Raw genomic sequence first — 69,684 nt, 5'->3', positions numbered from 1 at the left:
ATGCTCTGGGCTATAATGTTGAAATAAGAATCAATCTTATTCTGGATTCTGCTGGAAAAGAACACGCCAAAGTGAAGAAGGGATATTTCAGCTTTTCAAGTTGTTCCAGGAGGTTGCATCGTAGGTCACAATCCACCACGGAGTGTGAAAGCGACCCATCAGAGAAATTGGATTCCATTTCTACTAAACCCTTAACAGTGGATAAGTATGTCGAAACGGGTTCCTCTGAAAGTGGTTCTCATAATTCACATGCCTGTTGTATTGGAAAAGAGCTGGTGAGAACTATAAGAAATACTGATGGAAATGCACTAAGTATTGCTTTGATGACACCAAAACATCAACTGGGAGCTGATAAGTATCGAAACTGTGGGTGCCAAGATCTATTTGCCCCAGAACAAGGGAAACAACCTGGCTGCTTTCCTAGAACACTGAAGTTTCAAAAGGCAAATGCCTCAAATACTTCTGAGACAATTTTCTGGAGGACCTGTTTGGAAAATAACCCGGCATCAGCAGTTCCTCATCCTGTAACTCAGACGCATTTCTGTCCAAGCGATCCAGTTGTTTCTTGCTGCAGATCAGTCAATCTCAATAACAGCTGCAGAAATCATGTTCGGTGAGTTCTCTAAACTGCTTGCAATATGTTTCTCAATTACCTTTTTTTTTTTTTGGTCTATTGCAAGTATCAACAGCTACCATGAAAGCCATGCAAATACATCGATCATTTCCTAAGCTTCAAAAAGCCTTTGTTGAACTAATGAGACAATGTAATGATTTTTGCAGGCTTGGCAGTTAAAAGATCAACATCAAAGTAAACACCAAAAGAATGGATCGTGCCTTGCTGCTGATGAATATGTATCGGTAGCATAGCAGGGATGGTACAAGCATTACCAGTAGAACATTGAATTTGCTTCATAGAATATCAAATTTGCTGACTTCGCAATTAGATAGCAAAACTATCTAACTTCATGACTTTGCCTCTTGTTAGTGCTAACCTAGCTTGCTTGGTGTTGATAAGTCTTGATAGTTGAAGGAAGAGATCCATATCAGTTGCTCCAGTCTCCGGTCCAAGGTCAATCAGCTAGATTTTAGTTTACAGCTAATATTATTGTTGCCAACTCCATATCTGGTGCTGTAACCGTGGCTTTAAGGGCCTTTATGTATGAAAAATTCATAACTAAATTTTTTTTGGGAATGTTTTAATTTTATGCACAGATTAATTCTATCTTTAATCTGCTAGCTAGTTATATTTTAAGTTTTCATCTTGACCCAATCCACTATAATTCAATGCCAATCATTTTCTTGGCACTAAATTTAATTGATATGTGCTGAAATTAGATGGAAGTTTGAGACATAAGAGCCATGAATATAGGTGATAGAACAATAATGTAGGCATTCAAGCAACAATTGCATACCCGCCAAAAAAAAAAAAGGGTAAAATAACAAGAAGATTTTCACTGTTTTCTTGAAAATGGCTCGTCTCATTTCAAGGTGATTGATGAGGCCTCAATCCTCAATGTTGTTGCGCTGCTTTGGACTAAGCTCTTTTTGCCATAGATTTTCTTTCAATTTGTTTGAATCGGTTTTCACAAACAAAACTTTCTTAAATAAATTATAAATAACTAATTGTTATTTAAAAGTTTCTTTTAGAAATCAAATGCATGGCTAATTAAAAGTTTTTATGTCAAACATTTCAGGGAAAAAGTACTAGCTAAAACTAATTTGCTTAAAATCATTCAAAAGTGATAGGTTGCATTTTTGTTATAGCCTTTATGAATTGTTTCCCTCTTTTATTTTAGTAAATATTGCATTAATTGATGAATTCTATTTATATTTGATAATTGGTGTTGATGGTAAGGATTCAGAGTCAAAAGGAGTTAAGAACGTGAATTTTAACTAATTTCTGTGTAATTCAGCTTGGGCACATCAAAATTAAAACTCTGCGCGTCCGAAAAGCTCAGGAGTTGAAGCGTAATCTCCAGCCGTGAATTGAGGTTCCAAGAGTCTCCGATGTTTCACCAGATGGATAGGATGATTTGTCTTGTTGGGACAAGATATGATTTGAAGGAACAATTTGAATTCAATTAGTGGTAGTAGTAGTTTAGTAGTAGTAGGAAACAAAAACAATAGGGTATTTTTATCGTTTCCTTGTCTCTTCGTTTGAGAGGAGACTGGTCAGTAGTTAGGACTTAGGAGGTATTTTTTCTCTCCCTGACAAGAAACAAATAAACGTTTTCTTTTCTTCTTCATCGCAATTGGAGAATGGCCGCAGGGATTAATTCAAATATTTTGATGCATGGCTTTTTCCATTACGATGAACTTAGCTTTTAATTCTAGTCAAGAAACAACGAAAGACTTGGTTCATCTAAAGTTGTGAAATCGAATTAATTATATTTATTTCTTTTATTTACTGATATTCGTATGTCCTCTGCTTTAATTTCTTATGGCTATTATGTTGTTTGAATATCGAGAGCGCCCGACATTTAATGCAATCTAAAAACCTAAATTCAATTAGAGTAATTAAATCTGTAATTGTTTAATTGCTTTAAACTAGTGGTAACTAGCATGATTGGATTTGTGTTAAGGGGATATATGGGATAATTTAAAATAACCCTCTTAGCATGTTATTTGGTTAGAACATGGCTTCTTTAATTCTTAAAGCAAATGAGAAATTGAATTCTAAGGTCATACCTAGGGTTATTTCTTGATTAGGACAATAGTTAACGGTCGTACCTTAACCACCAATACAATAAGGAGGTTATAACTGACTGTCATCGATTGTTTGGAAGTTATAACTTATTTATCAGTGAATAATGAAATTATCATTGCATCGATAATCAATTGAGTGAATCATTTTCGAAGTTATTTCTTGACTAGAGTTTATTTATTATTATTATTTCATTTTTAATAAATTATCAATTATCAGTTAGGCCTTTTATTTGACTCTAAATGAAACAAATTTTCTCAAGTCCCTGTGAATTCGATCTTGTTCATTGCTATGTACAAAAATTTGTATTTTATTTGAGTAGATGTTTATTATTGCACAGACTCGACACCTGTCATAAAGTGAGATTGTGTTCATTTCTAGCTACTCAATGATACAATCACAACTAAGATATTGCAGTTGTACAAACCTAGGATGATGCATCCTCGATCTTTCGAAGGATATCAAAATTTGTTAAACAGCATATTTAAGGTAATAAAAAGGCCTTGAATCTGTAATAAATCTTCTAAACTCTATTGTAATTTGTTTTCTTTCTGAAAATGTATTATTAAGTTCTTTTTCACACATGTTTAATTGAAAGAATGAGTAGCTACATAACAATGCCAAGACAATGGCCAACTTCTAGAATATAGACTTTTGTATATAAAATTCGCTAATATGAGTAATTTTAAAATTTTGTGGAATTTAATATCTGCAGAAATTCCTTAAATTAAGTAAAAAAATGTTGAGATCACTTGATCCAAAAGCCAAAATCACGAAAAATAATCACTTCGCTGCGAAGAACTTGAACCACATTAATAAACCAAAAAACCACAGTGGTAATAAAATCTTTCAATTGAGTTATTGAAATTTTCTTTATCAAGAACGATAAAAATAAAAATATAATCTCTAACTCTTGGACAATTACACTTTTAAGATTGATGCTGGTACAAGCTTCATTATTTTGATATATTAATCTTTACATTTGTTATTTTTAGCGTCTGTTTCGATAGTTTTAACTCATAAATTGCATGTGTAGTTCTCGCTGATAATCGTAGAGAACTCCAAATTCTAAGGATAAGGGGGTTCGATTTTAACTCATCTATGTTTCTTTGCATTTTGTTTTTCTCATTCTTTAAAAGTAAAATGATATAAATAAAATAAAATAAAATAGATTGATAATGCAAAGCTTCGAGACGTACCATATATCTTGTAGCCACCCCATGGCTGAATGAAAGGAAGGTGATCTGAAAAGAAGCTATTGTATGAGCAACGCATCATGTGATGAGCAAAATTTACAAAAGATTGATGATGGTTTCCAAATGAATCAATAATCAATGATTTGTATGGGAACTCAAGATAGACATACACCAGTTATTTCAGTATTTTCTTTCTATTATAATTAATCGAACTGGAGAACTATAGCTGTGTTTATTATTTTGTTAAACAATTTTCAATATTGGTAAGAAATTAATTATTTTTACTTGGCATCGATATTCTCGTAGAAATTATTCTGTCTTGGTCAAAACGTTGGTTTCTGTTGCCGACAGCAAATCTGAGTCTCCCTAGAATTTGCCGAGGCGTCGATCGTACTTGAGATGATGATATTCATCTTGATATGGGAAAAGAAGACAAGTTAAGCAGTCAAAAAGACTATAACACTTCCTAATTTCTTGAAAAAGTCCGCGTTATGACGATGTGCATACACACAACAACAAAACCATACATAATGTATTGATCCTTCTGCACGAAATTGTATACGATTTAGAGGTTGATAGTAAAATGAAGTTATGGAGAAATAGGACGGGGTTGGTAAGACGTTTCATTTCATCTGTAACCGACAAGTCATGGTTCGAATCATCAAGGGAAGTAAGTGGAGAATCACTGTTGATCCTCTTATTCTTTTTTTTAAAAAAAAAAAGACTCCATCCTATTTTCTAATATTTTATCTCGTGAATAACCAGTATTCTTTTTCGGATCGGCGAGAATAACCCACCGTAATTTTTTTTTTAAAAGGAAAGGAGGCAGAGAATATATAATTCATACACAAAAGAGTTATTTACGTAGAAAAAGTCAAAAACTTTTGAACTCCATTGAATAGATCAATTTTGCAATAAATCCACAATCACAAAATCATTGCAGTAGAAACTTTGATTTCAATTCAACGGTGTGATGCATACATTAACCACATTTTAACAAAAAAGAGGGTAGATAATGGTTACCTTTATATAAGGTTTCGAATTCTTCTTTGTCTTCACAAGTCGGTTGCTTGCAATCGGCTATTTGTATTGCATGTGTAGATAGAAAAAGTTACCCGTCTAATTAGCAAAACTTATAATAGTAGTTTCCTATTAAGTCAAGGAAACAGCCCATGTAATTTCACATTGCAAACAAGGAAATACGAAGATGTACTACTGTTACCATCTTTGGCAGCCAACAAACCCCCCCACTTTCTTTAAATTAACCCTTTAATCGCTTCAAACTTGAGCTAAGAATTGATAACTTTTGAGAATGACAAACATAAAATATGCTTGATGGCTGCATAAGCTACGTATTATTTTCCACTCTATATATTAGGAAAGCAAACTCCACCTCAAACTTTAGGTCAAATATTGATAGGTAGACACAGAACAGAAGCAGATACCAGATTGTTAAAAATAGAAGATATACGTACACCACCACACATTGTCTTTATTCCAATTTAGAGAAGTAAATGCTCCACAATGTCAGATGTAACATGGCACTCTGTCACATCAGAGTGAGTCCAACAAAAAATCACAAGCATGATTCCTTGTGCAAATAACTTTCTCCCCTTGTGCAAAATTCTCAGTAAGGTTTCCTTGTGCAAATAACTTTCTCCCCTTTCTTGACCCGGAAAACCTTGACAGTGAGATCAAAAGAATTCACCACGCCATGCAAAGGCCGAGTAGACTTGGCTAGTTCAAGATACCTGTTAGAAAGGTGTACCTGCATGCATACACATGCAGATCTAGTTTTCAAAAAATGAAGCCTTCATATTTGATGAACAAGCGCCAATACTTGCTTTGATTAACTATTCCCAACATGGAACCTGGATTTCTGCTAACAGAGCCTAGCGGATTCATTTCCTGTAAGAAGAGATGTTTGTGGAAAAAGGACTCTTGTTGTCCACTTCGGTACCGTCAGGTATCAGAGAAAAGTTTTCTAGAACTGACTAGCAATTTGGTCTTTGCAAATATGGGCTTCAAAATGCAAATTTTCTGCACTCTTTGTGCATGAACAACATTAGGCTCTCTCCAGATCCCACCCAGCATTTTTGGTCAAACTTAATTGAGGTGTAGACAGATCATGAAGCATCTATCATTTGGCCAACAAGGCTCTTAGCGTGAGACGCTTTTCCAGTTCAACTTGCTTCTAATTTGGATCTGCTGCTGCAATTGATTTATCGCAGAGTGCTTAATCAGTAGACTTGGCAATGCAAGTCTTGCAAAGTGACAAACTGGATTTTAACCATGTTCCCTGTGAAAAAGCTTCAGTACTAAGAGATTCTTCAGCTCTAAATGACAAGCATCTTTGAGTTCTATCAGGGACACAGAAAGAACAAACAGTTTGGAGCTGAATGTAGGCTGACTTGAGAAGGATATGTCTATGAAAAACCTCTATATTAGTCTCCCACTGCTTCAGAAATACTCGTGGCCTCTTTTATAGGTTCAAAATGGACCTTCTGGCAATTCTTATCCTGCATTTGCTACTTTGTTCTTCCATCAGCAGAAAGATGCACATAAAAATAAACAACTTTTGCTTGAGAAAAGGGTTGTGCAGGAAAACCTGGCGTCAAAGAAAAGAGTGAAGATAACATCCTAGTTATAAAAGCTACAAGTAAATGAATATGAAAAGTTATTGTACAGCTGTAAATGCCTCAAAAGGACAGGAAAATGATAGTAGGTAACACAGCAAATATTGCTCAAACACTAAGATGATCCATGATGATCAAGGTCACAATACATGTTATTCTTTTACTTTTACCTCTTTGCTTTCTCTGTGTACATTTTAGGAAAAAGAGTGTAGAGGGAGGCCTGTATTGCATTGACAAGGTCAAAATGCAGGATCCCAAAATAATCAAGCTCAGTAATACCAAAGCGTGTGATAATAGATAACGTCGCCTCCTTTATTTAACCAAACATGTGATAACATATACAATCTGATTACCAGAGACCACTGTCTCATAGGATTTAGTAAACTTACTACTGAGCATTATAAGGTAACCTTGCCTTGGCATAATAAAGGCACTTGTAGAGGAGACACACTAAAGCACACCTATAAATGATGCATGCTAGTGGACTGTTTCTGGACATCCAAATCAAATTTGTCCTGGAGACTGAAATAGAAATGATACTACCAAATCCAAAGTTTGCAACACTTAAAATTTCATTTTGTCAGCTAAAAGTTTCACATCAGGTCTTTATTAATGACCTTTTCAAATTTACCACTTTGCACTTAAGCATTCCCTTTAATATTATCTTTTCCAATTCCAATAATTTCCATATATGTTACAGTAGAAGTTCTCCAACCAACTAATGGCTCTAAATTATTTACAAATCCATACTTCTATAATTTACCACACTGTGATATAACAAGTCAGATATAAAATGTACTTGCTCAGAGCAAGTCAAAAGTTTGGTCTACCACAATATAACATACTTAAATTGTCTCAAACAATAACATTAAGTGTCACAACTACATCCAATATCTAAGTACGAAGTACAACTGAGAACTGGGTAAATGCACTTGAGGTAGAATATCTTCTGTACTTGATATACAAGTTTCTTCTGTAAAAATAGAAAACAGGATCATGTACTGGTTGTCCAATGACATGAAGAAAAGAAGAAAATAAGTACAAGAATTAATGACAATCAAGAACAAGAATAGCAGTTTCTGTACAACATAAATCAATGTGATTTTTCACCTAGTTGCTCAGAAAAATTCCTGATACATGGAGATCAGACATCATCTAGCAGTCTAGAATTTTCAAGCCTTTTTTATGGATATGGTCCAAATCAGGTCGCTGTCAGAACACACAGTTACAATCTCTCCTTTAGCAGTATTTGACGTGCTGATTAAGCCACCAAATTTCATCTCCGTGTTGCCTTAAAGGAAAATGTTCATCAAACATAAGCTTTTATACTCACTGTAAATTATAGCTACAATGAATACGTTACAGACTAGAAACCGGCAATTAGAACAACACAACATAGATAGCCATAGCCAATAAATCAAAAGGAATAACACAACCTTCCCCTATTCAGGAGATTTAAGCCCAAATTAATTGCTTCTGTACAGTGACAATATGTGGTTGTGACAATTGACAAGTACCAGCAGAAGCATCAAAAGATTAAAACAACCATGCTCAGATGTTAAGAAATAAAATCAATAGTATGCAAATGATCTCGAAATACTCACGCAGATCCCACTGCAGGCCAGTTGTCGTCGTACTTTGAGATGGCATACCAAAGGGAGCAAGTCCACAATGTGGGCCCTCAATAGAGGGATTAATGTGGATCTCATGATGATGAGTCCCAGGAAGAAGTTGGATGAGGCAATCATCATTCAGAAGAATTATACGCATGCTTGAGAAGTGATATAGTACGTTGATGTTTCCAATCTCATGGTCAAACCTCCCACCGAGTGCCCCAACAACAAGAATGCACAACTGAAATCAATCCAGTATCAATCTAAGACACAGAAGTTAAAGTATCCCTTGAAACAGAGATGTTTTCAATGCCCTGAATCCTGTTAAATATTGGGAACGAAAAGAACAAACAGCCAACATGCTTCATATTGCAGATTCATTTTAACATTCATGCTGTTAGGTATGAAACTCAGTCTTCAATTGTTTTAACCCAAAAATTAGAGTTCTTGGTGCATGGGGAACCACGCTGCTTCCCCTCCCGGGAAAAAAAAAGACATACCATGTAATAAAGAAAAAAATTGCAGAGAAGATTAGTGCAAATTTCATGCAAATGATGATATAGACAACCAAAACATCAGTAGAGGAGTTCGAGTTAACAAAACTTTCGTACACAAATCAGAAAATTCCAACAGAAAACTAGACTCACATTTGACTTTTGTGGATCTGATAAGCCATGGATGTAGATCACACATTTATGCAAATCCGTGGTGTCCTGATCATAAGAGGCATCTATTATGGCAGTACCCTGCATTTGATTAGCAATCCAAACATTGAAAATATGATTCTTGAAACACTCAGGCATGTAAAATGCATGTAAGATAAACTACTAAAACCCACATATGAACAAACACATTGAACAATCTTTCACTAAATGCAAACTGACATTTCCGGTTCATTTCTACGCTTACCTGAACATCGCTGCAGTTTCTTTTACCAGAATTAACTTTCCTTTTGATAATTCTGCTAATAAAGAAAGAGTGAGAACCAAATCATGCCTGATTATTCTCAAATCATGCCTGATTAGGCCAGTTCCATTTACCTCTTCTGGCTACGAAGCAATTTGCAAAACCATAGACCATATGGTTTTTAAAATTGGATTTTGTGAGCAAATGAAATATGGAAAATACCTCAAGGTATATCGCACGATCAGGTTAATTCTAATCCAATGGCAAGTATGCAATTAAGATAAAGGCTGTAAGAATTTGGCCACTGCTAGTGCTGTGCCAGTTAGAAGCATCTACAGTAGGTTGAGGGAGCGGAAGTTAGATGGAATTTGGCAAAGAAGAAAAGAAGTATACGTGTGGGTCTGTGGTACTATGAATAATTTTACAATTTGCAATAAAAAGGCAATGCTTGACTAAATAACCCACATTAACTAGTCAATTTTGAATTTTATATCTATTGCACATTTTTACTTATAAAAACATGATTTTGCAGAGAATTAGCAGCTTACCAGGTTTGAATAAAAATCTACAACCTCATTCCTGACAGAATCCATGTCTCCCTTTATTACATCTGGCTTGTACCTTAAAAAAAAAAATCCAAGCATTTGAATTCAATACAGCAACCTTAATTCAGCCATCAAACTTAAAATTACTCATCCAAAAAATCCATATAGAAATTTTCAGCCTGATCAAGCATTGAACACTATATATATATATATATATATATATATATATATATATATATATATATATACGCGCACACACACACAAAGTCAAAAACGCAAGAAATTTGAAAAAAAGGGAGAAATGAAGGTTTTTAAACATTAACATCCCATAAGAACTGCAAATTTTAAAAGTTGGGAGCTGCATACTTCTGACGGACAGCAACGGCGTCATCTTGCGGAAAGAGCTTAGGCAATTCATCGAACAGTCGATTGGCGCCACCGTCCGCACATACACGAAGTTGAGCTGCACAAAGCAAAGAATCGTTGTAAGCATGGAGGAGTAGAAGAAACCAAAACGGCGTCGTAATCAGGTTACAGTAATACTAGTAGTACTTAATTACCGTGGCTCCACAAGAGGGGAGTAATTCGAGGGAGACGCTGGTTAAGGATGATGAGAGCGTACTTTCTTGGTGGTGAAGTTAAGCCGTTGATATTGTCGGCGGCGGCGGGATTTGGGAGGAGAAAGTTGGAAGAATGAATCATCACGTCCATGGCTACACTAACTTGCTCCGCCGCCGTCCCGGCAGCTGAAGCCGATTGACTACGCTTTGTGAGCGAGGAATATGCAGTTTGGTTACGGCGGGAGAGAGAAGGGAAAAAAAGGGAGGGAACAGAAAAGACGATCGACTCCGTTATCTTTCCGCTACAAGACAACTACCAGCATATGCCGATCACCGCATGCCCAATCCCGCATTCCGGGCGACTCTGACTTTTTCTCTATATAGTGGGAAAAGCACCCCATAGGTGTGCAAATTAAGAAAAAGTCAAAAAAAATTTAAATTTAGTTGTTTATATTAAAATCAATAGAAGTAAAAATTAAAAAAAAAATTATGACAATGACTTTTTTTTGACAAACAAATAGAAGTTATTGGGTGTGGGAGTTATTAGAAGTTGACAAATTAGAAGTTATTGGAAGTTATTAATAGTTATCTTTAGTAAATCTTTACTTTTTATAGAGGTAAAATTTTTAAAAAAAATGACACAAAATTTTAATACCAAACTGCCCCTCACACTTATGCATAGAAAGATGTGTGTGTGTGGACCGTTAATATAAATGATTTTTTTAATGAGTTGTAACAAAAGTAAGCGAATTGAAATTGAGTTTAGATTTTAGAGACTAGACCTATATATTTTTGAAAATTGAAATTTGATAAAAAAAAAAAAGTTGAACTAAAATTTTTGTTCATTTTGATGAAAAAAAAATAAAGAATGTAATGTCGTTAACTCATAACAGTCATTCAACTTCGATCACCACCATGGATTAGGAAATGCATCATATATCACTTGTAGAGGATACTCGTCTTTATCAATTAAATCAACTTGTGTTAGCATAAATGTCATTGAGTGCTAGGTGGTACACTCAAGATATCATATAGTACATCCATAGAATTATATATCTATTACGCCTTCAGGCCTTTACATTAGGCACTTATCCAATTTGATTTTATTTCTTTGAAAAAATCAGGGTCAATTATATTTATCTTTCCTAAGATTTAACCAAATAACTAATCAAATTCTAAGGTGTAACCAAATAACAAACTAAATCTTGAGATTTAATCAAAGTATAGTTAGACTTCTCAAATTTTGAGTACGTAAAGAATACACCCCTTCAATTAACTCATGCCTTCCCTTCAACTTTCGCTAGAATCAAGAATATCGGCTTCGTATGAATTAGGTGCTTTTAAAAGTGTTTTTCAAATATTACACTATAATATCGTGAAAATTTTTTTTTTTGTAATTGTTTGTTCGATTATTTTTAAATTTTAAAAATATTATTATTCATTACCATCTACCACCACCTACCACCACTGCCACCTCCTTTATCTTCCCTCTCTCTTATACTTTCTCTCTTTTTTCTCCTTCATTCCCTTCCTTTCCTTTTTTTCCTCCTCTTCTCTCACCTCCTCCCGTTCCATCCCTTCCCTTTCCCTACTAGATCCCCTTCTCCTCCTTCATCCTTCTAGTCGCAATGGTCTCAACCAAAGACAGGTCAAATTTGGTTGCGACTAAAAGAGCTCTGGTTGCAATAAAAAAGGGTAAGAGAAGGGCAGGAGCTTTAGTAGCAAGAAAGATGCAAGGGAAGAGAGGAGGAAGAGTGAGGAGGAGGAAGTAGGAATAAGGGAGAGAAAGAGGAAGATAGATGAGAGAGAATGAGGAGAGAGAGGGTGATGGGGGTGGTGGATGTTATTGTATGGTGATGATAGGAATTTTTTTATTTTTTTATTTTTTTGTTCATGTGTATTTGAGACAAATAGTTTGTGGAAAAAACAAACTTTCCAAACCCACCATCATTTTGTATGGTTTCTAAAATATTCATTAATGAGTTTGTTCGGATAGGAGTTTATTTGGATGATTTATTTGAAATAATTATTGTAGCATTTTTTGTGATGTGATGTATGTGAGATAAAAAGGTGATTGAAAAAATAAAAAAGTGATTGAAATTTGTGAAATAAATTATTTTATTTCAAATCTTTTCAATCCAAACACACCCATTGTTTTTTTTTTTTTCTATCTTCTTCTTTATTCCCCAAATCCAACTATAGTTTCAAATAGTATCATTGGGCGGTGGCAAAATTTTGGCAAGTGCTCTAGCCTTTGTTATTCACGCCAAACTAACCTTAAAAAATCGTACAACTTGAAGAAATCAAGAAAAATATAAAAACCTTTTATTGTAACTCATGATAGACATTTTAAAAGTTTTAGGAAAAATTGATATTTGTCTAAAATATTCAAAACATCTATTTCTCCCACTACCCATCACAAGCCATCTTCTCCATCCTCTCTACTATGCTTTCTCAATCATTGACCACTACCCTTACAATTTTTTTTCCTCTTTTATCCTTCTTCTTCCACCACCTATTTCCTTTCCCTCTATTCTCTTCCCCTTCCACCCATCACTAGATTCATCTTCATCTTTTCTCACTTCCTCGCTACCTATCTCTCACTTATCCATTATCGCCGCTCTCTCTCTCTCTCTCTCTCTTCCCCCAACCCTCAACTCCTCTTCTCTCTTCTCATACCCTTCACTACCTCCTTCCCTTCTTTTCCTTCTTTTTCTCTATTCCTATAATCAATCTATCAAAATCAAGAGGTGTAGTGGTAGGGATAGACGGAAAGGAAGAGAGAGAATGAAGAGAAGAAGGAGGGATGACTATGAGGGATGATGACGAGGTAGGGAGATCAGATAAGCAAGGAGAAAAGAGAGAGAGAGGAAAAGGAAAGAGGAGGAAAAAGAGGTGGTGGATGGTTTTGGGAGAGAGGGAGGGTTTTTTTTGAGGAGGGGGAAAGATGCAATAATTGGTTTTTGGCTAAGCGGTGGAGTGGTAATGGTGGAAGGACTTGGTATTTTTTTTTTCCTTTTTAATACATGTTATCTTAGATGGTTTAAAAGAAAAACTTGTCTTTCCAAAACATGACACAAACTCACTTGCTAAGAACATTCTATATTTTTGAAAAAATATATATATATTGGAAATGGAGTTTGGCTTGAAACTCGCTAGAGTCCATCTCAGCCGCTCATCGCCATTTGAGATTGATACCAAATGATCTATAGACTCTAATTGATCAATAATGCATGATTACAGGATTAGCAGTTGAGATCGAATCAAAACTCATCGGAGTCAATCTTAGGGAAAATACCGGTTTTCATCCTCAAACTTTGGGCATAAGACACATTTCGTCCCTCATCTTTCGGGCATGACATATTTGGTGTCTGAATTAACAATTTGGAACCAAATGTCATCCTCAGACGGTAATTTAGCCAACCTTTAACGGAACCGCTCACGTGAAAATCACGCGACCGTTAAGTAAATGTAGCTATCTTAAGCAAAATCAGGTGGAAAATGACGTTGTCTTCACTTTCCCTTTTTCTTTCACTTCAACAACTTCCTCTGCAAATTTCCAAGACTAAGCTCCTACTGCAAATTTTTCCGAGAGTAAACCCCCTTTTCCAATTATAAATAGATAATTATAATTATATAATACATATAAATATTACTTATACTAATATTTTTTAATATAATAATAATATATATTAGATATTAAATTTAATCATTATATAACATTATATTCATAATAATAAATATAATTATAATTATATAATTTATTAATATTATATACACATATATATTATAAGGGATAATTTCAGAAACCTCCCCTAAATTAGCTTATGGAAAAAATGGGAAAATGGATAATTTATGGAGAAAAGCCATAAAGAGCTGGTGTTTCATTGGAGAACTGGTTTATTTTTATTTTATCCGATAAATAAATTTGTTTATGAAAAAATGGGTACTATATTCTTATAATAGAGGAAAGCCATAAAGAACTTGTATTTTATTGGAAAACGAGTTTATTTTTATTTTATTCGATAAATAATTTTATTTATGAAAAAATGGGTACTATGTTCTTATAATGGAGGAAAGACTTAAAGAGCTAGTCTTTTATGGGAAAGTGACACTTTACAGAAAGTGATCGCGATTTGGTTTATGAAATTATCCAAAAAAAAATTTAGAATGTATTTGTTTATTTAATTAAATAATTATTATATATATTTATATAATGCATTATATAATTATACTAATATATTATATAAGTATAAAGTATATTATATATTAATTATAATTTTTAGTATATATTAGTATATTTATAATAATAAATATAATTATAATTATATGAATATATTATTACTATTTACACATATATATTAAAATATATGCACATATAATATACATTTATAAATATATTATTAGGGTATATACCCTAATAACTATAATATATTTAGGGTAATAACTATAACAACTATACCCTAATAACTATAATATATTTATAAATATATATTATATGTGCATATATTTATAATATATATGTGTATATAGTAATAATATATTATATAATTATAATTATTTTTATTATTATTAATATACTAATATATACTAAAAATTATAATTAATATATAATATACTTTATAATCATATAATATATTAGTATAATTAATATTTATATATATTATATAGTTATAATTATATATTTTATAATAATATTAGTATAATTATATAATGTATTATATAAATATATATTATAATTATTTAATTAAACGGTCATTTTCTGTAAAGTATCACTTTCTCATAAAAGACCACCTCTTTATGGCTTTCCTCCATTATAAAAACAGAGTACCCATTTTCCCATAAACAAATTTATTTATCGGATAAAATAAAAATAATCCCGTTTTTCAATAAAACACCAGCTCTTTATGGTTTTCCTCCATTATAAGAATAGAGTACCCATTTTTTCATAAACAAATTTATTTATTTGATAAAATAAAAATATATCCGTTCTCCAATAAAACACCAGTTCTTTATGTCTTTCCTCTATAAATTATCCATTTTCCCATTTTTCCATAAGCTAATTCAGGGGAGGTTTCTGAAATTATCCCTTTTAATATATATGTGTATATAATATTAATAAATTATATAATTATATTTATATTTATTATTATGAATATAATGTTATATAATGATTAAATTTAATATCTAATATACATTATAATTATATAAAATATTAGTATAAGTAATATTTATATGTATTATATAATTATAATTATATATTTATAATTGGAAGAGGGGGTTTACTTTCGGAGAAATTTGCAGTAGGAGCTTAGTCTTGGAAATTTGCAGAGGAAGTTTTTGAAGTGAAAGAGAAAGGGGAAGTGAAGATGACATCATTTTCCACCTGATTTTGCTTCGGATAGCCACATTTACTTAACGGTCGCGTGATTTTCACGTGACCGGTTCTGTTAAAAGTTGCCTAAATTGCTGTCTGAGGATGACATTTGGTCAAAAATTGTTAATTCAAGCACCAAATGTGTCATGCTCAAAAGATGAGGGACGAAATGTGTCTTGTGCCCAAAGTTTGGGGATGAAAACCGATATTTTCCCGTCGGGAATGGGTTCTTAGCCATCACAATTCTATACTCAATGGATATAAAAAGTCAAATGATGGGTTCTTAGCCATAATAATTCTATACTCAATGGATATATAAAGTCAAATGATCGGGAATGGGTTCTTAGCCATCACAAATTTGGTTGTAGAGTAAGCTTAATGGTAGGGACTAAATGGATTTGAAATTTAGCACAAAATTTGTAATATTTTCACATTTTTCTTAGGGGTTAACTTGTATACACTAGCGTCGTTGAATGCCTGCATATGTATTAAAATGAAGCTCTAATTTAAATTAAAATTGAACGGCATGAATTTAATGATGCTAGTGTATCCATGGTTAATGCATATAAAATTAATACATTATTTTAGAGCACAATTTTGTACAGTAATAGATACATTATTTCTCACAATCATTGATTGATAAATGATATAGATCTCAGAGATAAAAATCTATACACAAAACAACCAACTCTCATCTATTGTTTATTGAATCAATATAAATATGCTTACCAAAAAAAAATCAAAATTAATCTATATCATTCATATTTGATATGATATTCTTTATAGATTATCCAACTAATCCTACCATTCAAATCTCGTGTTCAATATGAAACACAGGCCCATGACCAAAATTGAGGGATTGAATGACATTTTTTTTTGTGTTTTTACATATTATTGTCTTTAGTATCTATAAATGTTAGTTTAATATCTATAAAATTGAGGATGAGCTAAATACATACCTCTAATTCATTAATGACTCGTACCACGAGCATTGATATATTTTATATATATATTTTGTCGACACAGGGGTGTTCGGGTCAATTCTTACGAGACCCGACTAATTCTCTGCGGCCTGCCCCAATCCGGCCCGAACACGTTAAGTGCGCGGAGGAATCCAGGGGAGCGGAGACTCGAACTTATGACTTCAAGGTTCACTGGTGAGAGGCGCTGCCGTTAGATCATTCACGCGGGACTACCACGTCCACGAGCATTGCTAACATGTACAATTACTATTAAAAGTGTGAATTTAATATATAATTATCGTATTGTCGTATATTGTGCGAGTCGTAAAAGGCTCTAATCCATGATTGTGTCTTACTATTTAAAATGGGATAACTTTAAAAACCTCTCTAGAGATTTCTAATAGTTGCACTAGCCTTCCGTCTATCATGGAATCCAATGCTTATATCAGGCCTATTACAATTGCTATCAAGTGGACATCCGAAATTATCCCCTTTTTTTTTTTTTTTTTAAATAGAGACTGTCCTCCCTTGATCAATATCCAAACAAATAATTAAGACAATCCACCTAATCTTACACAGTATCCTTAAGAAATGCTGTCGTTTTCAATGTCCGAATATCTTATAATGTCCGGCGATAGTAGTATCTCCCGTTCTCTCTCTCTCTCTCTCTCTCTCCTCTTCTTGTCAGTGCTAAACCCAGAACCCTCGCCCGAGCCCGATCCAAACCATGGCCCTCTCAGTCGAGAAAACCTCATCCGGGCGCGAGTACAAGGTCAAAGACCTGTCACAGGCCGACTTCGGGCGGCTCGAAATTGAGCTGGCTGAGGTAGAAATGCCGGGACTCATGGCATGTCGGGCCGAGTTCGGGCCTTCGCAACCCCTCAAGGGAGCCAGAATCACTGGTTCTCTCCACATGACTATCCAGACCGCCGTCCTCATTGAAACTCTCACCGCCCTTGGCGCCTCCGTCCGGTGGTGCTCGTGCAACATCTTCTCCACTCAAGACCACGCCGCTGCCGCCATTGCCCGCGACTCCGCTGCCGTTTTCGCCTGGAAGGGTGAAACCCTTCAGGTAATAGCCGGACGCAGAATTTCTATTCTCTTGTTTGTTTATGTAATAGATTTTTTTTGTTTACCTTTTTAATAATTTATATGCTTGAATTTTAATTTTAGTGGGCGAAGTTTATTTTTGAGGTAGAAATTTCTAACATTTAGCAGATTCTTAAGGATTATAATCAAAGGTTTTGAAACTTGGGCTGAATTTGTTTAAACGCATTGGTTGTCTCGTTGGAATATGAGGTTGACGAAATTTTTTGTTTGATTTTGTTGATGATTGACAGGAGTATTGGTGGTGTACTGAGAGGGCATTGGACTGGGGTTCAGAAGGAGGGCCTGATTTGATAGTGGATGATGGTGGTGATGCAACTTTGCTGATTCATGAGGGGGTTAAGGCAGAGGAGGAGTATGAGAAGACTGGGAAGTTGCCGGACCCGAGCTCAACTGAAAATGCCGAGTTTCAGATAGTTTTGGGGATAATTAGAGATGGACTTAAGGTGGATCCCAAGAAGTACCACAAGATGAAGGGGAGATTGGTTGGTGTTTCGGAGGAGACTACCACCGGTGTCAAAAGGCTTTATCAAATGCAAGCTAATGGAACCCTGTTGTTCTCCGCTATTAATGTCAATGATTCTGTTACTAAGAGTAAGGTAGTATTATTGATTTGGGTTCAAGTTCTTGTTTTCGGCCACTTAATTTCTGCATTTGCTGCATGCAGATGAATTTAAATGAAAGTTTGAATTACTGAGTAGGATCAGAAAATTGTCACTAGTGTTATTCTTGTATTCAGTTTTTTTTTTTTTTTTTTTTTTACCAAATTGGCATTGCCTACTGAATTGATGATAGTATGATTCGTATAGCTTGGTTATTGGCTTGAACATTGGCATCAAAATGTAATTCATGCCCCATTTTGGTTAGTTACAAAAAGTTCTGTTTGTTTCTTTCTATTTTAATGGATTCTCAAAAGTATTCATTTTTGGAAATTCCTTCTTGAAGTTGAGTGTTTTACAGTTTACATTTTTTATTGCTAGCAAATAATTTTTTAGTTGTAGATAACTTTTGATTGTAATGGCAATTTAGTTGGATGAAATGAAAGCATTAACAATTTGCTGAGCAAGTCTTGTAAGTTTGTTATCTTTCAGTTGTGACTGTGTTTTTCCGGTTGTGTCAGTTTTTATTGTTCATTTGATTAGCTTAAACATATTCTTAATATGGTATAGAAGATATACATTTTGGTCTAGTCGATCAAGTATTCAGTGACTAATTTTTGCATTGGATATTTTGTTAGAGATCATGATTTTGATACACCAAAGTGAGATTCTTGTATGTTTATTGTAGAGAAGTTCTCTTTAGCCAGTTCTTTCTGGTTCTTATATCTATTAAATGCATTGCAGTTTGACAATCTGTATGGGTGCCGTCATTCCCTCCCTGATGGTCTCATGAGGGCTACCGATGTGATGATTGCTGGTAAAGTTGCTGTTGTCTGTGGATACGGAGATGTTGGTAAGGGTTGTGCTGCTGCTCTCAAGTCAGCAGGTGCTCGTGTGATTGTGACAGAAATTGACCCAATTTGCGCTCTTCAGGCCTTGATGGAAGGAATTCCAGTTCTAACTTTGGAAGATGTTGTCTCCAAAGCTGACATTTTTGTGACAACCACAGGAAACAAAGACATTATTATAGTGGACCACATGAAGAAGATGAAGAACAATGCAATTGTTTGTAACATAGGTCACTTTGATAATGAAATTGATATGCTTGGTCTTGAAAACTACCCCGGCGTGAAACGGGTCACCATCAAGCCCCAAACTGACCGCTGGATTTTCCCCGAAAATGAAACTGGCATCATTATACTTGCTGAAGGACGGCTGACGAACTTGGGCTGTGCAACTGGACATCCAAGCTTTGTCATGTCTTGCTCCTTCACCAACCAGGTGATTGCACAGCTTGAGCTTTGGAAGGAGAAGGCAACTGGCAAGTATGAGAAGAAGGTGTACGTGTTGCCAAAGCATTTGGATGAGAAGGTTGCTGCCCTTCATTTGGGAAAGCTTGGAGCTAAGTTGACAAAGCTCACTTCTGGCCAAGCTGCCTATATTAATGTTCCAGTAGAGGGTCCATACAAGCCACCTCATTATCGGTACTGAGAGATGAACAACCTGGATGAAGGGCTTCTACTGGTACTTCTTTGGGTGTTGGTTTAGATGCTTTCGGTTGGCCGTTTCCTCGTTGATTCTGAGTTATGATAGTTATAATTGAAATATAGATCGTTTTAGATTGTGGTTCGACTCTGCCATCTGGCAAATGAAGTCGTTTTTGTAATGATGAGTAACCAAAAATGGTGAACTGATAAGTGATGCATATGAATCAGTTTATTGTTCAGTTTTAAAGCCATTGCTTGTTGCATCAGCTAATGCTGTTTCGTAATCTCTAGACAAAGCTGGCATAAACATCCTACCTTGCTGCTTTGATTTTGCAACATATGCAATGAAGATAAAAGCATTGTCAGAACTGAACTGCAAATAGATTATCCCATGATGTTCTGCAATTGCACATGGGCATCTAGCTTGAGGCCAGAAATTTCGAGATTGGTGTCATCTTGAAGAGATGAGCTAAAAGAACAACCCCTAACTAGAGTACAGATCTCTGGTTTCATAAGAAGTTTGTCCTTTCAAAAGAGTAGAGAACCACAAGTCCTTGGGCTGGCATGTCTTTCTTTGATGGAAATTATTGTGGGAATCATGGATGAAACCCTCAACCTGTAAGCTATAACTCCCGAAAGAGCCCCCGAATTCACCAAGTGGCCACAAGCACAATTTGCTGGTGGTTGGTTACTTTTGGGAAGGACAGGCTTCAAAGCAGGAAGAGGTCTCCAGACAGAGTAACTCATCTGTAGCAGTTCATGGTTGTTGGGGTTCTGACTTTGGATTCCAAAATATAAAATTCAGTTTGATGTCTCAGCACTTATTCCACTTCTGAATTCTCAGTGATTTGAAATTGATTGTCGAAAATCAATAACAGAACAACGATTTTTGCTGGTACTCCAAATATTGGATGGTGAAATGTTTGCTTTTATTTTTATTGTTACTTTTACTTCTGTAATTTATTGTAATTTCGAAGTGTATCCTTCTTGATATAGGATGTAAAATTTTCAGCTCATAGTTACAAGAAAAATCGATCAGGAAACATCTTGTTTGGATTGCTTTTTTTTTTTTTTCTAAAAAAATATTATATTTTTCGTGAACTATTTTAATTATTTTTTTCACTTCATATACATCAAATTATTATCGTACACATTTATTTTTAAAAAAATCAAATTATTAATATTTCAGTGTACGTGACTAAAAAGTATAATTGAGCAATATATTGTTATGGACTATGCTAACAATTTGCCCAATTTGGCTATTTCCAATAATATAAGAATTAGAGAATTTTCTGCTCTTCCTTATTTTGACCCTTTGCAGTTTACGGGTCAACGGTTATAAACCCATCCAAAACCCTGTCTGTCTTCCCCGATTCAATTCATAAAAGTCCAAAACCAGTTATCGTGTTTCAGCGCAAGTAATAATCCATCCATGGATACCGATATCCAGAACCCGAATATCCGGATCCTCTGCCGGAAACTTGTTCTCCCAAAACTCCATGATCAATCGGCAGAAATCCCCCAAATTCAGTGGCTAATCGGCTCCCCATTCTTCCCTTCCCCCACGATCATCGCCACTATTCGATGCATCAATTCTGCAGATTTCTCCAGAGAATCAGGTATTCTCTTGTCCCTTTGCTGCATGATGTACAAAACGATGATCAAAATTGTGACTTTTTTTTGGGTGTGGGGTTGAGCAGATGATATAAGGATACTGCTTCCAAAGGGTTTTGAGGTGATAGGGGCATTGATAGTGAAAAATGATCCAAATTTTGAGAATTCGGTTGGCGAGGCTGTTGATGCTGCTGTTAGATTGAGGAAGCTGTTGTATGGTGATGCTGGAGGAGGCTTTTCTGAAAAAGATCAAGCGTTGGTTGGAGGAGTGGTGGATTTGAATAATGCTGGCGATGTCCAGTTCTTTACATTCAAGACTGGAAATGTGAAAAAGATTGAGAAGATTAGTTCAGTTTTATATGAAGAACAGCCTGAGAAGTATGTGTGGGAGAGAGGTTGTTTACTGCAATGCGAGCTTCCGATTAAGTTTCCAGTATACTATCCAGCCAAAAATCTGAAAGGTAAATCATTTCCTTCTTTTTTGGTTTGACTGAAAAAATATGTGGTTAGTGTGTGGTAGTTCAGAGTATGACATTGTGAATCAGATGTGCGCAAATTTTGTTTTATGGTTTCATAGTTAACTATTGATAGGGGCTTATTGGTGATCAGTCGGTGTAAGGATTATGGAGGCATGTTTCTTTTTAATGTTGTTGCATTGCTTTTGAGATCAGCATTTTAAGAATTATGATCAGTGGGTCATTTAATTCAATTTATACGACAACCAATGTTTAGGTTAAGATATTTGTTACAAGTTGCTCTGAAGAAATAAATCCCTCTGCATTGGTTTATGGATTGGTAACCAACTTGTTGACAAGCTTTGCCAAATAAAATGGACGCATATTTTTCAATCTTGTTGGTGAATGGAGAAATAACATCAGTCATACCAAGCATTCATGGGATCTATGTGTGAGCTTATATTGAAAATTGCTCAAGAGATGTGTCCTCCTGTTAGGATAGTGTAAATAGTTGGCTGTTAAATTACTGGAAAATACAGAATTTTAAGGAATTTGAAAGGTTTGAGGCACTTCTTAACTTCTTCTGGCAGTTGTGTCTGTATAAGACAAAAAATTGTTTTGTGAATTCATAATTGATGCTTGCAGCTGGTTGAACAGACTTGATGGTGTTTTTTTCTTGAAGGCAGAATAAAAAAGAACAAAAAGTAGAAATGCTAGGTGTAATAGTGGGCTCGAAGAAATGAGAGATAAAGAGTTTGATTGTCCCAAATCAACAGGAATTGATTTATTCAAAATCAGCATGATTTTTTTTTTTAAATAACTGTCGGACATGCTCAATTGCTCATAAAGCTTTGGGCACTAAAGAATCTCAACATTTATGATGATTGTAAGGTTCAGTTTGCTCTTGTAGAGTTTACACACTATAGGAATCAAAGTCCTGCATTAGGTCCAGTTCTAGCCAACTTTTGTGTGACAGAGCATTATTTATGCTTAAGACTGAAAGAGATGCTCAGTCCTTGTCACACTAATCCTCAATCGGTCTTTGTGGTTTTCCTCCCAATTTCTATCAATTTGCTTGCTGGTAATCCACAATCAACATGACATCTAGGATGGAGTTCCTTTATTCATATTATGCTTTATTCGGCCATCAGGAACATCTGTCCCTGGACAAGGCGGTGGATGGGCCAGGAAATTGCCTGATTACATTTCCTGGACTTACTGCTATAACTAGTAGTCTATAGTTGCGTTCAGTAACCAAGTGCAAGAATATGTTACTCTGTTACATATTGATTTTCAGTTTGTTTGAATGAGTAAACAGATTATGCCACATAGCTTCTTTCTTCGTGTTTCTATCATTTTTTTTCTTTTTGTTTTAATTTGAGATGTGTGTTTAATTGATAAGATCTTTGAGGTTGTTAACTACTATATGCATTTGACAGAAGTGGAGAAGATGTACATTCGTGCTACTGAAGTTGTCGCGAGTAATTTGGTGGATCTGAAAACCACATACATTATGGAAGCTAATGGACCTTCAGCAGGCGAACAACCTGTCGTCCTTTCTGGCACAGATTTGGAGCTGCACAAGGAAATGTCAAGTACAACTTCTCAAGAATCTAAAGTAAAGACGTTTGCTTGTTCTGACCTTTGCTTGAAGGCTGGGAAAGCGATATCTTATACTTCTATTGAGGAGGTAAATTTAACAAGGGTTTCTACACAAAGTCCTTCTCATGTGGTTCTGTATATTTCTAACAGACTTAGGAAACATTTTTTTGAAATTTTCTGTGTCTTATCAATCTTTTTGAGTGCCCTTTTAATGGTTACACTTCTTAGTATGCAGATATAATCCATGTGAGTATCCTGAGTAACAGATCAAAAAGGTCTCTAAAACCTGCTGCACCTATTGCTGAATATTATCCTGGTATTGACTTTTCACTGAGCTATGTCTAGTGAATCATTTTAACATTTAAAGATTCATAAAGGTTCCCTATTCATTCTGCTTTGTCCTTGTTTTGGAGTGTATCTGTATTGATAATTTATTCTGATTTACAAACCAGCTTGTTCACTAACTTGTTCTCTTTTCAGCAGTGGAAGACACTAAAGTTTTGGTTGTGGATCATAAACTAGAAGTGCTCTGTTATGCAGCAAAGGATCTTTCATTGGCCGCTGCAGTTTCCAAGTTGATCATTCCTGCACTTGTTGATCAGATACTTTCAATGAGAAACAAGATCTTGTCCCATCTTTTAACAGAACATCCGCAGGTTTTTGTGACCAGCTTCCAAACTCTGGTTAATTTTTTAATTATCCATGAAAACCATGATAATTGTGTCAGGAATGGGTGGCTGAAGCTGATCATTCTTGCACTTCTAGATATCAAATTGATAAAAGCTTACTACTCTTGTGTCACAACGAGCATCACATTAATGTGCATGCATCTCAAGTTTTTCCACTTTCATTTCATGAAAAGTTTGTCATGTTGAGTTTTCTGTAGAAGCTTTTGCTCATTCTTACTGGGAAAGCATTTTGCTGTTCTCTAATTTAGACCATATTGATTTTCTTTGTGAAACTTTGATAGCTGTTTTTGTGAAATGACCAAAATTTTTTGTGATTGTGCAGCTACAACCATACCACTTTGTTCCTCCTGGATTTTTTATTCCCATTACTGTTTTTTATGAACTCAGTTATGGGGAAATGGAAATGAAGCAAGGTGATGTGGATTTCGACCTTAAATTACCAGTTAAATTTTGCATGAAGTAATGTACGTTATGCGTAAAAAATGCTGAATAAGATGGATCTTAGAAGAATCTAATTCCTCCTTTTTCCTTTTTTTTTTCTGCACAAAATTTTAAAAAAGAATTTTGTCATGTCACAAACGATGAGGATCTGATTGAGAAGCAGAACACACTGAAGAATGAAAAACTCTAGCTTTTCTGGCATGATTTGCAATATATGGGTGAAAGATGCTCTGGTCACATTTATCAAAATGGTTCAGTGGCAAATTTTTCTTTCCAATTATTCTTTGCTTAAAGTTCATGTTTGCTGCAGAAAACATCACTTTGTGCCCCAGGGTGAGTGAAAAATGAAAAAAGCAAAAGGAGAGATTGAAAGACAAAAGTATCTGCCTTTATCTAGGGACTAGAAGTTTCTAAATGAGTAATCATTTGTTTAGTATTATTACTCTGCGTATGTTTCACAGGCTCTTGAATACTTTGTATCTAATTTTCTTTTTGCAGTTGAAACCAGAAAAGCCCTTCATATTAGATTTGGATTGCCATTAGATCGTCCACTCCTAAGAGTCGTGAATGCCATTAACTTATCTGTTAAGGACAATAAAACTACTGGCAGTGCGCTTAGGAAAGGTATTTTTAAACAGAAGATTTCATTTCATGTTACTGGAATGCAAAGCTATAGTTTTGTTGCACTGATGTGCTCATTGTCTTGTGTACATTTGATTCAGGTTCATCTTTGCTTAAAGATGTTCATCTTGGTATCCCAAGCAGTGGGGGTAAGTGACTTTCTTGGTCTGTACATCTGCACTTCCATGTTGCTTGAGAGTGCATCTATTTTGATGCTTTATATTGGATTGTACCATTTTGGTATATCCTGATGATTTTTGCAGTCTCTGGGGGCACAGTGTCTCTTATTCAAGGTTCCTATGAATACTATCATTACCTCCTTGATGGATTTGACGATTCGGTAATAACCTTTTGGTGCAATTCAATAAGTAATTTTTTGGGATAGAACCTGCCATATGTCATGTTTCTTAAGATTGAGTTGTATTCACTTAATCTTGTTTTAAGTACATGGCCAGTTTCCAGATTGCCTGGAAGTTTGTGAATCAACTATTGACTAGTAAAAATTTCAACTTTTATTAAGCGGGTGAGCTGGATCTTCACTTTTGCTAGTGCAGAAATTAGAACATCTTGGTATTCTGAATTTGCATATATACTTTTAATCAGTACCTGGAGGCTTTAGGCTAAAGCACAAGAAGGTGGAAAAGTAACAGCCTTTGTATTCTGAAAATACTTGTGGGTTGTGTTAAATTGTAGACGAAAAGTAACAGCCTTTACGTAAGGTTCTTAAGAAAGTGAAGCGGCAATATATTTGAATTTGAAATTGATAATACAGTTATATTACCCCAAGAAGTTAAGTTAAAATAGACATATCTAAGTCTTTGAAAGCTTCCTTAATATTATCAAAAGGTTGGCCTCCTAAAGATCAAATGGTAAAAAATCAAATGCCTGAATAACTTTAGTATTTGGAAATAGCACAGGATTATATATCAAGTGAGTCTTCAAATTACAAATTAACTGAAGTATAAATGTCAAAACTAACTATTATAAAAGCTGCTATATACACCTTTAGGATAGTACTTTTTCAGCTTCCTCTCTGACAATTAAAATTTTCATCTGCTTATTTTTTGTTAGGCGAGAGATTATTTTTGGATGCTCATTGGTTTTCAAATTTTGATGGCTTTTGGAAGGTCCAACCTTGAGATTTTAGGGCATTTATGCTTATGTTGATTTTTTAATTCAGTTTTTCGTGTTATACTAATAAATGTCATCAATTTTACTCTGGATCTAATATGTGCTTATTGTGGTTGATATGTTATTTCTCAATTGCTTGGCTAATTACTTTTGTCATATTTTGGATAAATAAATGCTTTCTGTTTGATAGTACAGATTTTTCAGATAGCAATTGAGTGCCATCCTTTTTATACTTGTAATTCTTGGTTATCCTTACGATTGATTATATGTGAAAATGAAACTACCAGGGCTGGGGTTGTGCTTATCGTTCTCTGCAGACTATTGTTTCCTGGTTTAGGCTCCAACATTACAGTGGAATTGATGTTCCTTCACACAGGTATCAAAGTTTCTTGCTGAGGATCACCACTAATTTTTCCTTTTTTGGTCAAAAACTGAAGATCACCACTACTGCTCATTTGAATTTGTAAAAATGATGGATTAGTTTTGTTATGCTTTGCTTGGTGGAAGGTGAGTTCATTGTCATATTCATTAGACAAAGAAAACTCTATGCACATTTTAGTTTTTCAAACTTTTGGCATATATGTGAGTCCTGAAACAATCTTAATTTAAGAAAAGGAATTTATTCTGTTTACAATCAGTGGACATTGTATCCGATTTCACATCCATATTTGCATGAAAAAAGTATACTTACTCCTACGAACCAATCAAGATAAAAAGGCAACAGGAATGAATAGATTGAGTAAGAATATACTAGATTTTGTATCTCTGAAGCCTAATGAATAATATTGTAATAAACAACATTCTACAAGAACAGGAGTTTGATTGTCAAACTTGTCACTGGATTTGGAGAAGTGCTTCTGTTCAAGTTTCAAGTGAGATATTATATATGTCATGTTTCAAAGTAGAGAGTAATGCCATGTAGTTATAGTGACCACATTAGCCTATACTTGACCTTTGAAAGTAGAAAGTCTAAAATATCTTGAAAGCAAATTATTGCAGTTATGAGTGATGGGTAGAAATAATCTCTTGTAGATGGCTATGCATAATACTTTGCTGCAAAGTAACCTAGTGTTTGGTATTTTTAGTATCCATTTTGCTTCATCTTAGTGGCAAAATCCACTTTTCAGGGAAATACAACAGACACTTGTGGAGATTGGCGACAAGGATCCATCTTTTATAGGGTCACGTGAGTGGATTGGAGCTATCGAGTTGAGCTTTGTGTTAGACAAGCTTCTTGGGGTATATGTGAATTTCTTCTTATGACTCTGATGTGCAGTATTGGAAATTTAAATTAGTCATTTTGCTGTTCTATGTAGTTCATAAGTGCTTTAGAAAATTCTTTTTCTGTTCTAGATTGGTACATTGCGGGAATCACTTGCTTGTATACTTGATACAGCATTAGTATAGATCTCGATCCACAGATGTATTCTTTAAACTTATAAAGTAAATTGTTTATCAACAGGTTAGTTGTAAAGTGATAAATGTCAGATCTGGAGCTGAGCTTCCTGAGAAATGTCGAGAGCTGGCATTGCATTTTGATACTCAAGGAACACCTGTCATGATTGGTCAGTTATACATATTCTACTCTTTCCTTTCCATTAATATATGACACTGTTTTTTTTTTTTCCATTGATTTATGATGCTTCAGTAATCAAGGAAATTTGCTTTTGTGACTTATTGGCCAGTCGAAATATGTAGTCAAACCCTTACCACTAAATATTGCAGGTGGTGGTGTCCTGGCATATACTCTTCTAGGTGTTGATTATAATGAAGTAAGTGGAGATTGTGCATTTCTTATACTTGATCCTCACTATACCGGCACTGATGATCTCAAAAGGATAGTCAGTGGTGGATGGTGTGGCTGGAAAAAAGCCATTGACAGCAAAGGGAAACATTTCTTCTTGCATGATAAGTTCTACAATCTTTTGCTGCCTCAAAGGCCTAATACAGTCTAGTTAGTAGTTGCTTTAGCACTAGTTAGTGCAAAACCATTTTGAGCCATTTGCCTTTTAATGTAGACTTGTAGGACATAGAAAAACTGGTTGTATTTTCTTCATTTTTGGGAAGAAAAAAGAAAGGCAAAAGGGGACGGGAGGCGGGGGGAGGGTTTGAAATTAATTGGTGATAGGATGCAATTTGATTTGGTTTCATGTAGTGGGAATTCTTTGTTTTTGATCATGTACTGGAAATGAGGTATGTTTAGAAGTCACTGTTGAAGATTGTGTGGTGTAAATTATTCATTACTTTGTTATGCTAAAGGTTGTTTTTCATTCCATCTACATCGTTTATTATGACAGTTTTCCATCTCCTGTTCTTTTTAACAGTGTCGGTACTGGAAAGTTGAATAGGGCAGATACCTTCAGCAGTTGGAATGGGACATTGTTTTTACCCCCCTTTTGTCTGAATTGCGTCAGATGAGAGAAATCCTCTCATCATGAGTCTGGGTTATTAACTGATTGTGGTAGGCTCATTAAGAGCATCTAACCATGACAATTCTATAGGGATTTTCTCTTGATACATGAACATCAATGATTTGGAAGGCACTGGAACTGGATGCAACACAGCGTCAAGTAGTCGCAAGATAGAGTTGTTAATCGAGCCGAGTATTTGGCTGCTGAGCTTGACTCGAGTTTAATTCGAGCCAAGTTCGACTCGAGCTTATTAGGCAAACGAGCTTTAAAATGTGTTCGAACTCGACTCATCAAATGTATATGTGGCTCGAGCTCGAGAGCTCAAGCTCGTGCAAATTAACCTCAATAAAATCTATAATTTTTAATTTTTATACTTTTGACTTTTAAAATGACAAATATGCCATTTATTAACGAGTTCTAACGAGGTACTTGGATATCGGCTCGTTAACTAAACAAGCGCATTTCTAGCTCGAGTTCGGCTCGTTTACCGCAACTAACGAGAGCTCTAACGAGCTTTCGAGCTACTTGTGAAGTTTTACAGCTCTAGTTGCAAGTTCTTCTCATTGATCTCTGCAACTGAGCTACCAGCAACAAAGATCGCCCATTCCACCACCTTTGAATATCATTAAGGGCTTTTCTTGTCATCTCCCTCAGTTAAAGCAACGAGGATCATGCAATCAAATAGCTAATCCAACAAGAAAAACAAAACAAGCCGACTCTCAGCGGTTGCATGTACGATCCAAACAGTCCTAAGGCCTTGTTTGGATTGCATTTTTCGTAGAAAAATTACTATAGTGATTTGATATATGTGAGATAAAAGAGTGATTGGAAAATGTGTTTACGAAAGAAGTAGCAATTTTTCTTTGGAAAATTGCTATACTACTTCAAGGTTTTTAACACTTCTTGAAAGTCTTGTATACAAGTCTCATCAGTATGAATTATAATGTAGCCATCTGCTCATGGAACAATAAAAGAAATACAGCTATTTTGAAAAAAAGGCAATATGCTTTCTTAAGCAAATTACTAACAACTACTAGTAAGTACTATAAAAAATTGACCAAAAACGAGTTAGGCAGCATTAGAACATCATATGTCATTAATGTACTCAAGGATGCCGACTAACAAGCGAAGCGACTCAAAGTCAAGAATAGCATTTCCATTGCGAGTGAGGAGGACAGAAGGCTGAGGACTGGAACCTTGTTCAAGCATGTACTTGTGGCAAAATCTTAACCACACCTAGTAGGCTCAAGTGGGTTAGTTATGATTAAATTTTTAACTTTAAAAATAAAAACCGTCAATTGGATCGGTTTATGTTAACTTAATTCTGTTTATCAACATAAATAATACTTGTATTTCTACGACAGTTTCGGCATAAAATGCTAAATTTACCTTTCTCAAGTCTAAATTCTAAACGTAATTTGAATTTAAGAAAGAGTAGTAATTTTGTTATTCAACAAAAGTTATTGTGAAAATACAATTTGGATTGTAACTGTGGAATCTAAATCGTAAATCGTGTTCCTGACAAAAATTTAATTTCAACTCATAGACTAAAGAGTTTGAAATATATCTTGAAAAGGAATTTGAAATGATCAAAGAAACATGATATGATTGATGTGACTTGACTCAATTTAATACAGTACAATTATAAATAACCAATTTTTTTTTTCATTTTGAATATGAATCCAAAAGTATTTGAAGAATTATATTTTTTTTTGGAAAAATAAAAATTATTATTTTTTTTGGAAAAAAACGAAATTAAGTTAGAGAATTTAGAGTACAGTATGACAGGATGTTTCTATTTATCTGTGTCAACCTTCGGTTTATTCTTGTAGCTGCTTGCCAGCCCTCTCAAACTCAAACAATGGCGCTTCTCAAATATTATCCCATCATCCATTTTCCTTCTTCTCCTCCTTCCTTTCCTCTGCTTAACGATCATCATCCCTCAACACCTAAACTCTTCAAGCTTACCAAAGCATCCCATATTCAAATATCCGTTTCACTTTCCCCCCCTTCTTCTTCTCCTCCTCCTCCTCCTCCTCACACTTCTACTGTTCCTCAGTCGTCAACTTCACCAATTTTCCTACCATTTCTTCAAGGAAACTCAAATTCAGAAACCGAACTAAACCCACCTCAAGAATCGTCAAAAGATGAAAACTTTGACTCCAAAGTTAACAGAGATGACCCACTTATCAGATTCTTCAAGTCTCAAACTTCGAACCCGAACCCGGACCCGGGTAAAGAAGGCAAAATTTCCCTCCGGAAAAACCGAAAATCCTCTTGGCACCTAGCTTTTGAAACTGGTAATTCACCTCAAGGTGATGAAGAAATTGAAAATTTTCAACTGGGTTCTCCTTTAGTTGACTCAAATTCAGTTAGTACCAGTGAATCAAAAGTAGGTGGGATGGTTAGGGAAATATTCGAAAAGGCGAAGACTTTACCGGACAACTCAACTCTAGGTGAGGTTTTGGGAGGATTTCAGGGGAAAGTGAGTGAGAAAGATTGTTGGGAGGTATTGGGAATGCTGGGTGAGGAAGGGCTAATAAGGAGTTGTGTGTATTTTTTTGAATGGATGAGATTGCAGGAGCCTTTTTTGGTTTCTCCTAGAGCTTGTTCCGTTCTGTTTCCCCTTTTGGGGCTAGCAGGAATGGGAGATGAGATATTGGTATTATTCAGGAACTTGCCTGATGAGAAAAGATTCGGGGATGTTCATATTTATAATGCTGCAATTTCAGGACTTTTGGGATGTGGGAGGTACTAATTTGTTTGCCTTATGGAACTCATTTCAGTTTCACGTTGGTTTCCTACTCTATTTTTTTTGGTGTAATTTATAAGTTTTCTAATGCATTTCCGTGGTTTATAGTACAATCTTTAATCCGCTCGAACCTTGAAATATCCTCTCTTGAATTTTTAATGGTATGTGTTTGTGGTAGTACTAGTTTGGCTTCTTATACAATTGAGGTTTTCGTTATTGGATCATATTTTCATAGGTAATGAAAGTCCTTTGCCACGCCTTGCTTATCTTGTGATAGAATTTTGCACAAGAAGGTTTAAGGATGATGGCAGTTTTCTAAGTTGTGCGCGTTTCTTGTTAAACCAGCATTATTGTGCTTGATCAATAAAAATAATTGAATAAACTTGCATTTTCGTAGTTCTTGCCAGATGCACATACCTTTTAGTATTCTTTAGATGTCACCCTGTGTATTTCTCTCTCTCGTATGGCATGTCTTAAACTAATTCTAGCTATATCTGCAAACATAAAGGTTGATTTTCCTCGTGTTTACGTTACTGCATTTGAAGGTATGATGATGCTTGGGGAGTATACAAATCAATGGAAACAAATAATGTCCAACCAGATCATGTGACGTGCTCCATTATGGTTACAGTTCTGAGAAAGAAGGGTAATAGTGCTAAAGATGCATGGGAGTTGGTTGAAAAGATGAAAACAGAAGGAGTCAAGTGGAGTTTGGAAGTTTCAGGTGCGTTAATCAAGTCCTTTTGTGAGGAGGGACTGAAGAAGGAAGCTCTTATTATCCAATCAGATATGGAGAAAAGAGGGATTTCTTCCAATGCTGTTGTGTATAATACAATCATGGATGCATATTGTAAATCAAACCAGATTGAAGAAGCTGAGGGTCTTTTTGTCGAGATGAAGGCTGCGGGAATTTCACCGACTGCTGCCAGTTATAACATTCTAATGGATGCTTATAGCAGAAGAATGCAGCCTGAAATTGTTGAGAAACTGATGCTAGAGATGGAAAATGTGGGGTTGGAGCCTAATGTCAAATCATATACATGCTTAATTAGTGCTTATGGAAGGCAGAAAAAAATGAGTGACATGGCTGCAGATGCATTCTTGAAAATGAAAAAGGTTGGTATAATTCCTACGTCACATTCTTATACAGCTCTCATTCACGCCTATTCAGTAAGTGGCTGGCATGAGAAAGCTTATTTGGCCTTTGAGAATATGCAAAAGGAGGGAATTAAACCCTCCATTGAAACCTATACTGCTCTGCTTGATGCATATAGACGTGCTGGTGACACCCAAATGCTGATGGAGATTTGGAAGCTGATGATAAGGAATAAAATTGATGGCACACGGGTGACCTTTAACATTCTCTTGGATGGATTTGCTAAACAAGGACACTATGTTGAAGCAAGAGATGTAATATGTGAATTCAGAAAAATTGGATTTGAACCAACCATAATGACTTATAATATGTTAGTGAATGCGTATGCAAGGGGAGGACAAGAATCAAAATTGCCACAGCTTCTGAAGGAGATGGCCGCATTGCAACTGAAACCTGATTCTATCACATATTCTACGATGATATATGCTTATCTACGTGTCCGAGATTTTAGAAGGGCATTCTTTTATCACAAGCAGATGGTGAAAAGTGGGCAGGTTCCAGATGCCAAATCATATGAGAAGCTTAGGGCAATCTTGGATGCGAAGGCCAAAATAAAGAGTAGGAGGGATAAGAGTGCTCTTATGGGTATAATTAATAGCAGCTTGGGTTTGATGAAACAGAAGAAAAAAAGGAAAAAAGATGAGTTTTGGAAAAATAGAAAGAAACGGTCAAGAACACATGGCACAGCCAAAGCTGGAAGCTGAAACTTAGGTCCTTGTCTTTATTTTCAGATTGGAGTTCTTTAACTTTGATTAGCTCTTAAATTCAGCCCTACATTACTAGGCTGGACGATATTTTAATTGTCCAGAAGTGCATAGGAGATTTTGCTCGAATTTTAGGTTGAAAGCTTGAGATCTGCTGCTCTTGGAGCAGAATCTGTAGCTTTTATGATGGAGCCACCAATGTATTTCTCAAGAAGTAATACATGAATTTAGAAGCTGGGGAATGACCATTGTAGCAAGGTAAAAGCTACTTTTGAATTAGATACTTCTTATATAGAGGCTACTTTTTGTACATCTACCTGTCACAGAAATGTAGTTGCTCTTGTTTGTTTTGGGCATAATAATGTATCTGCACAAACTATATACTGATAATTTCCATATCTTGATAGTATTTCTAGAAGAATAGAGATTGAATAATATGTAGTTATTACTTTAGCTCTGCGACATCTCTTGGAGGATTTAAGTCTTGATGTTTATTACCGTTACCATGTAAAAATAATTCGGAATTATAAAACAACTGGATATTTTGTTTACTCATCGAGCAAACGTATATTGGCTTCAGTAGGTTCATTTAACTACTTTTCTTGACTAAATCACAAAGAAATCAGGATTTCGAATTCAGAAAGCGTGAAATCTCAGGAGTTCAATTTGCTTAGTCTTGGTAGTCTAAGATATGTGAAAAAATTACCTGAAGCAAGGTAAAATTGTTGTGAACATGGAAAACATGGATAATCATGCTCTTAATTCTTGTACTGAGCTTGAAGTTGAAGTATTCAGATATTGGGAACTCATAGAATAAAATGTAAAAATATTTGGAAACTCTTAGATTATAGCACAAAAACATTGTCCAAGTATGTTGGACGCTATACCTCTTGTCATCAAAAACGAAAAATGACAAAAAGCTTAGTTTTAGATTTAGGCCAAAGAGCTTGTTTATTTGGAATTTTTGTTCGATTAATTTAAGATTTGAATATTACAGATGAATTCGCCGAGTAATAAGAAAGCAGCAATTTAGCTTAGTGAGAATCTTGAAGAATTGAAAATTTCCCAAATGAAGCTAGAGAGTATAAAGGCCATTACACTTGAAATGGCAAGGAAGTTAAAAATACATCAAGTGTACAATGATGAAGATGAGGATGCAAAATGGCTACTTGAGCATCATGTCTCTTCCCCTATGAATTTTTTAATTAATTTCAGTTTGCTTTCAGGTATATTTCGGGTGGCTTTACATTTCCTTCCGAGGATCCATCTGCATAGTTTTACAAGATGGCCTTCAAGGTACTCATAAAGGCTGGCCGTGACCAACACGAGATAAGTAGTCATTGCATGAGTGGTTATATATGCAGGCATAAACTTGTTCTCAGAAGATCAGAATATTTTGTGGATTTGGTCCTGGACCCGCAATGTTTGAAAACTAGAAAGCTGAAAAGACTTTCTGAATTATGAGCGGCATTTGGAGGATGTTGTGGCGAATTCTGAGGACTGAGACAGTACCGTAGTGGAAAGACTTGGCAATGGACATTGTTATGCTGTCTCTGAGAACTGCTAAATGCTTAGTTTTGAGGACTTTCAGGGAAGCTTTTTTGGATATCTCAAACGTTTGGGGTCATGAGATCACAGTCTCAATATCTATGAAGTAATTGGTCATGTTTTGAGCTCTCGTTTGACAAGCACTGATCACCTTGATGGCAGATAAAGTTTCCTGAAAAGGCCAAGATTATTATTTGGCTGATTCCACATTTCATTGGGGGATATTCTGGTGTAACATGTTTATTTTCCTCGTGATCTGCTAATCCTAACTATATGGAATTATAAGTAGGAGTAAAAGTCATTCAACTGGTTATAATCCTCATAGAACTTCGAGCAAAAGATGTTTGTTGGGCTGCAGGAATTAAAAGGGGAAAGCAGGCTTGGTTCATGTTACCCTATTGGAATTCTATGTTGCGTGCTTAAGACAGACTTATATAAGAATATCAGTTCAGAAATAGAGATGTTTGTAACATATCTCACTATCTCCACACACTCCTCCTCACCCACACAAACCACAACACCCCCCCCCCCCCCCCCCCACCAAAAAAAAAAAAAAATCTCCCAAAAAGAAATGAAAAAGGAAGATGTTTTTGGGCGTTGATGAGACCCTTTTACTTTTCTTGGATTGAGAGAAAAGGAAGAGTTGCCAATTCATTGAATGGTAGCAAGAATTTATTCATGATGAGGTTGGGGGTTCTGGAACACACTCACTCGAGGTATTCTTGGTGAATATCTGCCAAGAAGTTTCTGTACTTCTAGGTCTATTTCTCTCAACATTATGTGCACATATAAAGATCAAAGAACTGCTTTAAATTTGTTTCATAACCAAGAATTTACTTGGAAGTTGAGGTTAAATATGGTGTCTTGTGCCTGCGTTTTAAGTTGTAACAAGGCGCTAAGGTTTGATGCTTGATTTTCACTTTAGTATTTGTCAAAGCTAAAACAAAAAAAAGGACACAATTCTCGGGAATATGTGTGTGTGTCTCGGGACTCATTGAATCAATTAGATGTTTTAACCAATTGATGATATCATAACTTGGGTCTTGTTTGTATTTTTTTGTGAATATTTGGCCCATATGCTATTAAATAATCAGATTTGTAAAGTGATTTACTTTCTTTAATGGTATTATGTTTCATGCTTATGTATATTCCTCTCTTGAATTACTTTGGACTAAAAGTACAGGAATATTACAGGTCATAATAACTACTATCACTCGCACAAGGGGAAAAAATCTAACAAGAACATAATTGAGGAGGGGAAAAAAGAAGCAAATTCTAGTTTACTCCACTTCTCCCTATTCATCAGCCTGTGAAGCCTAACAAATGTTGCAGTTTAATTTATACTAATAAATCTAGTGACTGTACTAAATAGCAATAATTTTTGGTATACTTGAATTTTCTTTGAGTTTGTGGCAATTAATAGTCATATAAATTTATTTTGCCAAACAAACAATTAACACAACCCAATTTTGATAGGAAGAGAAAGAAGTAATGGAAGGTTTTGATCATATACATCACCTCTTGATTTTGTTTCTTAAAATATCTCGAACTATGGTACCTACTAGCATATACTATTAGACATTTCCTTTTCTAAAATGTATCAAGGGTAACTATTAGCTCTTCATTAAATCCATTAGACTTAAATATTGGTACAAAAATGATTGTAATCTTTTGCATATCTCCCCTACTTAAAATGTATTATTTGGTAATTAAGAATAAGATTTGATCTTGTACTCATTTCTTCCTAGAAAGGGTTGTTTTATTCAGAAGATTTAGGCATATAAGTCTCATAAGAACCACAATTCAATTCAGTCAAAAAAGGTATGGAGTATGAAAAACAGAAGCAACATCAAGAAGAACGACAAAAGCCTCAACTACTAATGGAGGGACAGAATATTCATGGTGGAAATTTGAACAATGGAGATGACATGTTTGTGAAGGTGATGACCGATGAGCAGATGGAAATCCTCGGGAAGCAAATTGCTGCTTATGCAACCATCTGCGAGCAACTAGAAGATTTGCATAGAGCCCTCATCTCGCAGAATGATCCTTCGCATTTCATGCTGAGAAATCCGTATCTTACCCCGTTGATGACAACTTCTTCCCTCCATAGGATTCCTCGAAGACAGCGTTGGAATCCAACTGCTCAGCAGCTTCAGATTCTTGAACGTGTTTTTGATCAAGGCAATGAGACTCCATCAAAGGAGAAGGTTAAAGATATCACTGCTGAATTGGCAAAACATGGCCAAATTTCTGAATCAAATGTCTACAATTGGTTCCAAAATCGTCGCGCTCGAATGAAAAAGAAGCAAGTTGTGGTTGAGAACAAAAAGACTGAACCAGAAACGCAGATGGTCACTGAATCATCACTGGAGGAGGGAGAAAAGTTGAAGCCATCGGAGCCCATGATCGAAGGCCAAAATTACTGTGTTCAGAAGGTAAGTGCTGGGAACTCAATATTTTCCTTTGATGAACAAGGGATGGAAATGCAGCAGCCCTTGTTTGCCATAGAGGGCTTCCATCGAGGCATGTCACCAGACAAAGCGAAAATACATTACTTACTTGAAGATATGGATGTGAATCCACCAGGGTGCTATGACCCTTATATTCATGCAGAATAGTATAGTAACATGAACGAAAAATAATCTTTGCTAATTAGTTATAGACTTTTCAAGTTCTTGAGTTCTTTCTTTTTTCTTCTTCTTTTTTTTTTTTTTTATAATAAATTTACTTAGAAAATAAAGGCTCATGCCTTCATGGGTTGGAAATTAATTTGTAGCTAGTGTCTTCTGGACTTGGCTAGTACATGATGATAATTTCTCTGGGCTTTTTTCTTTTTGTGCCTCTGTTTCAATTATTTCTTTTGATCTTTATGTTATGTTTACCATAATACTATTGCTACTTATGTTCTTGCATTCTCTTCAATTGTTTTGTTTCTCCACATCCTAGCAGTCAATATGTAGGTATATTTGATGCACATTGGACTAGCAGAATTTGGACAGGGGCATGTTGCATGGGTGCCTTTGGCCCTTGACTTCATTTTGCAAGCTTTTGCTAAGATGGGAATACTGTGCTTTCAAAATCTTTATGGCGTGAACCAAGAAACTAAGGAATAATAATGATTACAGATTTTAGTCGAAGGCTCTTCATGATCAGTTGCATTTGCCATTATTAATTAAAATGCTACTCTTTTTCCTTTGAACAATTTATATCATGGACAGCATATTAACTGTATATATAAAAGGCAGGTAAAAAAAAAAAAACTTCTTGTAAATAAATGTATACTGCTACAAATATTTATAGAAAGCTAAAAAGCTTTTGTTGGTGCTCAAATCTGAAATTTGTCACTAGATCAAACAAACTGAAAGGATGCTCCCTGCAGATTTGGTCAACCACTACAGCTACATATACTTTTGGCTGATATCCAATCACAAAAGTACTCATAATCAAGAAAGTTTGCACATTCACTAATTAGTAATTATAAGTACTAATACAGTATCCAAACTCATAAGATTACCAAAGAGGTCCATCAACCAATCTCATTCATTCATGATATTCAGGTTCAGATTACTTATTAGTTCCTCCAGATGATGATGATGGCTTAACTTCAGCTTGACCATTATCCGGATGATCCGCCTTACCTTCTTCAACTTCACCATCTTTTTCCCCTGGTGATGATGCCTTGGCTTCTTCTGCTTCACCGTCAACACATGAAATTAACAGGAGGACTATTATTAGTTCCATTATCAACATTACTAGTCTTACAAGTACTCCCTTCCTCTTCCTGTTCTCTTAATCACAGTACAACAAAGGCAAAACAAAGCTCTTCGTTTATACCAATTCTAATAGCCCACAACTGTACCATCTGGCCTTCTTGGAGCCTGTTCTCCGTCAAAACTTTTTTCCAATCTCCTTTGAGCACATAAGATACACTCGGCTTGCCAGATTCCTTCCTCATCTCCCACCTGCTCAGGCCCACTTTCTCTACTTTCCCCGATGGCTCAATTATCTTTACCTCCATCGTATTCCAATGCGCTCCATCAGGGGTATGGTTTTTAAGGAATTCTAATTCTTCAGGGAGAAGAAATTCCTCCTCCATCTGGTTTACTGGAATGGAGAATCGGTTTTGAGCGAATTGAGTATCAGTTCTTGTTAGCCTTTTTTCTATCACCTTTATCTCTTTGCCTACTACCCCGCCTTCGGCTTTGGCTTTAATCCGCTCCTTGAATTCTTTAGGCAGAGGTGGAGAATCAAAACCAACGATAGTTACCTTCCTTTTCCTATCCCTCTTCTGCTTTAGGCCATAATCATCGTCATTATTATCATTATCACTAACCGCCTTGTTTACTTTTCTCCTCTCTTTTTGGCTCGTAACTTTCTTCAATTTTTTTTCTACCTTCTTCTCTTGATGATCGCTCTTTTCTTCCACTGCTGGACCTGATTCTGGCTTATGAAGATTACCCAAAACTTCCTGATGATCATCGAGATGCATCATTGATGTTGTAAACTCTCGCCTGATTGACCTTTTACCTTTAGACTTTGCCAAGGGTTCGAGTTGGATTACGTTCGTGGGTAACAAACGTAGTCGTTCTTGATTCCTTTTCTTCCTCTCTTCTTCTTCATCTAGCTTTATCTTTTCTTCTGTAGCTACTGTAGCCAATAAATCCAACAGGCACATCGCCATTAATTTTGTTTGATCAAGATTCAAGATGACATTCAAGAATATTGATCATCAGAAAAAGAGTAATGTTTTTGGCACTTCGCACAGGTTCCATACATAAAACAAACAACTTCCGTTCTTTTCATTATGGTATTGGGATTCCAAATCATGCAGGTTTCGGAAGCGTGAACTACTGGGACATGTTTTAGTTTCCCTTTGGATTTGGAAAAGGTCAGTTTTAGGAAACTTAAAAAATAATAATAATAAAAACAACGCCTTCTAATTTGTTTAGCCATTCGTCAATTTTGTTTGTGGATTCCTTGCGTTTCAAGCTTCAAAATCTTGGTTTAAGGGACAAAAAAAAAATGTGAACATAGTAAATTAACGTACTCAAGAGGATTAATTATTATAAGTTGAATAAAAAAAAGAATACCAATTTATAAATTCTGGTTGAAGAAGAAATTGAATTTTCATAGAGATTAATTTCGTTTGAATGATTTCCAATTGCATATGCTCAGAAAACTGAAAATCGATGCAAATATATGGTATAATACAATGGTATGGACTTCGACGAACTTACTTCAGCCCCATATTGAGATAAAATTTAAAGTGTAGGAAAAAAAATAAAAACTGATGCGTAATGCAAAGAAATGCAAAAAAAAAAAAAAATGCAAGAAGGCAAAAATAGAAATCATAAAATTTGCTAGAAGTTCCCTTTCCCTCACAGCCACTTTTGAGTTTTTTAAAAAATAGGTCACTTGAAAAAGAAAATATTTAGCTGCATTTTGGCTAGCACTAAACTGATAGAAAGGGAAAACCAAAAAATGAAGAAAAAGAAAAGGGGTCAAAGAGAGGCCAGGCTAGAGAGAGAGAAATTCACAAGCACTCTTTTTTTTTTTTTTGAAGAAAACACATCATCGAATTTGAGCACAAAAAACTCAAAAATTGATTTAAAGCATGGCATATAACATCAACCTCATGCTTTGGGTAGAATATTAAGTAGAATTAGCAATCTCAGAAAAATGCTTAAATTTCCAAGTTAGTCGTGCCGCTCCTTACATGACTTGTGTGCGTTACACACACATATTATATATTCTACACTGTTAATGTATACACTGACAGCCCTAAATACATGTTACTTCATATGAATTTGAATTTAAACACTATAAGTCAACAAATTTGGATAAATAAAAATATGCATTACTAGTATCCAATCCTTGATTAGCTTGATTATTGACTGAATGGTGATCTTAATCTACTGACTGCATGTTACTGCAAAACTATTGACACCGTACCTCAATTGTAAGAATGCCAATAATTGATATTTTACCACTTCATTTGATTTAGCTTCTCAAATTGTTCAAACGATCCCAATATTTACTATTACAAAAGAAGGCCCTCAGTTCATTAGTATTAATCTTGATGCATCGTGATATAATTCGTGATTTTATTTCTTCTAGAAAAGCAATTTAGCTGATTATTCTGATAAATATTTTGTTTATCTCTAATTGGTTTTCTAGCTTTGAAAAAGAAAGAAATTTTTTTTTTGGAGAAACATTTCGAGAAACTTTCAATTAAAACCTACGTGCTTTTCAAAAAAAAAAAAAACTAACATACACTTCATCTCCATACCAAAATAAAAATAAAAATGTATATTAATTTGAGCTTGTCTTACAAGAGTGCTCAATGGATGTGAAATTCAAGTGCTAGTGTTTTGGTAAGTGAAATTGAATCAAATAATTGTTTAATTGGAAGAAAATCTAAAATTAAATGTGTACATGCATATGATGAGTTGTAATTAAGTGTACTAATGAGCATTACCACGCACTCTTTGGGAACCGTTCCCTGTAACACAGACCCTGGTGTGAACATAATAAAACGTTTTCTATAGACGTTAGAGGTCTTGCTCCTCGCGACTACTCCTCAAACAACCTAACAACATTTGGCACGTAACGTATAACAAAAAAGGACAAGCCCCTTATCTTTTACACGCCCAAATGCTCATGCCCATGTCCATAAATACAGCTTTGAGAGATCGATCCCAGAAGCCCAGAGAGCTGTTTAAGTTTCTGTGCTGAGTCCTCTTGCAGCTGCTGCAAAACTGGGCAATCATCCTTGATATTTGGGTATTCATTATTACCGGAGATGGAATTCTCTATGTAGCCTTGTCAAAATTTTTGGCTATACACCTGATTTACTGCTATGATGTTTCGTTCTTTCTTTCTTTATTTTTTTTGTTCTTTTTTTCTTCCTGTCATGATTTCCTTTCCCATAGGGTGTTGATTAAGAGTTAAGACCACTGTTTTCTTTTACAAAAATAATCTATTCTCAGCAGTTTTTTGGTTTTGTGGCTGCAAGATTTGCTAATGCAGAGAAGTGGACGTCAGATATGTACTCGATCAAAATCCTAGAGACCACATATGCAGGTACCCTCATTTGTTTCAACCATGGTATTCTTTTTTTTTTTTGGGTTTTTTTTCTCGTACAATTAATTAGTAATGGTTGAGAAATTAATAACTAATGATTTCTCCTGCCTCGTTTTCTTGTTTTTTCTTTGATGACAGCTCTGCATGTCGACGTTTTGCTGAAATTAAGATTTCACAGAGATAAATCAAGCAAGGTTGCTGTTCATGGCACGTCACATCACATCGACGGCTGGTTTTCTCATCTTATGAAGGTCAGAATTCCAATCTATATTTTCTTGGCTTTAGAATAAAGAACAGATTATAATAAGTTCAGTACCTTTTTTTTTTTTGGCTCTTCGAGAGTTGAAAAAAAAAAAATAAATCAGACTCTTAGCCATAGGGTTTTCTGTGAAAGAGATTAATTACTTCCCTCGTAAATTTGATGAACTTGCTTTGCTATATGGTTTTCCCCTTGACATTTTTGTGATGTAGCTTCTTTTGCAGATTGCTCCTGCCGCAAAAGTTATCTAACCAAAGGCAGGAGCCATTGCTACGGATTCTGCTTGCTGCAGGCCCTGCAGAAGCAGCAGGACCTACGGCAGGATCCAAGAATCTTCCGGCAGCTGCATCGGAGCACCGGCGCCACCAAGAAAAAGATGGGGAGTGAAGCAAATGGTCCGTTTTTATTTTTATTTTCTGGGAAGAGATTCAAGTGAAAATTAGAGAAGTAAGAGAAATTCAAGAAACTAGTTTTGTACTATATATATATATGGCAAGTAAACTCTTCCTTGTATTGAAGAGGCTTGTTAAATGAAGTTGTTCTTGAGTAAAAACGTATTAGTGATCAAACTTTTTTTAGTAAAAACATATTTACTTGTTTTTTCGCATCTCAACATACATTACAAGTTGATGTCCTATCAATGAATGCACTAGAAATGGTAGATTTGCCAATCACCAAAATTTCTCAAGTACAAAATCAAGAATATAGAACTCCAAAAACACCTTAATAACGCCTGAGAAATTCTGGTATCAAAGTGCTGCCACGAAAATATAAACACAGTACTGGAAACATTGGAAAAGCCCATGATAAGTTGCAAACAGTTTTTGTTTTCCTTTGCGAATTTTGAATTTCTGGTTTTTGTAGCTACTGAACCTTTTAATTAAGGCATTTTCCTACCTGCTTTTAGAAGGAATTACAAGAAAATTTCAAATGTGGGATGAAATCTCGAAAATCAAAGTAAATTCCTGGATAACAACTTAAATGCAAAAGAACAAGAAAGTCAGGGGGTACTTGTTTGCCCACATTCAATATGTTTCCTATTAAAGTGAGAAGGAAATAGAAATAAAAAGGAGGTCAGTTTGAATTTTTTTCCTTCTAAAGCAAGTCTAAAAAAGGGGAGAAAAAAAAGAGGAAAGAAGTCAGTTTGCTAAGTACACATACATAATATACCTGTATCTGTATGTGTGTGTGTATACACACACGAAAGATTTTCTTTCTTTCTTTCTTTTTTCCTTATAATGGTGCTTGATTGTATTTTGTGGTGTAGCGTTGTTTATCATGTCCTAAGCATCCTTATTTACTTCTTTTTTCTACTAAAAGGGGTTATTTCTCCTTAGAGGTATGTATACATAAGTTTTGGCTTCTAAAATACTCAAACATTGATGAAAAAAAATCCTTATAGAGAAATTTGTAGCTCTCAAATTTTAATTATTCCTATTTAATGGCCTCTCAAGCCTCCAATAAAAATAAAGTTAATTAGTACTTGTACTGATTAGAATATCATGTCTCAAAATATGGTAAGTTTGAACCAAAAAAAGAAAAAAAACAACTCGTTCTTGTGAACACTTGACTAGAGAAGAAGTACCCGCGCAACGTACAAGAGGTTGGTACCCGTGGTTAAAGAAAATTGTAAAATAGTTTAATTATGCATCCTATCTCAAACAATTAACAACAAAGATTGACCTTCATGGTAGATATATTGAAAAGAGTTATTGATAAAGTTATCAATTTGGAATGATGATTTTCTTTTTCTAGGTTATTGATAAGCTTCTCAACTTGATTTGAATGATATAAGCTTCTCACTTATTACTACACCATGGTACGTCTAATCTATTATCGAAGCTTATTACAATAGAAACTAATATTTACATAAGATAAAATCAATAGTCTAATCTTAAGGTGGTTTTCAGTATCAAGGAAAGGTTTCTTGGATTCTCTGCTGCAAATTCAATATTGAGTAGCAAAGAAGTAGAGTTCAAGAAAGGTGATGAATTACTCAAGCGCGCGTAAGGTGGCATAGTAGACAAGTATTCCCCTTCATAAATAAATTGAATAAGAAGAGTTTGGATTTGGACAAGATCTTGAGTTAATGATCCATCAATCACAATCAAACTTCAGGAAAGGCCTGGCAGGGCAACATTAAATAACATAAGCCTCAATTGGTTTTGGCTGCAAAAGTTTCACCAAACAAATACTACCCAATTAGTACCATTATCTTGCCTCCCACCAATTTTCATATTAAAATGTGAATTTGCTTAAAAAAAAATTCAAACGGATGTATAGTGCACCGGTTTAGTCCGGTGGTGATTCAGTCCCCTCCGAATTACCCCTGAATCTCCTTAGGTCCACTCTCTTCCCTTAGGATAGGATAGATTATAATATACTACAGCTGTCGTCTCCGAAAAAAAAAACAGTACCATTACCATTCTAATCAAACATACAAAACCAAATATAAATTAATCAACTTAGGTACTAATCAATAAACAAGTATCATGACAATCAAAAAGTTAGGTAATTACAAATATGTCAGACAATCACTTGCATCCACCAGTAATACTTAGATTGTTCTAAAACCTCCCAGTATATCTCTATTTTTACAGAAGTCACAAACCTATTATTAAATCCAAAAAACAAGGATTTACATGCTAAATCAATTTACTACCTCTAATTTATCAGATGCAAGAAACAAAGCTCTAATTTCAGAAACTAGATATTGATCAATCAGGAGAGAAAGAACACAAATCTCAAGCTAAACTACCAAACATAGCTTCGAGCAAATGTACCGAAATACTAAGTGAAACAAACTATTAAGAAGTAATGATATAATAGAAGTTGAAGAGAATCCAACGGAAGAAAATGGAAGAGCAACCATTAATTCGAACAATTACTTGTAACTGTCGAAAGTGACCCTCGAATATAAACATGCAATTAATTGAATAACACATGAGAAAGTTTTCGAGAGATTATGAGGCTTAGATGTTAGTATAATTAAATGATTGAAGGGGCTTTTAAGTAATCTATCCGAACACAAGTTCAATTCAGTCGTAGCTAATGCTCAACCTAACACCGAATACTATCACCTACTAAACCTGTTCTCGGACTTAAATGTCTGAAAAGGACATCTAAGGGGTGCTTGTTTCACAAATTGGATTCGAAAATGGAAATGGAATCATAGATTCTGATTTTGGAATTAAACTTTTCATTCCAATATCTAACTTGGTTCACATATTGGAATTAGTATCATTCCAATTCCTGATGCTTGGTTTGATGAGTGTTTCGGAATTAAATGCAATTAAATTTCAAAATTACCCTTGATATAACAATTCTTATAAAACAAAGGGATAATTGTAGGAATCTTCCTTATAAGAACAGAGTACCCATTTTCCCATAAACAAGTTTATTTATCGAATAAAATAAAAATAAACCTATTCTCCAATAAAACACCAACTCTTTATGGCTTTCCTCCATTATAAGAACAGAGTACCCATTTTTTCATAAATAAATTTATCGGATAAAATAAAAATAAACCCGTTCTCCAATAAAACACCAGTTCTTTATGGCTTTCCTCCATAATAAGAACAGAGTACCCATTTTCCCATAAATAAATTTATTTATCGGATAAAATAAAAATAAACCCGTTCTCCAATAAAATACCAGCTCTTTATGGCTTTCCTCCATAAATTGTCAATTTTCCTATTTTTCCATAAGCTAATTTATTAGTTGGATAAAATCAGAATAGTGTTAAATCACAAAGCCTACAAAGTTTTGGATTTGGGTTTCCCATTCTTATCTAATGACATAACCGACAGCTCAAACGACTGCTTCATGTTATTCCAACTATGTGACGTCATCCAATCGGCAAAAAGATCCATCAATCCTTGAACATCCAGGGTCTGCGATAGCGCTTGCAATCGAGAACCCGCCCATTGGTTGAAAATCCCCAGCGGCATTAGGGAGGAGGAATTCTCATTGAGGGATGGCGGGTAAGGGTTTCGCTAGTTCTGATTGTAAAGCGGATTGCCGGAGGCCGGGTTAGGAGGCAACAACATCGCAATGGAGGTGGTAGTGGTGGTGGTTTGCGACGGAGATATTGGTGGAGGTAGTTAGGCGAGTTGAGCTTCCTGGGAAAGAAACGGAAAAGTGGAATTGGATTTGAATATGGTGAAGTCATGGTGATGGATAGCAAGAGAGGGTAGAGGAGTCATAAATGTTGTCCGAGAGAATAAGTTGAGGATTTTGTCCCAAACCTCCCAATTTGCTCGTGAATGATTTTTTAGAAATGATTCCAAAAATTGCATTCCAATAGACTTAACCCAAGCAATAAATAAGGGGTTTATTCCATTCTTTGATTGCCAAACCCTTTAACCAAGCAGCCCCTAAGTATTGCAATGAAATCAAAGCTGTAATGACTTGTACTCAGTACTATAATTACACTTCAAATATTTTCACATTCCCAACCTATCCTTATCCTTGCGGTTGAAATTCAAATATAACTCTTTGACCATAACTCATCCTTATATAATATAAAAAATATAATAATATAAAATAATAATTAAAGGGGAAGCAGGCACTAAGCACGGGAGTTTTAACTTATGTGATAAAATATTTATTCAAATAAATTTATAAAAAAGATAGTAGAATTAGAACTGCATGGTAATTGGTTTAATTGCATCAGTTGAAATGCATGAAATTATAAGTAAATTGGCCAAATTAACAAACTTATAAAGGAAAACATATTTATAAGTAAAAGAAATAGGATTGTAGTAAATATTAACATCATACCACAACAATAATAGCAAATACATCATTACCTTTGTTACTATACCATTATAACACAATCATAGCCATATCCAATCAACAATTAACATGTATCAACTATAAGGTCAAAATTAGATCCTACCTTGATCATGAAATTGCAGTCAATAGATAATCTTTAGTCGTAGTTTAACCTCCTCCAGTCACAAACATCAGATTTTGGAAATATAGCTAGAAAATGTATAAAGATTCCTATGGATATTCATACGTATATATCATGTATTTCATAACGAAATTTCCATATTCATACAATAGCTATTGAGAAAATATTGCAGTAGAAAACTCACCGTTCTAAACATCCAAAACTCCAGAAAGAGAGAATGTAAATGAGCATACATGTCCAAATACCCACAACAAAAGATTGAGCGCAAGCACTTGAAATAACATTCTTCAGTATTAAAAGCCTCCATTATTGTCAAGTTGAAGAGCACTGCAATTTTATTTGTAACAGATTAGAAATATGAACCAAAACCAATCATGCTCATTATTAAGTATTTCCTCAATCAATCATTTTTAGCATTAAGACCCTCTATTATTGTAACTATAAAAGCTACCCAACAATTATAAAGGAAAATGAAGAGTATTGCAATTACATTTGTAAGTGGTTTAAACACCACTTAAAAGCTTGATAATCACGTGGAATATAAACCAATTGAAAATGAGAGGACACCATAGTCAAACCCAACTCAACTATACATTATAACGTTGCACATTTGGCTTAATCACTTGCATTTGATTTTTTCCCCACCTAAATTATTCCCAAAGATGGCAAATGAAAAATTTTTCAACAGTCACTTACAAACTCCTTTATATATATATATATATATATATATATATATATATATATATAGGATTTAAAAAGAAATGGGAGAAGGCTTCTATCTCTAGTGGTTTTAAGTTTTTCGTTTTTTTGGGTCACTTTTTGAATTATCTTCTTCTTCTTCACCTGATTTACAATAAATGACAAACTAGTAACTACCACATTATCTGCGAAAAAAAATACAAGCCCAATAAAACCTTCAATAATCATCTCACACGAACAACTTTCAACTTTTCTCCTTAAGAGTATTTTGTTTTAATTTACACACATAAGGTGTGCCTATTTCACTTGTACTTAAAAGAAAGAGAGCAACTTTCTTTTCTCCACAGTAATGATGCTCATTAATTACATTTGGAAAGATATAATATATCAAATGGCAAAACAGCGCAACAACGCATCAGTAGTTCCATCACTATAGGAAATTTAATGACCTTAAAACACACCCTTCTGTTATAGTCCTATACACATTTTCGAATTCAAAATTTTGATGTTTTCTGACTGCAATTCAGTCCGGGCAGGCTTTCTAGTGATAGAATTGCAAGAAAATTGACCAAGAACAGAAAGAAAAACTGCCATGGAAGTCAAGGTCGGGACAAAAACGTCCGTCTATCACTCAACTGACCTAGCATCAAAGTCCAATACCCACTAACCACCCACCTGTCTATGAATCCTCCATCAGAATCTGTTCCTCCTGTCCTTTGAATAACGTACTTCGATTATGATTTTATAGTGGCTGTGCTTCCCATGCAATAACTTTTTGCACGTAATCTCATACTATGAGATGAACCTTCCCATGCATGAGGTTTGATATAATTACATAGACCTCCTCTGTAACTTTTGTATGAAATCAGAACCACTATCCTGTCAGTTATTACAACTAGTTTGTAGGAAAGCTCATAATTATGATAATCTTAAGGGAGGTTGTTGCAATGCAACTAAAGATAAGACGGTACATTTAAAATTACAACAGGAAAGGAAAGGGGCTAAATAAGGTACCATGTCATCGTAATAAAAACATATACTCCCTCCGTCCCACTTTGATAGTTCTGGTTCTTTTTTCACACAGTTTAAGAAAAAGTAGTTAACTTTGTTGGAAAAGTAAATTTAGATTGCTATTTTCCTAAAATACCCTCACATTAAATATGGTACAACTTTATGGGAACTTGAATTGATGGTAAAAAAAGAATCAACTCTCATTAAATGGGATAGGTTTATAGTAACAATTACTTACATTGAATAAGGGTATTTTAGAAAAATTAAAATACAACTACATTCTTCAATTGGAAAGTAAACTACAATTTGGGACAGATAAAAAAGAAATACAGAACTATCAAAGTGAAACGGAGGAGGATCATTCAAGTCCTCGATGTGATTATGTTGTTATCACACGGTGTCGTATTAATTTTTCTCGACACACATTAATAATCACAAGGTTCACGAGTGAAGCCATAGACCGGATCCACTCAAGAAATTCTCCATGAAACCTTTCTAATCTCCGTCCAAAACGGGGGAGATGACCTTTCATTATCACCGTTAAATAGACATCAGTCACATCACCACTAAAAGGTACAACCATTAATGCACACGGTACAATTGATTAAACCAGCCATGCAGTTCCCCAAACTCATCCACTCGTGTACAGTTAAGCAAATCCAAGCCCACTACCCCACCAAACCCAGGGGCCCTTCCGTAACTTCACACCCAAAACCAAAGGCCAAAAAAAAGAAAGAAAACCCTAAAGGCCGAAGCCGCACGAGAAATCGAAAAACCCAAAAAAACCCGGGCCCGCACCACGACCGAAGAAAGAAATCCAAAACCACGTGTACAAAGCTCGACCCAGAAGCTGACGTGTCAAAGAGAGCCCATCCGGTTCCAGTTCTATTCTATATAATACCATCAGCAGCAACCTCCGTTACATTGGCATTAGCATTTAGCAGAATAGCGGTCTCCTCTCCTCTCTCTCTCTCTCTCACAGCAGTAGGAGCAGTTCATAATATATATATAACTCCAGAAAATTCATCCATTTCTTTTTCCTTTCCCCTTTTTTTTTTCTGTCCTTTACTTTCTCTCTCTTCAGATTTTCTCTCTCCTCCCTTTCAGCTCTCGTTGTCAATATAAAAAATACATATATAGATATAGATATATACAGACAGAGGGGGGATTGGATATGGTATCATTTCTCTAGGGTTTATATATATGGGGAGAAACAGGAACACACAGTAGAGTGTGTTGCTGTGTGTGTGTGTGTGTGGGGAAAACTGGAAAAGACGGCGATAAGGAGGATCGATTGGGATTTGGTTCTGGATTTCTTCTGCGGTTTTCTGCTGTCTTGGCTCGAGATCCGAGCCAAGATAACGCTGGAAACTCCGGCTCTCTCTTTTTCCTGAGTTCGCTCTGAGGTGATTTTTTAGTAATTTTTTTCTTCTCAATTTATATAAGATTATTGGAATTTTGTGGAAAATGTGTCTCGAGTATCCGTAGCTGTTTTCTTTTGTGTGTGTGTGTGTGTTTCTGGGTTTGAAGATTTTCTGATTATGTTTTGTTTTGCATTTTGCTTTGAGTGATTTGGATTATTTAGTAAGTTTTTTCCTTTGAATTGATTGATTAGAGTTTTCTGGGAAATGCATGTTTGAGTGTGGATGGATTTTTTTTTGTTTTGAATAATTTTTTTGGTTTTCGAAGATTTTCTGATTTATGTTTTATTTTTGCTTTTCGTTTGAGTGGGTTGGATTTTTATTACTGGATTCTTTGTAGGATTTTGTCCTATTGAAGTTTTTGTTTATTTTGATTTGATATTTTTGTGGTGTAGGGTTTGTTTGATAGGTAAGAAATGGCATCTGGTGAGGGATTTTTGACGGAGGAGCAAAGGGAGATGCTGAAAATAGCGACTCAGAATGCGGAGATATTGTCTTCATCTCTGAATTCTCCGACTCCCAAGTCTCCATCCCCGAAAGAGCATTATGTAAAGGCTCTGGGTGGTGGCAGGGCTTCTGCGGCTGGTGGGGCTCCGGTTAGGCATGTGCGGAGATCGCATTCCGGAAAGTACATTCGAGTCAAGAAGGGTAAGCCTTGATTCTTGCTGGTTTCTTAAGTAGGTTCTGTTATGGATTTGTTCTCCGTGATTGATGAATTGAATGTTAACTATTTGCTTGGTTTTAGTTGTTTCTGCTACATATGCTACTACTGAATGTGTCGGTTTAAATTGGCACTGATCTATCTTGTGTTGAGCTTGGATACCATAAAGATACAAGCTCTATAGATGGAAAATGGCAGGTATATATGTGTGCAAATATCCTTACATTGTGCATTTAAATCCGTTGGTGTGAATATGAGCAGGTTATAAGTGTAAGTTCTGATCATAGGGTTGGTGATGATGCTTACAGTTGTGTTAATGTTTTCATTACAGCAAGGAGCATCTGTTGTAGGATCTTCAGTGGCCATTTTATTCATGAATTTTGTTTAGCAGGTTAAGGATTAGAGAGAGGGTTAGATGTTGAGCTATGAACATTGTTAGGAATTGCATTGTGCATTTAAATATCTGAAGGACCATTATGTGGATCGACTGCATGTTAAGCACTTTTAGGGCTTTACGAGCGTAATTTATGTTATGTGATTGTTTTTGTGTTAGACTGTCTATGAGCTCATGTTGCAGTATCTTTACATGTATATTGGCTAACCAATAACGAACTTTGGGTCAGCCTCCATGTATTTCTTTTTTGTGGGTCCATGGAGAATCGAGATGTACTTACTTTGCTCCCTCCCATTTTAGCTTCTCTAACCGGTGACACCAATAATGAACTGTGAGTCAGCTTGTGTGTATTTCTGTTTTGTGGGTCCATGGAGATTTGATATTTACATGAACTGTGAGTCAGCCTGTGTGTATTTCTGTTTTGTGGGTCAATGGAGATTTGATATTTACTTGCTTTGCTCCCTCCCATTTTAATGCAAACGTCTGTAACCATGAGTAACTTTAACGTTTTTTGCCAAGTGTAATGAAGTGATTGATTTTTTTTTCTGCACTTTCATATTTGTTGCACCCATGGGTAAGATGCAGTGCCACTTGTTAACAGTGAAACACTCTCTCTCTTCTTTTTGTTAGACTTGGGCTGGGGTGGGGAGAGGGGGGAAGGGATCAACTTTTCATGTACGAGCATCTTCAATGAGTCTTCGAGGACAAATTTGGACTTTTACTCTCGCTATTTTTTTTTTTTGCAGTTTTGAGGTCATTACTGGTATCAACTGCTATTTTGTCTGACTTGTAAATACAAAATTTCAGCTCCTTGTAGCTAATTTCCCTTTTCTTTTTCTTCTACATCACATGATCACAGTATCTGCTATTATGAGGACTGTTTGCAGACTATGAAGCTTTCCTTTTTCCTGTCTGCATGAGATTTTGCTCCGTGAATGACATTGTCCCATCTGATTTTCCCTTTGTTCATGCGCTGCTGCTTTCCCTTGCAATAGATTTCAGAATATGAGATCTGGAGCTTCATTTTAATATCATTAGCCATAAGACTGCTTCTAACTTGAGGTACTGTGTCGTATTAGACACACAAGTCTGGAAGGTAAACAACAGGATGAGCCAATTTGGCAAGCACCAGTGAACCCTTGAACATTAACGTAAACAGATTCAATTCAATACTGAAAATTTACTAAATAATTTCCTCATAAGCAAATTATGATCGGCATGTGCTATTTTTTCTTTTTAATATGATTAATGTTAATTCTGTGAACAGTGCTGAGTTTGATGCACTCTGGTCTTAAAATTTTTCTAGCAGTTTTTCCTCTCAATTTTGGATACAAAAATGGCAAAGCTTGCCTGCTGTACATTGTATTGCTGATGCTCTGGATCTGGTTTAAATGCTTTATTTTAGTTCACATTCTGGTTAGTACCTTCAGGCTTTGATTCAGAAAGTTTTTTTTGATGAATTGTGAATCAGACGGAGGAGGTGGTAAGGGAACCTGGGGAAAGTTACTTGATACTGATGGTGAGTTCCGTATTGATCGGAATGATCCCAACTATGATAGTGGGGAGGTAACTTCTCTGCCTGATCTGATTCTTTCTTAAGTACCTTTTTTTTGGGGTCTGATTATGGTGACTTTCTATCTGTTGATTACCTATTCAATGATGCTTGGGTTCTGCATGATAATGGAGTTATTATTGCTTTACTTGGTACCTCAGATTATTGGCTTATTTTACTTCGTCCTGCTAACTTTGACAGGAACCCTATGAGCTTGTTGGGTCCGCTGTCTGTGATCCATTGGATGAATATAAGAAAGCTGTAGTGTCCCTTATTGAGGAATACTTCACCACTGGTGATGTTGATGTAGCTGCTTCCGACCTCAGAGAACTACGATCAAGTGAATACCATCCCTACTTTGTCAAAAGACTTGTTTCTATGGCGATGGACAGGCATGACAAAGAGAAAGAAATGGCTTCAGTTTTGCTTTCAGCTCTTTATGCTGATGTTATCAGCTCAGCCCAGATTAGTCAGGGTTTTTTCTTGCTGTTGGAGTCTGCTGATGATCTTGAAGTTGACATTCTGGATGCAGTAGACATTCTTGCCTTATTTGTAGCTCGAGCTGTGGTTGATGACATTCTCCCTCCTGCATTCATCACAAGGGCAGGGAAAATGCTTCCAGAATCCTCAAAAGGACTTCAAGTCCTGCAAACTGCTGAGAAAAGCTATCTCTCTGCTCCACATCATGCTGAACTTGTAGAGAGGCGGTGGGGTGGTAGCACCCATCTCACTGTGGAGGAAGTGAAGAAAAAGATAGCTGACCTTTTGAGGGAATATGTTGAGGGTGGAGATACCTCTGAAGCCTGTAGGTGCATTAGGCAGTTGGCAGTTTCATTTTTCCATCATGAAGTTGTGAAGAGAGCTTTGGTTCTAGCCATGGAGATTCGTACAGCAGAACCACTCATTAGGAAGTTATTAAAAGAGGCTGCTGAGGAAGGTTTGATAAGTTCCAGTCAAATGGTTAAGGGTTTTGTTCGCCTAGCTGAGAGCCTTGACGACCTTGCCCTTGATATTCCTTCTGCCAAGACATTGTTCCAGTCTTTGGTGCCTGTGGCAATATCTGAAGGATGGCTTGATGCATCTTTCCTGAAATCCTCAGGTAAAGATGGGGAGGTGCAGGACAAAGATGATGAGAAGTTGAGACGATACAAAAAAGAGGTGGTTACCATAATTCATGAGTACTTTCTATCGGATGATATTCCTGAATTAATTCGGAGTCTGGAAGATCTTGCGGCACCTGAGTTTAACCCTATATTTTTGAAGAAGCTCATCACCCTTGCCATGGATCGGAAGAACAGAGAAAAGGAGATGGCCTCTATATTACTCTCTGCTCTGCATATTGAGATTTTTTCAACTGAAGACATAGTTAATGGTTTTGTCTTGCTGTTGGAATCTGCAGAAGACACAGCGCTAGACATTTTAGATGCTTCAAATGAACTTGCTCTTTTCCTGGCTAGGGCTGTTATTGATGATGTCCTTGCTCCACTGAATTTGGAAGAGATAGCCAGCAGGCTGCCACCAAAATGTAGCGGGACTGAAACTGTCCGTATGGCTCGATCACTTGTAGCTGCACGTCATGCTGGAGAGAGGATTCTGAGGTGTTGGGGTGGCGGGACTGGCTGGGCTGTGGAAGATGCCAAGGATAAGATACTGAAGCTCCTTGAAGAATATGAAAGTGGAGGTGTTGTCAGTGAAGCTTGTCAATGCATTCGGGATCTTGCTATGCCCTTCTTCAATCATGAGGTAGTGAAGAAAGCTCTGGTAATGGCAATGGAGAAGAAGAATGATAGGATGCTGGATTTGCTCCAAGAGGGTTTCAATGAGGGGCTGATTACTATCAATCAGATGACCAAAGGGTATGGAAGGATCAAGGATGGACTTGACGATCTGGCACTCGACATTCCAAATGCCAAGGACAAATTTGGTTTCTATCTGGAGTATGCTAAAGAAAGAGGCTGGCTCCTTCCATCCTTTAGTCTATCTTACCCAGAAGCACCACCAAATCTGGATGCATCTTCTTGAGAAGAAACTTCAGTTTGTTCTCCGTGTATGTTGTTGCTTATTGTCTCCTTTTTTGCTTGGTAATTTCTGTTTCAGCGCATCAGAAGTGGATGATTTTAGAATTTTCAGATCCCATCTGATGTTTCTTCCCTTCTGTCTCTCTCTCTCTCTCTCTCCCGTGCGGCCTCTTCTTATGTGATGGAGTTTATCGATGTGTATAAATTAGGTTCTTGTTTTTCAACAGTAGACTGATTGTCTGAGATGGGAATGTGCTCTGTATTCCTACCAGTCAAAGACAATTTTAGCATTTACTGTTTTGTTCTTTAGACACCTTGGAAGGATCTTCCCCTTGCGGGCAGTGAACTCAGATGAACTAGTGACATTTTATCTTTAGCTTTTAAGCTGAATCAATATTCAATACCGTCCAGCTTTTGCTGTTTCCCTTCTGAAGCAGAGTTGGAGGAATCGTGCTGGTGGTAGAGTTGCAGCACTCTTTATCATGTTTGGCCTTCGAAGTTGTGAGCTCATCATCCCTTGAGCGATATTAAGACTGTCTGGTCTTTAACTGCGCAGAAATCAATAATGTGTATTATTTCTTATCCGTTTCTTCCTTGGAGAAGTCGAATAGAATATTGGTCTTCCTAGCAGATGTGAGACAATGAACGAGAAGATTTTCCCTAAGATTATAGCCTCTTTTCCTGATCGAGGGTGAACATGAAATCTGAGACGCTGGCAGGCTTAACTTTCCCTTTTATTAATGAAATTGCCTATCATTTTTTTGTGTCTGTTCCCCTACACTCCGCCTATTCTAGCAAACTTCATGATGCACGTTATGAAACTAAGGTCATTTGTCACTAAAACATCCTCAAGAGCCCCAATTTCTAATCCTTTTTATGGAAATCTAAAGAAGAAAAGTAAAGAAGAAGGAACTTAAAGTTGTGAGAGTAAAGGAGTAGAATATTGAAAGTAAATGAATTGAAAAAAAGATTCTTGACCGATTTGGTAGGCAAAATTACCTCATAAAATCCATTAAGAAAGAGGTAATACTATTAAGACACTAAAGTTTTTAGTCGTTTTTTATTCATTTGTCTCCATATTTTAAAAGATGTTTCTACTTTCATAACGTGAGAATCTTGTAAATTAAAATTTAACGTAGGATGAACATAATAACTTCTAATTTTTCAACTTAAAGCCTAAACAATACGAATATAACAAAGAAAATAGAGTAGGAAACAAAGATTTTTCTCTTGTTTGGTAGTTTTAAAATGAGGAAAAAAATAAGATACTAAAAATGTAAGATAACTTGAGAGCCTAACATCAAATACATACCATATAATATAAGTTTTTTTGAGATGAAAATTGTAACAAAAAATGTTAGAACATAACATAAATGTATTAATAATAGTAGTAATAATATTAATCTGCCTAAAAGGATTTCATCTTTTCTCTTAAACTCTAAGACAAAATAAGAAAAACAAAAGATGTCAAGTTCTTTTCTTTACCTTTTTTTCTTTCCGTCATTCCCAAAAAAGATGGTAAAATAAAAACTAAAAATTGTATTACTCCTTTCCATCTTCGCCGAAAGTACTACATATATTATTGACACCTGCATGTTTGGGCTGTGCGGCCTCGGACAAGAATAATACTAAAAGCTATTGACTTCCTCCAACAACTCAGCTCCAAAATCCACCGCTTTAAATTGCAAGACCCAGGCATAGTTTCAATCATTAGCTTCTCTAACCTCCAACTACTTGAGAGTCGACGCACTTGGAATATCTGAGGTAATAATTCTCTTAAATATCTCACGTATGTGTCGATAGATAACTGGATATATGCAAATTTTGAAGAAAATTGTTTTGTGGGCTCTATTTGTTTGTGAGTATTGTTGCAGTAATTTCATGGTAAAATCAAATCTTTTTTGTTCCTTTTTAGTTGTAAACTTCTGACAGAATTAGACCATTCTTTCTCTGGGTTGTGAATTTTACTCGGCTGTCTGTTTTCGGTTTTCTCTTTTTGGCTTTTTTCCCCTTTTGGCGTGATATTTAACTGTTAGTTTCCCTTTTTGCACTTTGGTTTTTAATTGGAAAGATTGAAACTTTAATGTGGATTACCAGTTGAGTATGCTTGTATTAGATGTATGGCGGCATTGGTCAAATATAAATGAAGTATGCTATATTGAAATGAATTTGTAGTTAGTGATATCCAGGATTTAGGCGAGAAGTTGAATTTTAAGCAATTTGTTAAAGGAAGTTCTAGACCCGACTGAACTGTTGGTTTGATTTTTTACCTGTTGTTCATATAGCTGCACCTTTATAGTTCAGTTGCTGTGCAGCTAGCTTGTAAAGATGTAAATATGTATCAGTCGGTTTAAATATTAACAAGTGGAAGTTGATACATTTGTCGTTGAGTTTCTGTAGTGAGCAAATACTTGAAAGTACCTTGATGAGTAAAGATGCAGAGGCCATGGAAGCAGAAGGTAAACAGTTTAAAAAGTTGGGCAAGTGCCGGTCAAAAAGTAAGCTAGATTACCCTCTTGATTGTGGGGCTGATGCTGATGCGGATCAGAGTGGTCAAACGATGTCATCCTTGCGTGAGGAAAAAGTCAGCAGCCTTCGAACCGTAAGTTTGTTTTTGCACAATTTGGTATCTATTATGCCGATCTATCTTTGTCATTTCCTAATTTCTTCAACTTGCATAATACTTAGACTCTGTCTGTAAGGTGAGCTAAACTTAGTGGAATGCTACATAACTTAGAGATTGTATTTGAACTCCTGTGGAGCAACATCACTATTTCGATATACAAAAGTACTTGCTTGACTTTATTAAGCTCTTGATATAGAGAAAGAGAACAGGCAGGAATGATGAATCATGATATGTTAAACAAGGAGAGGTCATGGGATGGGATTGGTGGGGGGAGGGATGGGTTGGGTGGTTCGGAGGGAGGGAGTGTAAGTGAGAGGTCTCGGAATCAAGCTCTCCCACGCTAAAAAAAAGGATAGAGAGATAGAGGTTGCACTTGATTAAGCGAATAATCATGGGAATTATATGCATTGCAGTAAAAAATGAAAACCTGTATTGGAAGTAAAATCATATTTTGGAGTTTCATAGGGCAGTGCTTGATTGACCGTCTAGTCCATTTTTCCTTCTTTTGGTTTTTTATTTGGTTAGCATGTTTCCCGCCTTTCATCCTAAGGAAAGCCAAAGATTACTGCTAATTAGACCCTGATTTATTTTTCTAATTCACTCTTCCTTTCAAGTTCCATTTGTTATTTTCTCTGTTCATCCTAATTTTGCTTTTATCTTGTTTGCTAGTCATTTATTACTTTCAAGTTTCTTTTGCCTTTCTTGTGCCTACAAATTTTTTCCTCATAAGCGCATGGACTACACCTTTAGACATAATCAAGCACCTTATTCATCACGTTGGGATTCATGCAATCATGCATCAAATATTGTCTCCTTCCATATCGGAACATTAATGAGCAGTGGCTACTATCAAGGAAAAGGACAAAACAATAAAAGCGTAGGCCCACAGGGAATGGTTCTCTGTTATAGGTGGAAATACAAAGAACAATCTCTGCCTGTTTGATTGTTCATCAATTGCGTTGAATTTTGTGCTGTTGCAATGTTGTTGTGTTTCCTAAGTTTGTTTTTAGTATGTTCTTGACTCCTTGTTATATTGTAAAATCCCTGTCAGTACCTAAGGAAAGTAGTGTTTTATTCATTTATGGAGAAAATCATGATGTTTTGATGACAATCTTCAGTTATTTGTCTGGCTAATAATTCAATTAAATGCCATATTAATTTTAAATGAAGAAATGTAATATTCAGTTGATACAGATTTTGAACTAAAAAGAGTCTCGAATCCCGAATCATAGGGTTAAAGTACTTGAGCTATGTATAAAAGTATGCGCAACAGTAAAGCACTCAACATTGACAGATGATTGTTGGCATTGCAACTTAGCGACAATCAGTTTTATGACTTGCAGGTGTTGAAGAGTTTGGAGTAACTTTTGTCTTATTAATTTTGAACAACGCGTCCAAAATAAATCATTTGACTTTGATTTCCTAAATGAAAGCAAGTTTTCAGAAAGCTTAAACATGAAAAGCAGCTAACTTTCGAAAGTGACGTGTAATATTAGTTTTACAAAAGACCGCAATTGGTGGAATATTGGATTGGTCTGATCACATTTTTTAGGAAAAAATGTTGACTGAGACCCAAAGTGGGAAATAAACTTGACTGCGTTTAAAAGTAATGAAATGCATGTGATGACGCTGGAATTAGAGATTCGCCTGAAATTCACTCCGAGAACTAGCTTTATTTCTGCTCCTAGTGCTCCACTAGTTTAGTTGTATCTGAACATGAGTAATGGCATAACAGGGGCTTTGTTCCAGATTAAAATTTAAAAGGCACACTTGTCTAGGTTGCTTTAAAATCATAACATTTTCTGTGTGAAGAATTGACGATTTGTTTGTATCGTTGAGCTATCAGGGGTTAGTCCATGTTGCCCGGAAGATGCCAAAGAATGCACATGCTCATTTTGTACTTGGCCTAATGTACCAAAGGATGGGTCAAGCTGAGAAGGTATCTTTGAATCTAATGTCTTCAGATTGGGTAATATGTATGGATGTAGTTTTACCAATAAATCTTTTTGTAGGCAGTTGTGGCATATGAGAAGGCTGCTGAGATTTTGATTCGTTCTGAAGAAGAAATTGACCGCCCAGAGTTGCTTTCATTGGTTCGGATTCACCATGCACAGGTTGAATTTGTTTTACATCAAAGTATGCTAGTTGTTTGCCACATTTAATGATGAGTACTTAGTAGGGGACATTATGTTCAATGGCCATACATGCATTTATAACATGTTGCATCACAAATGCAGTGTATTTTGTTGGGAAGCTTAGAAGAGTGCAAGTCAGACAAAGAACTTGAACCGAAAGAACTTGACGACATTATTCTGAAGCTAAGGGAGTCTATGGATTCTGATATAAGACAGGCACCTGTCTGGAACACTCTGGGACTTGTACTTCTTAAAACTGGACGTTTTCAGGTGCAATAGCTGAATCTTGTTCTTGTGTAGTGTTGCGCCTTGACTTTGTAAATCTAAATGTCTTCTATTTTCTTTTGTAGAGTGCTATATCAGTTTTTTCTACTTTGTTAGCTGTTGAACCCAACAACTTGGATTGCCTGGGAAACCTTGGGATTGCTTATTTTCAGAGGTAATGAAATTAGTGTCATCCTTAAGATTCTTGCATTCTTTCCCCCCTTCTCTGTCCTTTTCCAATATTTGGGTGAAAAAAATGCATATCTTTCTAGATGCTTTTGATTGTGTATTCTATTTTTGTCCGGAAAACTCCTTTTGTATCTTCCTACTTTCTTGTGACTCAAAATGTTTTGCACTAGTTCTAGTATTATTATCTTATATATCTATTGATTTGTAATGCACGAGATGCTTCTGCATGTTGATTGTTTGGTAAATTAGCTTCTTTCCTAGGTGCCTGATTGGTCATGCTGTGGCTTTTGGCAAAATACTTATTTAATTTTTAAAGCTTTGAATTTCAGCGTCGTGTAAAAGCACTTTCAAAGCTTAAGCCTGAAGTGGTTATGAAACGTCACCAAGAAGTTATGGGATGCAATACTCCCTAGAGTAGTACGTGAAATCTTTCTAATGGGACTTCTATATTGTATATACTAATATCTTGGAGTTCATTGTTCTTTTTCCATCTGAATGACACATTTGTTAATCAACTGTAGAGTATATATATGTGGTTCCATACTAAGAGATCAGGATTTGTGAATGGACCCTGTTGATGAGCACTTTCCAAAAATAGAGAGAATATAATCCAACACATTTAGTTGGTTGGATATTTGTTCTCACAGTCACACCATGAAGCACAAAGTGTAAAAAATGTGGCTTAAGAGGCAGAAGCAGTATGCAAACTATTTGAGGGTACCCAGGTCAAGTTGCTTAAAAGTAGAAATGATGAAAGTCTGTTTTCAGTTGGGTTAGTATGTAATCATATAAAGTCCAACAGGGTTGGTATCTGCACTTACATGTCGTCGAACTTAGTGGCTGTGCATTTCCTTCCCTGGGCATATTGCTAGAAAAATTTTGCATCCCTACTTTGTTTAGATAAAAAATTTCAGAAAGGGTAGGAGACAGCATAATTACCTTTAGATTCAAGTAACACAAACAGTAAAGCAAAACTACCTATTCTATTAATTGTCAGGACAAATAAATTGTATTCATGCAAATACTTTCTACTGCCTTGATTTCTCTGCATTTTTATTAGTCCATACAGGGTTTTTACATATTTCCTGAGCCACTGGTAGGTTACTTCCTTTTAGTTTGTTCACACTTACATTTATTTTCCAGTGGGAATATGGAGCTTTCAGAGAAGTGCTTGCAAGATCTGATTTTGAAAGATCAAAACCATCCTTCTGCTTTTATCAATTATGCAGCCCTTCTTTTGTGTAGATATGGTTCATTAATTTCTGGTAAGTTTCAAAACAACATAGAAAAGCATGGTTTATATTCTATCTAGCATATCTCTGTCTAGTGCTTTCTTCAGATATAGTTGAGAGTTATGCTTCCACTTTAGACAAGTGCCCATGACGTGCTTCATCATGCTCTGCAAATTATGTCTCTTCAATTGTCAACTCCAAATTTCAGGTGCTGGAGCAGGTGCCAATGATGGAGGGGCTTCTGAAGAACAAGTTACAGCAGCTAACGTTGCTAAAGAGTGTTTGTTAGCTGCGGTGAAGTCAGATCCCAGAGCAGCACATCTATGGTCGAATCTATCTAATGCATATTTCTTGATGGGTGATCATAGAAGTGCGAGTAAATGCTTAGAAAAGGTGCTTCTGTCTCTTTTATTCTTCACTAAAATCATACTAAGTTTTTGTAAACTGAACCAGAACACTTGTGTTTGTATTTTAATGTCATAGATGTCCTCTTAGCTTGCCTCTCTTCAATTTTTGCTATGGCGCTTACTTCAGCTGCAGTTTCTCATAGAGCTGCTAAAATTTAGAAACCTCCTTCAGTTACCAATGGGCCCATAATTCTTGCATGGAAACCTTCTTGTTGTACCCTGTCTATACCCAGGACATCTTTCTTTTACCAAGAAAAAGTTTTTAAAGTGACCCATGGTGCCCATTGGCCCCCTTTACAGCCACCCTAATCTCTTTCCTATTTGTACTCCTTTCATCTCTCAAACCATCAGCTGATGCCACCAATGCCTTCTTCAGCCATCTCTTCCCAGTTTAAACCCTGTGAATTTTGATTTAGTTTCTGCCTCCAGCAGGATAGAGAGTAGATGTTTCAAATCGTCTTTGATTGTTTGTTTGGTTGGTTGTGCTTAAGTCAGCTTGCTGATGGTGCATATGCATGATTAACTGTTTTTTTAAAACTTCCTTTTTGTTAAATCACCATTATGTGTTTGTCTAGTTGGAGTTCGGCAGTGTCATAATGGTAAAACAAGACATTGTTGATTTTCAAGAATGTTTTGCTTGCATTTTGGGATGTTTTTCATGTTTTGCAGATTTCCTTTATGTTGTGACATTCAAGTAATGGCAAGGTGCTTTTCTTTGGTGAAAGTAATGGTTGCTAAACGACATTTTGGATGTTTGTGTTGTGACCGTTTTAAGAGTTTTCTTCTACATGTTCAGGCAGTGAAACTAGAGCCCAATTGTTTAGCTACAAGATATGCTGTTGGAGTTCACCGAATCAAGGATGCAGAAAGGTCTCAAAATCCAAGTGAACAGCTCTCTTGGGCTGGAAATGAAATGGCTTCCATACTTCGAGAAGGGGAATCCTCGGTGATTGAGCCTCCCATAGCTTGGGCAGGCCTTGCTATGGTTCACAAGGCTCAGCATGAGATAGCTGCAGGCTTTGACATTGAGAATGACGACTTGTTGGAAATCAAAGAACGTGCTACAGACAGTCTGAAACAGGTTGAAGCAGCATAATCTTTGTCTCTTTTTTTCCCCTTCTTAAATTCTCTCTGTTTTCTCTCCTTCCCGCCTCCATCTCTTCTCTCTCTCTCTCTCTTTGTGTATGTGTGTGTGCTGCTTTTGGGTTATTTTGTTTTATTCTCCAGTTCTGTGGGATGAGATGCAAGTTGTGTTTCACCCTTCAAATGTTGTGGATCTTGGAGTCATTGGGTTCTGGATATCTTTGCTTCTATCTGGTATTAATGTTGGAATAAAGAATTTCTTCTTCTGGAATGTGCAAGAATTCCTTTTTTCAGATGATCATGTATAAGAATTCTTTTGTCTCATAACAAGCATTGCAATAAGTGGCGAAGGTTCACTCGCGATCAAATTTGGTATCTTCTGTTTGTCTGTTTTAGGACTAAAAATGAAGGAACTGACATTACTTTATCTGTATATGTGCCACATTTCTTTATCACTTTTAATTTTAATCATGTATAAGCCTCCCCTATCTTTGTTGGTGCATGGTTCAATTGTCATGAAATCTTCTCAATGACGGCTTTTTAGAAATTTGAAGTTCAAGCTTTGCTTTCTGTGCTACTCTGTTCTTTCCAGGGTTATGTCAGAGAGAATTTTTATTTTCTTTGTTTCCACATGTGATGTGAGTCAGGCAATAGCACAAGACCCCGATGACGCGGTCCAGTGGCACCAAGTTGGCCTTCATGGTCTCTGTACGCAACAATTCAAAACATCACAGACGTACTTTAAAGCTGCAGTTGCGCGTCTTAAGGAGTGCAGTTATGCTTGGTCAAATCTTGGTAATTATAATTCTGCATCAGTGTGTCTAATCACTCTGCATTTTCCAACCTTATTGATCTTTTAGTTCTGAGGATGCTTGTTATTGCGATTCTTACATTCTAAGCATGCATGTCAGGTATCTCATTGCAATTGTCTGACGATTCTCCGCATGCAGAAGAAGCTTATAAACGTGCCTTGTCACTGGCTACATCTCAACAGGCACACACTGTATTATCCAACCTCGGCAATCTCTACCGGCAGCTACGACAATATGAACGTGCAAAGGCAATGCTTACCAAGTCACTTGAACTGCAACCAGGTTATGCTCCAGCATACAACAATCTAGGTCTTGTGTTCGTGGCCGAACGGCGTTGGGAGGAAGCCAGATACTGCTTCAACAAGGCTTTTCAAACGGACCCCTTGTTGGATGCTGCAAAGTCCAACATGATCAAAGCAGCCAACATGTGTAGAGTATATTCAACCTTAAACTCAAGTTTGAGTTGAAAACTAACTGGTAGTAATTGTAGTCTACTTCTTGTCTAAAAAAGAAAATTGTAGCTACTTCTTTTTCCCACCCTGAAGTTGCCGACTTGTACATAACTTTTGTATTCAACATGGCTCCTTGTTTGGAAAGCCATTTTTCCTCAAAAAAATTTTCCGTTTTCCGTGAACTTGTTTTTCATTCACTATTTTATTTTATATATATATATATATCAAATCGTTACAGTAGGATTTTTTTTTCCCTTTCCTTTTTTAGAACTTCACAAAATAGCAATCCAAATGGATAACCATTTTGAACGAGCAATTGTGACTTTTCCTTAGTTTTCTGTTGAAAGCCAGGCCAAGAAATCCTTCTTCCAAGAAATCCTCCTTCTGCAAGAAGAATCACTCAGAAAAGTCAAGCAAGAAGGACTCAAAAAGCAAAATAAGGAAAAGGAAAGAGAGAAAGAAAAGAGGAAGAAAATAATTACATAATAAAACTTAACCTGGGTGCATCAAGGGCAAGGTCTAACTTATAATCAGGGGGTTATTCTTCCTCCAAATTCAAGAAACAGCTCAATGAACTTGGGAGATAATATTCTTGCAGCATCATACAAAGACCACCGTTTTCCACAATTGACGTCCACCTTCGAACCAGTTTCTCCTTTGAGCAATGCCTTTGCACAAGATACATATTCCAAACTAACAGCCAATCAAACAACAAGACCCAAAAGAAATGAAACAAGAAAACAACAAAATGAGTTTGATTACAGCCCCAAGAAAAACGCAAAAAGCATCATTAGAAAAAAAAGGTCTCAACATTAGACAACAAAACACTGAAAATTTCGAAATTAGCACTGACCAGAACGTGCATACAAGGTTAGCTACAACATGGTGACGTTGCCCTGTATTGGATCTTTCCTCTTACTATGTAGTAAAAATACGGGAGAGACGTACGTAAATGTAATTTCATTACTAATAAAGATTTATCAAGCATAAATAGAATTAACCAAAAAGTACAAGTAGAATCGAGCCAACTCAATGAGCCCATGAGTCGAGTATGTCTATGTTTGGGTTCGACTTAACAGCTTGCCAAATCAAGCTTGAGCTCAAATCCAGCTTTCAATTGATTGCTTGCGAGTCGGCTTGTAGCCCTAGTTTGAATGAACTCACTATACCTATTTTAGTTGTGCTCTCAAAATTTTGAATCATTTTAAAAGAAAAGAAGCAAAATGAATTAAATTGCTTATAAAGACTACTTGCCTTTTATCTTTATGAAATGTAAATCGAAATCCTGATTATGAGGTGACATTCGTGAATCAAAGAGGGAAATTCAGAGAAAAGAGCTCATAGGAGTGCTACTTTCCAACGGTGCTGGAAAATCATTGAATAGAGAGATAGCATCAGTAGGATGAACTTGTATCTGCAGCAGTTGTTTATTAGAAAAGAGATATATTGAACTTGTATCTGCATCAGAAGCCAACAGCCTCTTGGGTTATTGGTCATAAGTCAAGGGTTCAATTCTTCCCTCCCACCATATACTTGCAACTTAATTGTGGCTATCACTTTCAAGTAACTTCCTCTGACGGGATTCCGTCGGTTAGGCTCCTCCTCTCCCTATGTTAGACTAGAGTAGATTATACAAATATTATCATAGCTAATTGATTGCGTTATTTGGCTTTTCAACAGAATTGAGTTTTCCCAAGCCAAGCTGCAGGCTTCTTATCAGCTGCACGAGCTCATCTTTCTCATCATACTTCAATATATTATCTCGGCCTTCAATACTTGGTGGACCAAGTGTACCAACATCACCATCCACCTAAAATTACAGACCCAAAAAGAAAAGTTTATTAATGATACTTTTATTTAATAAAAAAATTAACCAAGATAAAAAAAAGTTAATGACCCATGAAATTATATTTTAGGAATGATGTCATCCAACATCTTTTACACCAGGCTCTGTGCTCAAGCAGTCGGGTATGGGGCTATGTTGTGTTATAGACAACTAAGTCCATGAAGCCAAATTGATTCGGCACACTGAATTTGGTGGAGTTTAATTTCCTGATTGCAGAAAGGCAAAGTATTTGACAACAGTCTAAAATTTTGTATTGTCCGGGTTAATCTTCTAAAGAGCTTTTTTATTTCTCATCATATATTCTGAAATTGGAAAAATATGATCCAAAGATAGATCAAAATTGTTAATCTTAAAGTCAAAACTTGATACGATTTGTACTCAAACTAGATGAAACCGAGCTGAGTCATCAAGTTTGAGTTGAGTTTTTCACGAGACAAACATCGAGTTACTCCCTTGCACCCTCCTTATTCTACGGCTCAAACGAAAATGAAAATTATACAACTGAAAAAAAAAAAGAAGGCAAGAAATATTCATAAGGAAGAGTAGCAAATAGACCCAAGTCAAACCTTATGTCAATAAACTTAAGGATTAATCTTATATACACTGTCAGTGTATATACTATCACTGTTAGACATATGACACGTGTGAAATTCAAATTTTACTCATTTGTCCTCTATCTAATCGTGATAGTGTATACATTGACATTTAGTCTAAATTTAATCAATAAAAGCGCACAACCAGGTATCCGTTAATGACGAGGCCAGGTATGTCGTAGGTGTTAACCTTTTTATCATTTTAATTGCTACAATATCTACATAAGCATAACTTTTAGAATATGTGTATTTATACAGGTATATGTTAAAAGTCTTGGCAAGTGATGTAACCAACAGTGCTTAGTTTGTTATATTTGATCAAGAGGCTGAAAGAATAATAGAACACAAACTTCTTTTGTTCTTGAAGAATTTAATAAGGTAAACTTATATCTAATTTTTTAAAATATTTTTAATAATAGTAGACAATCCGACACTTATCTCAGCCGTTGAATATTCTAACAAAAAAATCTATTATGCTTTTCGTTTCCAGGAAGGATTTAGCAATGAAATCATGTCATCAATTATAAATAAGATCACGTGAAAACCTTTTGTGTTCCAAATCAAGTTGAACAATTACAATCTAGAATAAGGTAGTAATAGATTTATAGTAACTAGATGGTTCCACTGTGATTTCGGGAGGGAAACGCATTTCATGCTTTCACAGGTAATGTACAATAAATTTCTCTTATGTTTCACATATTATATCTCACATAATATTTTTGCCTTTAATTTTGATAAATCATTATCAGATTGGTGGAATCGACAACCAATAACAACCTGAAACATCTTCTTCTCAGATCCCAATTAGTACAACAGATGATTCTAATGGACAACATTTCAATACACTTCATATGAATCATTCATCAGAGGGTTTAACAAAAACCACAGAGGAAGGTAATCCTCATAAAAAGATTTGCATGACAAGGTAGATTTAATATACTATTTTACTTTCTTAAATTATAATCTTTACGTATTGTTATATACAATTTTGAATGCGATAAATCATTTAATTTTTTATACTTAGTTATCCTGCTTTGCTATCATGTAGTGATAATGGAAAATCAATAAATGCTGAGTTGCACGGACAAATCGAGGAGAATGTTCAAATAGAAGAAAAATAAAAACAAGTTTCTGAAGAGTAGTATATTATTTGATACTATTTACTACACTTTTTATTTATTTTCAAGTTTTTGAATGTTATGGTATTGTTGAATGTTATTTTTTCCATTTTTGAATTATTATTCACTGAATTAGATGTTCAAATTTATATTATAAGAATAATTTATATTACAATGCGCACATAGTAATATACTTAAGACAAGTTATAATAGATTATGCATTAAATTTGTATTTTATATCGACATTTTTATAAAATTGACTAAATAGTTTATTTTTTTTCGACGATTCCCGTTCAACGAACGGGTACAAAACTAGTTTAATCAATAAAAGCGCATAACTAGGTATCCGTTAATGACGAGGCCAGACAAAGCTGAGAAGAGACTTTCGAACAGGCAAATACAGATTTAGAATAAAAGAGTTTTTAAGAGATAACAAAACTAAACCACTAAAATTCATTTTCTTGATTTTTTCTTAAAACAATTCTTATATGAACGTCCAAGATCATCTTCAATTGGATGATGCCCTAATTTGAATTGCAATTATTAACCATGTGGGCGGAACAAATATTCAAGCCTCCATTGGGATGAAATGGGTTGAGAGAGGAATAAAATTTCTTAAGTTCAATTATATGTAACCCTCCTAAGGTTTTGCATAATATTATATGATCTCCTTGAGATTTCAAAATAGCCACATTACCCTTTGTAGTTTTATGTGAAGTGAAAAATGGATGGAATGCATAATTAGTTACGACGATTAAATCATAGTGCTTTAAAAGTGCGTGTGATGAAATCATAATATTAACTTAACCCCCCACCTAGAATTTTGCATTTATCCACTTAATATCCATATGATTTTGTACAAAATGATTAAGTCATCATTTGATTTAACATTTATGTAAATGCACTAATAGTATTTCAAATAACGACATTACATGAGTTATTTTTCGTTAAATTTTCAATTTACATGAAACTATAGGGGTGAATTTAAAACATTAAGGAATTATGTGGCAATGGATGAAACCACAGGAGGATTAAAGTAATTTACGCAATTTGTTATTATCCTACTCTAATAGCTTTTGGAATGGTGAGTACATTTATGATCGGTAACCAAAATATGTGTCACATTATATTATTTATCGAAAAAAAAGTTATCTCTTACTTCTTAACTTTTCAAGCTTGCCACAAGGGAGAAGGATGGCTAAGAAGCTCGAAAGCCTTAAAGCTGCTAGACCTGAAATTTTTCCACCCTGCATGGAGGCAAAAGATGAGATCTACTGGATTGATGGACCATTAGGAAGAGACAATGGATACGTTTGGATTGGCCAAATTTTCATAATTTACCTCAGATTTTTGACTTGCATGATTTGGTTTATTGGAACTAGGGGTGGGGAAAAAAATCCGAAAACCCGAAAACCCGAAAAACCCGACCCGACCCGCACCGTAAAATAGGATATCCGATCCGATTTCTGTTAGCGGATCAGATAGGGTCGGGTACCCTAACTATTCGGATTCGGATACGGATAGTAAAAGTAAAAACCCGCGGGTACCCGACCCGGGGGTATAATATATAAATATTAAAAATATAGGGGTGATTGTATAATATTTTAAATTACTATTAACCCTAACCTAAATCAATCCATTGGTCTTCAGATTACAGCCGACACTTCCTCTCCCTCAGTTCATTTTCTCCTTCTCCTTCTCCATCTCTTCAACCTTCAGCCGCCAATCGACATCTCCTTTAATTTCTCTATCTCTTCAATTTTGTCAAGTTGAACTCAAGCCTGCAAGCCTCAAGCCTCAAGCAGACGATTCAACAGGGACTTTCGATTTCGATTTCTCAAGCCAACGCCGACCTTCAGGCTTCATTTGCAGGTTTTTTTTTTTTTTTTGAGAATGCCGATTGAGCAAATATTGGAGCAACTAATAATTAGACATCTCTTTAGGGAAAAAAAATTAGAAAATTCAACCTAAAACAAGGTTGTAGGCAGAATGACAGATTACCGAATGTCTAAACTAAGAAAACCAAAGATGTGCCCACTACCCAGACATTATCGACCTTATCTATTTTTAGCATCGCATTTTGATGCTTTGT

General features: G+C 35.6%; 8 protein-coding genes and 1 long non-coding RNA gene across 14 annotated transcripts in view; 8 read left to right on the top strand and 1 right to left on the bottom strand.

The window, feature by feature from the left end:
* The window catches only part of LOC140005257 (protein STICHEL-like 2), a 5,889-nt gene extending 4,697 nt beyond the window's left edge, over positions 1–1,192 (top strand). The window contains exons 6-7 of the mRNA XM_072045969.1: positions 1–613; positions 781–1,192. The exon at positions 1–613 is cut by the window's left edge and continues 90 nt beyond it. Of these exons, the coding sequence (XP_071902070.1) occupies positions 1–613; positions 781–793 (626 nt within the window). The 3' untranslated portion in view covers positions 794–1,192. The remainder of the gene's footprint in view (positions 614–780) is intronic.
* A 4,176-nt stretch (positions 1,193–5,368) lies between these two features.
* On the bottom strand, positions 5,369–10,558 carry LOC113740156 (thiamine pyrophosphokinase 1). 5 transcript variants are annotated; one of them, XM_072045968.1, is made up of 7 exons: positions 10,161–10,549; positions 9,967–10,063; positions 9,604–9,676; positions 8,797–8,895; positions 8,141–8,390; positions 7,647–7,827; positions 5,369–6,508 (listed from the first exon to the last, which is right to left on the bottom strand). In XM_072045968.1, the coding sequence occupies exons 1-6, from the start codon at positions 10,309–10,311 to the stop codon at positions 7,709–7,711; spliced, it is 789 nt and encodes a 262-aa protein (XP_071902069.1). In that variant the 5' UTR covers positions 10,312–10,549; the 3' UTR covers positions 5,369–6,508; positions 7,647–7,708. The 5 variants fall into 5 exon arrangements, with proteins under 5 accessions (XP_071902069.1, XP_027123470.2, XP_027123469.1 ...); XM_072045967.1 differs by lacking the exon at positions 5,369–6,508 and adding an exon at positions 7,326–7,537; XM_072045966.1 differs by lacking the exon at positions 5,369–6,508 and adding an exon at positions 7,326–7,509 and having other exon boundaries at positions 10,161–10,548.
* A 6,579-nt stretch (positions 10,559–17,137) lies between these two features.
* On the top strand, positions 17,138–19,943 carry LOC113739851 (adenosylhomocysteinase-like). Its single transcript, XM_027267216.2, has 3 exons — positions 17,138–17,571; positions 17,840–18,205; positions 18,950–19,943. The coding sequence occupies exons 1-3, from the start codon at positions 17,227–17,229 to the stop codon at positions 19,694–19,696; spliced, it is 1,458 nt and encodes a 485-aa protein (XP_027123017.1). The 5' UTR covers positions 17,138–17,226; the 3' UTR covers positions 19,697–19,943.
* A 1,008-nt stretch (positions 19,944–20,951) lies between these two features.
* On the top strand, positions 20,952–28,524 carry LOC113740182 (probable Ufm1-specific protease). Of its 2 annotated transcripts, none has more exons than XM_027267710.2 (13): positions 20,952–21,311; positions 21,393–21,767; positions 23,201–23,451; positions 23,592–23,679; positions 23,847–24,019; positions 24,375–24,465; positions 24,992–25,117; positions 25,216–25,263; positions 25,378–25,454; positions 26,533–26,621; positions 27,373–27,484; positions 27,708–27,810; positions 27,971–28,524. In XM_027267710.2, exons 1-13 carry the CDS (start codon positions 21,125–21,127, stop codon positions 28,198–28,200), a joined length of 1,950 nt encoding a protein of 649 aa, XP_027123511.1. In that variant the 5' UTR covers positions 20,952–21,124; the 3' UTR covers positions 28,201–28,524. The 2 variants fall into 2 exon arrangements, with proteins under 2 accessions (XP_027123511.1, XP_027123510.1); XM_027267709.2 differs by having other exon boundaries at positions 23,844–24,019.
* Positions 28,525–30,448: 1,924 nt separating this feature from the next.
* LOC113738516 (pentatricopeptide repeat-containing protein At5g50280, chloroplastic) lies at positions 30,449–35,271 on the top strand. The gene is made up of 3 exons (XM_027265755.2): positions 30,449–31,407; positions 31,954–33,526; positions 34,495–35,271. The coding sequence occupies exons 1-2, from the start codon at positions 30,518–30,520 to the stop codon at positions 33,266–33,268; spliced, it is 2,205 nt and encodes a 734-aa protein (XP_027121556.1). The 5' UTR covers positions 30,449–30,517; the 3' UTR covers positions 33,269–33,526; positions 34,495–35,271.
* Positions 35,272–36,444: 1,173 nt separating this feature from the next.
* On the top strand, positions 36,445–37,455 carry LOC113738476 (WUSCHEL-related homeobox 8-like). Its single transcript, XM_027265684.2, has one exon. It carries the CDS (start codon positions 36,640–36,642, stop codon positions 37,435–37,437), a length of 798 nt encoding a protein of 265 aa, XP_027121485.2. The 5' UTR covers positions 36,445–36,639; the 3' UTR covers positions 37,438–37,455.
* Positions 37,456–41,732: 4,277 nt separating this feature from the next.
* LOC113739518 (uncharacterized) lies at positions 41,733–42,611 on the top strand. The gene is made up of 3 exons (XR_003460262.2): positions 41,733–41,902; positions 42,041–42,153; positions 42,374–42,611. It is a non-coding gene; the product is annotated as an uncharacterized lncRNA (long non-coding RNA).
* A 7,101-nt stretch (positions 42,612–49,712) lies between these two features.
* LOC113739849 (MA3 DOMAIN-CONTAINING TRANSLATION REGULATORY FACTOR 1) lies at positions 49,713–55,264 on the top strand. The gene is made up of 4 exons (XM_027267215.2): positions 49,713–50,195; positions 50,606–50,858; positions 52,737–52,831; positions 53,019–55,264. The coding sequence occupies exons 2-4, from the start codon at positions 50,627–50,629 to the stop codon at positions 54,837–54,839; spliced, it is 2,148 nt and encodes a 715-aa protein (XP_027123016.2). The 5' UTR covers positions 49,713–50,195; positions 50,606–50,626; the 3' UTR covers positions 54,840–55,264.
* A 1,347-nt stretch (positions 55,265–56,611) lies between these two features.
* On the top strand, positions 56,612–64,217 carry LOC113740463 (uncharacterized). Its single transcript, XM_072045964.1, has 11 exons — positions 56,612–56,693; positions 57,236–57,437; positions 59,308–59,400; positions 59,474–59,575; positions 59,699–59,866; positions 59,947–60,035; positions 61,193–61,314; positions 61,490–61,674; positions 62,485–62,769; positions 63,419–63,566; positions 63,683–64,217. The coding sequence occupies exons 2-11, from the start codon at positions 57,261–57,263 to the stop codon at positions 64,048–64,050; spliced, it is 1,737 nt and encodes a 578-aa protein (XP_071902065.1). The 5' UTR covers positions 56,612–56,693; positions 57,236–57,260; the 3' UTR covers positions 64,051–64,217.
* Positions 64,218–69,684: the final 5,467 nt, after the last annotated feature.

The sequence above is a fragment of the Coffea arabica genome, chromosome 4c (genome assembly GCF_036785885.1).
Source record: "Coffea arabica cultivar ET-39 chromosome 4c, Coffea Arabica ET-39 HiFi, whole genome shotgun sequence".
In the NCBI taxonomy this organism is placed as follows: Eukaryota; Viridiplantae; Streptophyta; class Magnoliopsida; order Gentianales; family Rubiaceae; genus Coffea; species Coffea arabica.
The sequence above is the reverse complement of the archived record's forward strand: the minus strand, read 5'-3'. Positions and strand labels throughout refer to the sequence as shown.

Excerpts from the sequence above, each read along its gene's own strand:
- LOC113738476 (XM_027265684.2), top strand. The coding sequence starts at position 36,640 with ATGGAGTATGAAAAACAGAAGCAACATCAAGAAGAACGACAAAAGCCT.
- LOC113738516 (XM_027265755.2), top strand. The coding sequence starts at position 30,518 with ATGGCGCTTCTCAAATATTATCCCATCATCCATTTTCCTTCTTCTCCT. Across the intron at positions 31,408-31,953 it reads GGACTTTTGGGATGTGGGAG|GTATGATGATGCTTGGGGAG; the intron begins GTACTAATTTGT and ends CTGCATTTGAAG.
- LOC113739851 (XM_027267216.2), top strand. The coding sequence starts at position 17,227 with ATGGCCCTCTCAGTCGAGAAAACCTCATCCGGGCGCGAGTACAAGGTC. Across the intron at positions 17,572-17,839 it reads GGAAGGGTGAAACCCTTCAG|GAGTATTGGTGGTGTACTGA; the intron begins GTAATAGCCGGA and ends GATGATTGACAG. Across the intron at positions 18,206-18,949 it reads ATTCTGTTACTAAGAGTAAG|TTTGACAATCTGTATGGGTG; the intron begins GTAGTATTATTG and ends AATGCATTGCAG.
- LOC113740156 (XM_072045968.1), bottom strand. The coding sequence starts at position 10,311 with ATGGACGTGATGATTCATTCTTCCAACTTTCTCCTCCCAAATCCCGCC. Across the intron at positions 8,391-8,796 it reads CAGATCCACAAAAGTCAAAT|TTGTGCATTCTTGTTGTTGG; the intron begins GTGAGTCTAGTT and ends GATTGATTTCAG. Across the intron at positions 7,828-8,140 it reads TGGCCTGCAGTGGGATCTGC|GCAACACGGAGATGAAATTT; the intron begins GTGAGTATTTCG and ends TTTTCCTTTAAG.
- LOC113740463 (XM_072045964.1), top strand. The coding sequence starts at position 57,261 with ATGAGTAAAGATGCAGAGGCCATGGAAGCAGAAGGTAAACAGTTTAAA. Across the intron at positions 59,576-59,698 it reads TTCGGATTCACCATGCACAG|TGTATTTTGTTGGGAAGCTT; the intron begins GTTGAATTTGTT and ends TCACAAATGCAG. Across the intron at positions 59,867-59,946 it reads TTAAAACTGGACGTTTTCAG|AGTGCTATATCAGTTTTTTC; the intron begins GTGCAATAGCTG and ends TTTCTTTTGTAG.
- LOC113740182 (XM_027267709.2), top strand. The coding sequence starts at position 21,125 with ATGGATACCGATATCCAGAACCCGAATATCCGGATCCTCTGCCGGAAA. Across the intron at positions 24,466-24,991 it reads GGAAATGGAAATGAAGCAAG|TTGAAACCAGAAAAGCCCTT; the intron begins GTGATGTGGATT and ends TTCTTTTTGCAG. Across the intron at positions 25,264-25,377 it reads TGGTATCCCAAGCAGTGGGG|TCTCTGGGGGCACAGTGTCT; the intron begins GTAAGTGACTTT and ends TGATTTTTGCAG.
- LOC113739849 (XM_027267215.2), top strand. The coding sequence starts at position 50,627 with ATGGCATCTGGTGAGGGATTTTTGACGGAGGAGCAAAGGGAGATGCTG. Across the intron at positions 50,859-52,736 it reads GTACATTCGAGTCAAGAAGG|ACGGAGGAGGTGGTAAGGGA; the intron begins GTAAGCCTTGAT and ends ATTGTGAATCAG. Across the intron at positions 52,832-53,018 it reads CCAACTATGATAGTGGGGAG|GAACCCTATGAGCTTGTTGG; the intron begins GTAACTTCTCTG and ends TAACTTTGACAG.